At 40.7% G+C, this 72,089-nt stretch overlaps 3 protein-coding genes across 3 annotated transcripts; all 3 read left to right on the forward strand.

Annotated features, from left to right (window-relative positions):
* The first annotated feature begins 8,668 nt into the window (after positions 1-8,668).
* On the forward strand, positions 8,669-22,622 carry lman1 (lectin, mannose-binding, 1). Its single transcript, XM_083793489.1, has 13 exons — positions 8,669-8,922; positions 10,220-10,374; positions 11,921-12,028; positions 13,758-13,819; positions 14,100-14,199; positions 15,661-15,784; positions 16,305-16,363; positions 16,525-16,657; positions 16,810-16,997; positions 18,047-18,123; positions 18,588-18,750; positions 19,074-19,198; positions 22,084-22,622. The coding sequence occupies exons 1-13, from the start codon at positions 8,706-8,708 to the stop codon at positions 22,118-22,120; spliced, it is 1,548 nt and encodes a 515-aa protein (XP_083649615.1). The 5' UTR covers positions 8,669-8,705; the 3' UTR covers positions 22,121-22,622.
* A 3,929-nt stretch (positions 22,623-26,551) lies between these two features.
* On the forward strand, positions 26,552-34,797 carry cplx4a (complexin 4a; the record flags this gene model as incomplete). The annotated part of the gene is made up of 3 exons (XM_083794321.1): positions 26,552-26,715; positions 30,381-30,468; positions 34,570-34,797. The coding sequence occupies 3 exons, from the start codon at positions 26,552-26,554 to the stop codon at positions 34,795-34,797; spliced, it is 480 nt and encodes a 159-aa protein (XP_083650447.1).
* Positions 34,798-39,350: 4,553 nt separating this feature from the next.
* On the forward strand, positions 39,351-40,100 carry LOC310878966 (adenylate kinase 2, mitochondrial-like; the record flags this gene model as incomplete). The annotated part of the gene is made up of 1 exon (XM_083793381.1): positions 39,351-40,100. The coding sequence occupies one exon, from the start codon at positions 39,351-39,353 to the stop codon at positions 40,098-40,100; it is 750 nt and encodes a 249-aa protein (XP_083649507.1).
* Positions 40,101-72,089: the final 31,989 nt, after the last annotated feature.

Genomic DNA, 72,089 nt, shown 5'->3' on the forward strand with positions numbered 1-72,089 from the left:
TAACATGTGTATTTCAGGCTGGTGTCAGCTGCCCAGCTTAAATATATTTCCTTTCAGTAGTTTAATTTTGATCATGATATCATGATAAAAACTTAAAAGGGACTTTTAATTTATATATTTAACTTTTATCAACGGTTTTGTTGTTTTTGAAACACTTTCATTTTCTAACTAAGCAGCTAGAGAAGCACCTGAACATTTTTGAGCAGATGTTTTCAGATGTTTAAAATACTCCAACCTCTGCATTTGTATTTCAGTCCCTGCCATATTCCACTAGATGGCAATCACCACCTTTGCATGGATTTTTTCACTTTTTCCACTTAGAATAGCCTGCAGTTTCTATTAGCTTCGATTCCCCATCAATGATAGCCTATAAGGCAGATTTCTGAACTGCCCACAGGCACAGACCTCCTATGAGACTCAGATTAGAGTAGGAAAAATGTGTGGTTTTTATCATGAACATTAGTGAGGACCAATTATATGAAGAATAAGATAGGGGTCTCCTCCCAGTGGGACGTGCATCAAGGACCTCCCTATAGGGAGACGCTCGAGAGGCATCCTAACCTGATGCCCGAACCACCTGGCTCCTTTACAAGCAAAGAAGCAGCGACTCTAATCCGAGTCTCTCTCTGAGTCGTGACTGAACTTCTCACCCTATCTCTAAGGCAGGTGCCAGCCACCCGTTGAAGAAAACTAATTTCGGCCACCTGTATCCATGACCTTATATTCTTTCGGTCATGACCCACACTTCATGACCATAGGTGAGAGTAGGAACGAAGATAGCTCGGTAGACGGAGAGCTTTGCCTTCAGGCTGTGGCTCAACTCTCTTTTTGTCAACAGTGTGGTACAGCCTGACTGCAATACCGCCCCTGCCACTCTGATTCTCCAGCTGATCTCCTTCTCCATCCTTCCCTCACTCGTGAACAAGACCCTGAGATACTTAAAGGGACTCTTCAACCTTTTTTCAAAATAAATAATATGTTAATGACGTTTAGAAGATTTAGAACACTTTCCTGGGGTGAGACCAGTGTCTGTGACATCATAGAGTAGACACTGCTAAAATCTAAAATATCTAAAACCACATATTACACACATAAAGACCAGAGGAAAGTGTTCTAAATTTTCTAAACGTCATTAACATATATTATTTTGCAAAAAGGGTGAAGTGTCCCTTTAAACTTCTTGAAGTAGTGATGTCGTCCTTTAATATTGACATAAACATCTCAACATATCTTTCTCTCTCTCTGTCCTACTCGGTGCTCCTGAGTCTGTGTGTGTGTGTGTGTGTGTGTGTGTGTGTGTGTGTGTGTGTGTGTGTGTGTGTGTGTGTGTGTGTTTAATTTACAATATCTAGACAATGCAGTAGTAAAAGGTTTACGTACAGTATGTGCTAAAGTACGAATAAGGGTTGTGATATTATAGACAAGACTAAAATATATTATTTATTCAAGGGTGTTTATTATTTATCTAATGTTAAAGCTCCACTATTATGTAACTTTCATCTTCTACCCCAGATTTGAACCCGGATTCCTGTGCTGTCATTTTGACCATTGAGCTAATAGAGCCTGCCTGCTTGCTCATGCAGGAGATACATGGAATCTTGACCATCAGGTAAAAGTCATATCCTGTGTCTAGGTGAGACATGAACTTGACACGATCTAAATACAACCACCCCATTAAAAGACGGCCTTGCTCTTGGACCACAAATATATCATACAATTATAGAAATGCCATCAAATTGCTGAACGTTCCCCCACTGCAATGGCATGTGGCATCAGGATGTGTAAACGGTAGGTAATACTGTATATTATAGCCTTTAGCCTACTGTCCTGATTAACAGTCAACCCCCATGGCCAGAGTCATTAAGTTCACGTTCAAATGAACTTCATTGACATTAAATAGCTCAGTCTTTGTCGACAGAGCAATACAGTGATGAGAGTACTGTTTTGTTACACCAGGCATTCTCATTACAATAGTGTGTATTTTCAAAGTTATACTGATGCATAGGTACCATGTTGAAATAGAATTTGAGTTTTTATAAATCACATCCTATGGCTAAAAAGCCATTATGTCCATGGAACAAATTTATTTAACTGTGTCTTATTATTAAACATCCTTTAAACACTGTAACATATACATTCATTATAGAGGGTATGCGCGTGATATCATCATCAAACCAGGAAGTTATGCAGGAATGCCTACTGAGTGGCAAAAAACTACTTTCTGGCCTCGACAGCCCATACATCCACACAGAAGTCCTAATTGATTGTATTAAACAATGTTAAACTCACTTTGCATGTTGCTTTGCCACTCGATTTGCCACTCGATGTGCCATTCACTTTAAGCATGCGCATACCCTCTATTACAAACAACCTTTTCATATATGATAATATTGATATACTAATAATTTAAACATAATCATAATCTGTTCATGTGGCCTTGAGGACATTTATAGAACATTGTCTTTTTAAGCCTATACTATACTATACCACTTTCAACTTGGTGTCCCTACTTTGGGTAAGTCATTGGCAAAACAAGGTATACCACAAAAATGTAAACAAATTCAACATACATAATAGAAATAGTGAAAATCACAGATGTACAAACTCACATAATTATGCACCCACAACATGTCCCCTTAGGGGCTCTGTAGTATCACAATGCACGCGTTGTGAGCTTGTAGGTCACTATTTCGTATTTTATCGACTTAAGTATGTAAGAAAACCAGAATAAACAATTACAAAACAAAGAGCTTATAGACAGATGCCAATGCCATCTTCATTCAAAACGACATCATTGTTTACCACTGTTAATTTGCTTTTAAATTAGTCTATTTTCAGAGGATACAAATTGTACTAGAGGGACCTAAATCAAAGGCCTAAGACTTTAGACCTAAGCACATCTGTTTAACAAACAGCATGAGCATCCTGTTCAGAAAAAAGGTAGAACAAAGTTGCAAATAACATTACCTCATAATCCCTTCTGGCGAGCAAGCCTTAAATGATTACACACACACACACACACACACACACACACAAACACACACACACACACACACACACACACACACACACACACACACACACACACACACACACACACACACACACACACACACACACACACACACACACACACACACACATCCCAACAAGATTCCCATTGCAAATGTTTCATGATGAATGAATTATAGTTGCTGTTGGAATGAAGGTTTTAATTAAGTAAGTAATCAATTAATTAAAAATAATTATATTGGCAACAAACACCCTGAATGGGAACAGAGAGAGGACCCAATTTACTAATTAATGCATAACACATTTAGTGGCTCTAACTGCTCCAAAAACCCTCTATTCATTGGAGATCATGATAGAAAACGCATTGTTACCCTTCAACAAAATTAAGGGACAGTGCAAATTAAATTCTAATGAGGCGAAAGGCACCCTCTTAACATACATCCTCTCCACCACCCACCCCCAAACCCTTAAAAAACCACTGAAAGCTTGCTCTTGTCAAAGCCTAAGTTTAAGGAAGCATTGAGATTGAGAAGACAATAATGAGAGATTGCAAGAGTGCTTTATATGCTGCGGTAGAGGTAGAGAACTTTGAATGGCTGTTCTTCTGGGACCCCTGGGGGGCCAGTCTTCCCAGGACAACAACACTTGTCCCCTGAGAAAGGAGGCTTCTGAGGAGCCTGGAGAGTGAATGGACATGCACTGCAGCGAGGCCGAGGACTGCTGAATGGTCAGAGGTTCTTAAGTGATTAACTGTGTTGTGTTGTGCTGGCCTAGTCCCCAATGCACACAGGCAGGCGTGCATCACAGCCATGTGTGTGCGTGCACACACGCATGCACGCACGCACACACACAGACCTGTATCCTTCCACATCTCCCTCTCATTGAGTTATCTTTACTCAGGCTTTGTCTCCATTAATTGGAGCTGATGGGGGACTAATTGGTAGCTTTTTTACAAGACCCGGCACTTAAGCAATAGCGAGCTGAGGTAGGCAGGTATGAGCAGAGTTAATGAGAGGCTTTGCACAAATAAAGGCTTTCAAATGGACCTGTTTTACAGAATGGTAGAAAAGGAAAGTTTAAGATATCTTTTGTGTCCCCCACATCTTTCACTTACAGGTATCTGAAAGGAGCGGGTGAGGGCGCAGGGGGGCACCCAGTGCACAGTGAAATGTTGAGCACTTGTGGAAATAAAAGGATCTGTTCTAAATTGTTTGGGGCCCATCGTTTAGTGTGTCTGTAAATAATGAGAAAGGGCTGCTCCTGAAATGAATGTGGCAAAGTCCTTGAGGACAATAAGAGCCCTCTCATCCCCGGACCACACTGGGTTGTGTTGAACCAATCTGGGATAAAGGTTTGACCCTCCTACCTTGTTAAGGCTGAGCCCGTAGTCTGTGTGCAGAATTGGACCAATTAATAACACATCATTTGAGGTCTATACAAATTCAAATCAGTTAGATAAACCTAAAAGCTGCCTGTCTACTACTAAATTTCAAAAGATCAAGATTGAATCACTATCATGATGTATCATCCGATTCCCACCTATACACATGGAGGGGGGGGGGGGGGGGGTGTATTCATGTTCCTTGAGCTGTCCCAGGATTCTTGTCAAAACAGACAAGGAACATTATGATATAAAAAAATTAATAAAAAATCTAATGTGGTCTGAGAATCTACATCATGAAGATATGATCCTGACCTTTTGTTTTGTGCTGTTGAGGTATGAATAAACACCATGAAGCAAGGCTTTATTTGGCTGAGCACTGGTGTCAACATCTTTACATACCTAGAGATCACCCCAAGAAGATAAACCCCACACAGGTACAGACTGATTTACACTTTCAAATTATGTACTAACTAATTTGTAATGTTATTCACTGTCTCTGTGAACTATTAACATCAGACAGGCCCCCATTGTTCACTTCCAAAGGAACATTAGCATTCCTATTGTTATGAAAACCCCACATTTCCTCAAAGTCTGACAATTAACTCCCTAATTAAGATCTCTCCACAGAAGAGAGACCTCCACTTTCCCTCTCTAAATCTATTGATGTCTAATTGGATTTCACAATTTGAAAACGGCAATGAAATGCAAGACTGGCAATATAATTTATAGTTTGTTGCCTCTGACAGATTATACATTGATTCCGTTTTGGGAATGTGTAATGTACAGAAGGAATAAAGGAGAACAAATCTGTGCTATTTTGAAATTGTAAATAGCAGGCAAAGAGAATGAGCTATTTTGAAACTATTTGTCAGTCCTCTAATCATCAGCACTGGCTTGATCCTGCTGTGGCACTGGCACAGGACAATCCAGAATTTATTTTTTTACACATATTCATTGGATTTTGATGTTTCAAGGCAGGTGCAGCAGCAGTAGAACTCTTGAGCAGCAGCACTCTGAGTTGCTGATAGGTATACACAACAACAATTTAAAATTTAAAAATTGCCCATATTTCTGGTGATATTGAAATCTTTGAGTCATGATGGTCCAGCACAATTAACTATATGATAAAGGAAAAGAGCGAGAAGGAAAGGTTCAAAGAAAAAGAAAGATGGAAGAGAACTGAAAATCAAAATCCTGTGATAATCAATTATTGTGCTGTGTGGTTATAGAGCGTCGCAGTCCCGCCCCCTGTCATGACGACGCCAGGCCCAGGAAATTATTCCCAATGCATTTTTCCCATAGACTTTTCAAAAAGTATTTATTTAAAGACTGTTACGCCGCAGACAAAGCCAACTCGAGTTGTGACAAATCATGAAAATAAACACAATATTTTGGACCAAACAAATAATTACAAAGACGAAAAACAAACAAAAAAGGTGTTGTAACCTGCCGTTTTTTTGGGCCAAAAAATTGTGTTTGTTGTCATGATTTGTCACAACAAGAGTTGGCTTTGTACGACGCTTAAAAGGTCTTTAAATAAATACTTTTTGAAAAGTCTATGAGGAAAATTAACGGAGAATCATTTCCTGGGCCCTGGTAGGGGACTGCGACATGATCTAAGGTCATTTGGGGTAGGGCGGGGCCAGTCATTTGTGTCAGGTTTCTCAACTATTACTCTCTAGTCTTAAGCAACTGTAGGCTTACAAAGGCTAACATTACATCAGTCCAAAAATAACCCTCCAATGTCAGAAAGACGGCAACAGACTGGCTGGTACAACAGGACACATATATGTGAACACACGCACGCACGCACGCACACACACACACACACACACACACACACACACACACACACACACACACACACACACACACACACACACACACACACACACACACACACACACACACACACACACACACACACACACACACACACACACACACACACACAGCAGAAAAGAATGCCCTGGTTTTGAGTGAAGATACCCTCCAATCTTCACCAGTGGTCTTAATGTGATGCTGCCTAGAGCTTTAGAAGTCAGAAGTGAAGAGCCTTGTTCTCTGTCTTCTCAGCTAATCCACATCCTGTCCTTTCACATCCATGGCCACCAGTGATTTACATTGGAGCCACTGGTGCTCATTGTTGAGGTATTTGCTGAGGATAGACTTTGTACATTAACCCCAAACGTATGATGGTCTGCTCTGCTGGACAATACATTTTTTAAGTTGTTTTGATCGTTACTGTAACTTTTTCAAATATTGTTGTCCAGTGTGTGTGTGTGTGTGTGTGTGTGTGTGTGTGTGTGTGTGTGTGTGTGTGTGTGTGTGTAACTTATTGTAGTCAATGATTTCTAGTCATCTGGCAGGAAACCACAAGGCAGAATGGAAAGTACCCATAATACTTCCCACGATCATAATTTTAGGGCCTACCCAATAAAATCATTGATGCAGCGTATTTCATTTTTTAAATATAATTGTGAGTGTACATTCCAGAGACTATTTAGCATCTCTATACCTTTGTTGTCCCACAGTGAAATTCTATTTTATTGGATAGGCCCTGAGAAAAATAAAGGGAACTTAGGGAAGCTCAGATCAGATCGCCTGAAGAAGTAGACCAAAAGCTTGCTAAATAAATACATTGATTGTGTGCAGATCTGAGTGTGCTTCCCTTTATTTTTCTCATGTCCCTTTGAGGCTCCAGCACCTCACTTAAGTTTTTTCAGCGGATGAGCGGTGGTTCTTTTTACATTGGGTATAGGCCCTAAAATTAAGATCGTGGGGACTTATTTTGGGTGCTGATTCCACCTTGTGGTTTCCTGCCAGATGACTACAAATCATTGACTACAACATGACCTATTTTACCACCCGCTCCAGACCGGTTTACACAGCGATTTTGCAACACAGATTTTCCTCCAAGGTGGAAAGCCTGGTGACGCAATTGATTTGATTTTGGTAAAAGATATAGCCTACAAGTAAAATCACCCAGGACCTAGGACAACAACACATCAAAGCGTCATGAAACACTTGTTTCCAAAGTGGTCCAGCAGACCACACAGAGAATATATTGGCCTGAATATAAGACTATGTTTTTTAACAGTGGAAATATCCTAAGGAGTAGTAGTGGACAGTGGACACATGGCGTGATCGGACGATATGAGACATGATAAACAACAGAATGAGTAGGAACACAACACATGCATCATAATCATTGTGCACAAGACATGGTGAAGAACAGAATGAGTGAGAACACAAACATGCATCTCATATCATTGTGCACAGACTGATAATGTAGTTGATGGCCATGCATGGCGTCAAGTGTACTTAATGTGCTTACTCAGATGAGTGATTCAAGTAACCCATACAGAGTCAAGCAGATAAATGTCAGTCCTATATAATCATATAATCATGTTATTCATAACATTCTCACTATAGGCCTACATAGGCTTTATACCAAAATACATTTGTGAATCCATTTTGAGACTCCTCCTCTGACTCCAATGAGGAAGAGATTTGCCTTAATTCTGTAATTGTCAATCAAATTGTTTCAGTCCACTGTCTAACTTGATTATTTCTTAAAGACTCTGATGTCAATTCTAAATAATCCACTACAATTCCTTGTCAGAACTGCCTCCTCCATTGACTGGACTCTTTTAAGTCCATGCAGGCTCAAGGCGCTATTATTCAGCATTTCAATACCCCTATGCAATTGTGAATAATATATAGGCTATCCATTAGCCAAATATCATACGGTTCACTGCAGCTCAACACGTCAACAGTCCATGTCAGAGTTGTTTTTATATGTGCTTTTTATTTGATTGAATTAAATCAAATTAAAGTCAACTAAGTTGACCTGACTTGACATACAGTAGGCCTAGGCCTGCGGCCTGCCTATTTGGGCACTGGGTGAAATGTTGGCTGGCTGGCTGGCTGGCAGACTGCTCTACTGTGCTGCTGTGCACAACTTCTTCAGACAAACTACATAACCTTTCATCGCCCAGGCTTTCCGCGGTACCTGTGGAAAGCCTGGTCAGTGATCGCATCCCGTCTAAATGGCCGCCTACTGTATCCGGTCGTATGCGCACCCGGCTTACACGCACATACAGTTTCCGTCATCTGTACTAGACGATCGGATGTGCAAAAGGGAAAGCGAATTGATCCACTATATCCACTGCGATCCACTGTCAACCATGCCGTGTAAAAAAAAAACAACAACCCCGTCGTCCAATGAGAAAGCGCCCTGTTGGCCCTACAGGCATCCCGTCATGCTCGACTACTGAGCGCTACGTCAGCAGTGATACACCGAAACATGGCGGTGTCCATAGGAGAGCGGCAGGCTGCAAATCCGTGTATGTGGATATTGTTGACGTTATCGACGGTGTTAATATTTCGTTGTCATGCAGAAGATATTGTCGGCACGGCAGGAGAAGAAGCGCCCCACCGCCGGTTTGAATACAAATACAGCTTCAAGGGACCGCACCTGTCCCAGTCTGACGGCAGCATTCCCTTTTGGATACACACTGGGAGTAAGTTTACATCATATCGTCATAATGGACAGCAGCTGTCGTAGCGTTTATAGCTTAATTTATGACTTGCATTACTGTTATTATAAGCCGTATAGATAGACCATGGTGGGTATCGTTAAAAAGAAGTAGCTAGGCTAGGTGTAGGTCTATGGCTACTATCCATTAGCTTTCCAGAAGTTGTCTTGTTGCAGCTGTTCTCTGAATCATCACGTTCCCCTATAGCTTGTATTTAGATAAGTAACCTTTACAAGTTTCTCAAGCAAAGCATGACACCCGGGGCTGCAGGTAGCCTATCTCTGCCCATAATCTGACTGAAATGTATCTATCTGACACACACACACACACACACACACACACACACACACACACACACACACACACTCACACACACAGTTCAAACATGCTAGATCATGCACATATTCTGTTTTGGCAGTAAGCCATTGCTGTGGAAATATCTGTGCCCCAGAATTTTATAAATCAGTATCACTTGCAACAAAAAATAAAGCAAAGCAAAGCAAAGATCTTTGTTTACCCAGGGAAGTGGACTAAGCTCGAGATGCTTGTTTACAGCCACACCCTGCTCATAGAACATTTCATGGTAGGGGTTCAATGCCTTGCTCAAGGGCACTTCAGCGGTGGTAATTTTAACGTGCCAGGCGGGGATTCGAACTGGCGACCTTCCGGTATCAAGACTGCTCCGCAAACCGTTCGGCCACCGCTGCCCTGATGATTTAGTCGGCCTCATGCAGAATTGCTGTTCACTGGACAATTCCAACTTAAGCTTGTCATTGATTCCCTAAAATGCAACTTTTTATTTTATACCATTTTAAATATTCTACATGGCCAGCAACAAGGCATGCTTAACAGACTAGCTTCATGAAGAATAGTACTGCAGTGTAGAGTGTAGTGTACACACCATTGACCAGGCTACTTAATTTATAGAAAATGTATGTAACTTCTGAAAGTAGACGGATTGATTTAAATGAATCATTGACATTTCATGGAGTTGGTTTAACCCATTCTGACCGGGCAGCCATTTTGGTGTCATCATCATGTTATGCTTTAGCTATTTAAAAATAGCAGATCTACAAGCTCATATCGCGCCACCGAGTGGCGCGATACGAGCTTGTAGGTCTGCTATTTTTGAAAAATCGAAGAGCGACTGACATTTTTAGAATCTGATCTCAGGTCAGAATGGGTTCATCAGACCAGTGTGTGTCCGGCGGAAACCTCGTATGAATCTGATCTCAGGTCAGAATGGGTTAACAATAAACTCGTATGTTCCTGTTCCTCCCAGATGCCATTCCCAGTGCAGACCAGGTGCGCATCACACCGTCCCTCAGGAGTCAGAAGGGCTCTGTGTGGACAAAAAACCCTGTCAACTTTCAACACTGGGAGGCTGAGGTGACCTTCCGTGTGACTGGCAGAGGCAGAATGGGAGCGGATGGACTGGTAAGTGAATTCCCATTAGAAGGAGGACACTTTCAAATACATTAGAGAAACGGCTGGATGGCACTTACACCCGCCTTCTAATGAGAGCGCAACATCTCTCTTGGAAGAGCCACCTCTAATATTAGACTTCTCTAATATACGGCAACCTAACCCGTGTTTCTTCACTAGTCCGATCCAGAAGTACACAGTTTGCTGGCCACTGCTACAGAGCTGATCATGAGGTTATATCTTATACCTTGAACTCTGGAATCCTGCCTCAAAGCAGACCAGATGTAGAAACTGTCGTTCCCTGATGTCATCGCTAGAGACACATGAATCAGTAAGCAGGAACTGGCGATGGCAATGAAGGACAGGGACGTCTGGCGTGGCATTGTGAAATCCATGATCTCGACCGCGATTTGGTTACAAAATGCTCTGAGTTACAAATGTATACATACAAATGAACAAACTGAGGATTTTACTGTGTAGTTACTAGTTAGATTGTATGACGAATTAAATTCCGTTCTCAATCTTTTGTTTAGAATTCCTGCAAAGATGGTGGACAGTAACTTTGTTCCCATGGTCAAAGGTTTCAGCAGTGCCGAAACGTTGGTCTCTTTCTATTTATCTGTGTCCATAATAAAAGATTGGCACTTGGGCTACTAAGTGTGTGCGGCCACCGTTGTCACTAGTCATTTCAATTCTGCTGCCATCAACCACTGCAAGGACGTTAGACATGCAATCATAATGGGTTTGGGTTTGACTGTATGTTCAGAAACAAAACACCAGAGTACATACCTCTTATCAACAGTGTGCAGTTATCAAGATATGCCATTTACATATTAAAATAATTTCTTGACTGATGATTATGTATTTTAACTACCGGTACTGTTGATTGTACTTGACCTTTGTAAGTTTCAACCCAAGTTAGCCATCGTTTCAGGACAGCGCTATTTCAATGGGGAGGGGGACGACGGACCACTACGACTTCTAACGGCTCAATGTGTGAATGGATGCGATGACTGTCCGGTGAATTTACATTTTGGACGTGTTGATGTCGCTTCTATTACTGACTACTAGTGGAGTAGTATAGTCTCCCCTCGTCCGTTTCGAGGTGTTTTGGAGGGAAAGTGTGGACTTGGACTTGGAAATATATTCACCGATTGAACTTCCATGATCCACGAACGAACGCACTACTCATGGGGAGAGCACGAGCCTGCACTGCAGACTGTGCAGAGGCTCCAATAGGCCTACATTCTAAACAGCGTAAATGTGTCCACATCACACCCAGCCTGGCCATGAACCATACGTTCTAATTCAATCAAAACCTATTCTGCAAGTGTTTCCATACCCCGTTTTCACATTTGTTTTCCTTTGATATAGCTCCAAAATCCACCCCTTCAAGTGCAAAAATGTTTTTGCGAAAAATGAAGGCAAATGCCTCCCTCTAGATATAATGGTCAAAAGTCACCGATTCCATCTGTGATTAAGCACTGTGATTAAGTACAACACAACAACACCCATAAAAATGATCTAGCCATTCAATTTGTACTCTCTTACCTAACAGGCTGTTTGGTTCACAACTGCACAAGGCCTTGATGGTCCAGTCTACGGAGCTGCTGACAATTGGAATGGAGTGGGAATCTTCTTTGACTCCTTTGACAATGATGGGAAGGTTTGTGTACTCCACTTATCAAGATTTTGCAATGTTTTAAGTTTAATTTAAAATGTAACATCTAGTTAAGAAAATAAACTCCAGGTAGTTTCTCTCTCTCTCTCTCTCTCTCTCTCTCTCTCTCTCTCTCTCTCTCTCTCTCTCTCTCTCTCTCTCTCTCACTGGCACTGAGTGTGACACAAACGCACACAGCGCAAGTTTGTTTGTTTTATTTATTTGTCAGTTTATTTGACCACATGTATCCTACCTGACGAGGGAGAAAAATAGAGTGAAAGGATAGGAGAGCATATTTCTATACAAGACGAGTGTAAGGTTGAAGTGCTATGGAAACAGTAAACTATCTCTGCTCCTCGTGTCTCGCTGTCATTGTCCAGTTAAGGGACAGGATGGGCTTTACAAAGACGGGGCTCTTTGTAAAAACCCCTCCTAGGCCTAGGGCTAAGGATGCCTGTGATAACACAAAGTTACCATTACAAGATAGATATTTTGTTATAGAAGGCTATACAATAGACCAATTCATTAGAATATGTATGCATGTAAGAATAGCTCTTATTTAACAAAGTGGAAATTTTATTTGGAATAAGAAGAGAAACAAATATGATGTTAACCAATCGTAAACGTAATACAACTTTTTATTAATCCAATGCCAGATAATTTGCAAATGGGCATTGTAGACATTGTAGTCTAGTAGCCAGCCCATAGAGCCCCATTGTGAACCCGGACATGTTGAGTACACCAAGGTTTTATGTTAGAAATGTTGAGTATTTCGGCCAATGCTGTCATCACAAATTGATGATGTCAGCACATTTGTGGGCATGGCCATTTTAAGCCCAATGAGTGTTTTTTTGCAAAACTAATGCTTGCAATGGATTCGGCATCATGAAAACCCCCTAGTTTGACACGTCACATGCTAAATAAAGCATTTAATATTTTGCCTTCTATAGGTTGTTAATGGTATGGTCACATATTATGCCAATTATGAAAATTGCTCAACATATGCAAGTTAGCATCCGGCAGTTTCTACATGCTGGGGACCCACACTAAACATTTATAACATCAGTTTCTACATGCTGGGGACCCATACTAAACATTTATAACATCAGTTTCTACATGCTGGGGACCCATACTAAACATTTATAACATCAGTTTATACATGCTGGGGACCCATACTAAACATTTATAACACCAGTTTATACATGCTGGGGACCCATACTAAACATTTCTAACATAAAACGTTGGTGTACTCAACATGTCCGGGTAAATTTTTTGGCTACTAGGCTATTGCATAATAGGATTAATAAAACATAAATTTTAGGTCACGCTAACCATATTACCACGGTAATAGTCAGATCGCTAGAACACTGCCGCAACCCTGACACGACAATGGAGGATTATCACCTCCGGGTCATTCGGCCAGATAACTGTTCTCTGCTCATGTTGTGCATTCTGTTGGCACTGGCCTCCCGTTACCGCCTATGGTAACGGGAGGGATTGAAGTATTCTTTTCCATTAATGTTGAAAAATTATTAAATTAAATGTGAAATTATCAATTGAGGCAAAACTGTTGTTCACATTGCTTAATTATTTCAGTTGAAAAAACTAACTTCTTGACTTTTTCATGACATACTATTTCATTACATCCACTTTTAGGTGGTAGGACTCTGCTTCAATGTGTGGACTATCTCGTGACATATATGAGATTAATTCAAATGTGTTGTTTTCTCCACAGAAAAATAACCCGGCTATAATTGTTGTTGGAAACAATGGCCAACTTAATTATGACCACCAAAAGTAAGTAAACATTTATTTGTTTGACTCTTGCCAACAAATATATTTGTTTGAAGGATAAATAATCCTCTATCTCTACTAATCTCCCTTGAGCCAGTGAAGCATTAAATCACCTTTCCCTATCATCCCAGTGTGCCTTACAGTTCACACTGTTTTCAGTGTTTCATTTCATAAGCCCACCATTAACAGTCTTTAGTGGATGGATATTTAGTATGTGTATAGTATGTTTGCGAATACTGATTGTCTTGTTGTTGTTGTTGCTGTTGTTTTCTGAAAATGCCAGTGATGGAACAACACAAGCTCTGGGAACCTGCTTAAGAGACTTCAGAAACAAACCGTACCCTGTCAGAGCCAAAATCACATACTACAGAAAGACATTGACGGTAGGAGAATCTGAGAATCAGATTTAGTTTTAGTTTTTCATTTAAGCTATATTTTGAACTTGGAGCTTTGATCATCGTGCAACAGTGTTGTGTGCCTAAAATATAGCAGATCTAGAAGTAGATATGCCATTTTTGTGATACTGTCATACAACTTAGTATAAGTAAGCATTATACCATGGCCATGGACAATACTCTGTTCCCACTAGAAGGCGCGGTGAGTCTCTCATAACATCTTGAAAACGAATGACTGAATTGCCATGGAATTTGCTATGATCCTTGATGCTCCCTGTAGGATGAACCCTACTGATTTTGGAGACCCCACACAAGTGGAACTTGAATTTGATTTGTGACATGCATTTGGAGGTACGATTTGGCACTCAAGTAAGGTTCCTGTTATAAACCAGTAAGACGCCTGAGGGTGAGAGAAGCGACCTTGCACTAAAGGGCGAGGTCGTGTGCACGCATCCGCCTGAGTGACAGCAGACTCCTGGGCGAACGCTGGTGCTTTGGAATGGGGAGTCAGATCAATATATCCGCCTGGGTGACAGCAGACTGCTGGGCGAGCGCTGGTGCTTTGGAATGGGGTGTCAGATCAATATATCCGCCTGGGTGACAGCAGACTGCTGGGCGAGCGCTGGTGCTTTGGAATGGGGAGTCAGATCAATATATCCGACTGGGTGACAGCAGACTACTGGGCGAGCGTGCTGGTGCTTTGGCATGGGGGTAAGATCTTATTTTTTGGGCCTGTTGAGAACTCTAGCTTTCGCCGGCTGCCGGGCACGGCTAGAGTTTGAATGGACATGTATCAGTCAAAAGGGAGACATCAAAGAGGAAGGGTGGATGAGAATGGATCAACATATGGATTGTCAGAACAGGTCAGCTCCACACAGTATATGGAGATCTAAGGGTTTGAGGTCAGATGTAGAGTTGCTGGCCAATATTGATTACATCTGGGATCTCCATATATGGGCTTAATATTGAGATTTCCATCCCTGATGATGTCATGTGATGTCACATGCTCCATCCCTGATGATGGCACGTGATGTCACATGCTCCATCCCTGATGATGTCACGTGATGCCACGTGCCTGACCAACACACAAACTGACGGGAAATACACAATTCCATAGTTAACTGCGACCTTCGGTTGCAATAATGTTTATACAAAGGTTTATAAAGATCATGCCAATGCAAAGTTTCTATCCAAAGAGCGTATTGCCCCAACATATGATTAAAACACTACTTATTAGTAGTAGTTGCTATAGTATTACCATAGTTGGTAAGTGGCCATGGTATAAGTAAGACAATCAACTCAGAGCTGTGCAAACCCACTGCCGTGCATTGTGCATTCTTTTTTCTTTTTGTTGCATAAGTTGCACAGTTCGTCATCAATGATCCCTTACATAAACGATAGTGCTCAGCCTTGTTTTGAACTGCTGCATGATCCACTCTGGCCATTCAGGTGATGATCAACAATGGCTTTACCCCAGACAAAGATGACTACGAGTTCTGCACAAAGGTAGAGAACATGATCATTCCCCTCGAGGGCTTCTTTGGTATTTCAGCAGCCACGGGTGGTTTAGCAGGTATTTATCTGTTTTTAAAACCCTCCATATTTACATACTTATACTACTATATCTATGAAAATGTGTGTCCAAGTCTTTTTAACCACTTAAACTCTTAACTTCCCCCCAGAGTTTGTACTAGTGCCCCTGCTGTTTGCAAAAAATAACCGATCTAATTTCATAACAAGCTTGTAGACCTTCTATTTACATTGAATGTTCACCCCCATAATAGGGATGCTAGGGTTCAAGTGGTTAAACCATCTACAGCATAGATAGGCTGTACTAGATGTATAATAATATATGACTTATTCCATAACATTGGATTTATTAATTGAATACTTTATTATGTAAACAGCAACAGAGTCAAACACTTGTTTCCATTCGGGTCCTATGTATTCAATTCATAACCATGACAATGGTTCAAACTAAATGTAAAACACACTAGGCATATGTACAGAGTGTAAACATTTTATAAATGCATTGTATGGAATGCATTCATTTTTGTTGTACATTTTAATATGAGCATTACTTCTTCCATCAGATGACCATGATGTCCTGTCATTCTTATTATTCAGACTAACGGAGCCAGGCCAGGAACTGGTAACTATCTTTTACTACCACTCTCTAATCCTTTTACTATTCTGAAAATGTGTGAGATATACCTTTTTCTCTAGTGTCTGTCTTTATGAGCATGTGCACAATATAGCCCAACCCTAGGGCCACTAGTGAGTTCAGAGTGGTTGTTTTGTCTTCTATTGAAGCCGCCATCTGAATCAGAGATGCCCAAAGAGGAGAAGGATAAGTACCAGGAGGAATTTGAGAATTTCCAGCAAGAGCTTGACAAAAAGAAAGAGGAGTATCAGAATGAGCACCCAGGCGTTAAAGGAGAACCAGGTTAGTTTTTTCCTACAGTAAAAGCAACTTTGCTGAAATAATACTAAATACTGGGATATTCAATAACTGATATTACTGTAACAATGATAAGTGTCACACTGGTTTCAGACATGCAAGTTGTTTCTTGCTAATGGTTATATCTACTACTTCAGTTGAGGACCTGTACGAGACTGTGAATGACCAGGAGATTCGCCAGGTGTTTGAGGGCCAGAATCGGATCCATTTGGAGATCAAACAGCTCCACCGTCAGCTGGCTATGATCTTGGACGAACAGCGCCGATACGTCTCAGTGATCACAGATGAGATCGGCAAGAAGGGTTCACAGACTGAGTCAGGACAGGTAGAGCAAACAAATTATATTGACTCATTATATATGTAACTTTATACTACAACCAAGTGTAGCGTTCCATATTATTTAACACATTGTTTGTGGCTTCTGAACTGGCAGTGGTTATTCAATTTCTACAAGCTCCAGATCCGTGAATTTGACATCACACAATGTCAGTTGCTAACCGCCCAACCAGATCCCTATCTAACTAAACACTACCATCGTTAACACCCCCATCACCCAGGACGAAGTTCTTTGTCCTTTCTATTAGTAACGCCCGACGCCCAAGACGAAGTTTTCTCCAAAAGACAAAGTTTATTGATATGAAAACGGATCGCATCGCTCCACAGCCTGGGAGCGCCTGTTGCGCAATCCTCGATGTTGCGCAACAGTGAGATGTCATCGAAAATGTTCCCCCCGAATGTTTAGCCGACGACAACGGAAATCTTAAAACATTAATAACTCTCGATCTAAATCATCCCGTCTAATTATTAAAAAAGATCCTATGCTGTCCAGTCGCTAGTCGCGATAGATTTATTCTTACCTCCCATTGTTGTCGATCGCATCGAGAGTGGTTTGGCTACATCTAGCTGCTACAGCCACATCCGGAACAACATCCGGTCCGTCGGTAAAAGTGCTCCGTTGCTATAAATCGACTGGGCGCTATAAATTAATTGATTAAATAACCCCGGGCAATTAAGGTGTTAACCAGGGGTGGTTAGACATACCAACAGTCCTACTAGTCTTCTGTTGGTATGTCTAACTAAATACATGCAGACAAACCTGTGCTGTGGGTTAAAAATCACCCGTGCTGCGGGTTAAAAGTCTCCCGTGGCTCCCGACATGCGTGGCCGGTTAAAATTGATCCTGCTAGTTCAGGAGCCAATGGCTATATATTTTTAACATCTCTTTTAACATTTTAATCTTTACTTTAGTTCTATTTGTGACCAGTTGAATATCGAAAGAAACTCACGAGGCATAATTTTCAAGTTGCTCATAAAAAAGAGCTTTCATTTCTACATTATTCCTATTCAGCTCCTTTGTTGTTCATATCATTTTAGCCGCAGGTTGGTAGTCAACAGTTGACCTCAGTCATTGCCACCCAGCATGAGGTTCTTAAAAACCTGAACGAGCTAAGGTAAGTAACAAACATCATTGTTATTGTTGCCGTTTTGTTATTCAGTGTTTTTGGCACCGGAATGAAAACGGATCAATGATTTTTCAGAAAAACAAGTTGCTGTTAAATCTCTGAAATTATATTTAATCTCACAATACCATACAGGTGTCTTCCAAAGTCTTAATCCAGCTAAAGTGGCTTTGCCACAGTAATGAAAACAGATCAATGCTATTCTCGAAAAACAAGTTTAATACCTCAAATCATATAATCTCACAATACCATACAGGTGTCTTCCAAAGTCGTAACACACACACACACACACACACACACACACACACACACACACACACACACACACTAAAGTAATGACAGATCTATCAGCCAAACCAATATATTGGTCAGGCTCTACTGTCTTTTTTTATGACATCCATTATTCCCTGGCTTTGCTTTGTGGGTCTGACAGCCATGTCACTATGTTTATACAGACACTCCTTCCATGAGTCATTGAAGCAGATCGGTTCGGTTCAACAACAAGGTACAGCTGGGGGGCTGGGAACGTATGAGACCATGCAGCACTTCAATGACATTAAGGAGCATCTTCATCTGGTCAAAAGGGATGTGGAGCACCTGGTTATACGTAGCAACCCGGTAAGAGATTGAATAAAGCTCCCAGAATTACGCATGCCTGCATTCAAACGTTTTTGGTTTACAATGGCCTGGGATCTAGGCTGTTGAAATTTATATTTTAACCAGTTCTACATAATTTGGTAGAAAGAAAAATAATTCATGATTCTGCAACATACCCCTGCAACGCCCCCCTCCCGCAAGATTAATTGGTTCAACATTTTTTTATGTTAGTAGCTAAACAACCTATACACAAAAGACCTAGACACAAAGATCTTAAGTTTGTGGAATTCAATCAGGGTAATAGGCCTACTAACTAACATTTAAATGATCTGTTTGACATGTAGAACCCCAGTGAGAAAGTTCAGAAGTGTCCCGAGTTTCCTCCAATGCCGTCCTGTTTATCCACAGTCCACTTTGTGGTCTTCGTGGTCATCCAATCTGTCCTGTTCTTCTGCTACGTCATGTACAAGTAAGACGATGCTTCTTTTTTTTCTCCTCATGTTTTGTTTTCTTAGTCATTTTCCCCTCCTTAGTTAGCCCCCCCCCCCTGTCAGTCCTCACTTTGAAAACCTGTGTTTTACAGTAGATGGTTGTATTCGAGTTTGACAAGTTCAACAGCATACTTGTAATCTCATTGATATGGAATCCATGTTAACCCATTTTAGGCGGGATCCCCTTTTGGTGTTAGCATTACGTTATGCTTTAGCTATTTCAAAATAGCAGATCTACAAGCTCATAGCGCGCCACCGAGTGGCGCGCTACGAGCTTGTAGGTCTGCTATTTTTGAAAAATTGAAGAGCGACTGACATAGAAGACATTTTTTGAATCTGATCTCAGGTCAGAATGGGTTAGGTTAGGGAGTAGATACAGTATTTGCTCTGTCTCACAGCTGCCTGATAAGTCACTCAACTTGATTTCTTGTACCTGAAAATATATCTGATAAGAATGGTAAGGTCAGTGTCACAAACAAAAAAATCAGTGGTTTTCAAAGTGGGGTCCGGGGTCTCCAGGTGGACCTCCAGGGGACGCCAGGGATGCCATTTGGTTCAACTTCAACTCATAAGATTACGTTTAATGTGCCAACAGCAAGGCCTATTTTAGTCATCATGTTGTCAAAAATGTTTTCAAAGATTTTCAAAAAGTAAGAAAAAAAAACCCTGATCCACAAGCTCACAGCTTGGTGTTTTTTTTTTTTTGATTTTGAAGCCATTTCACAGTAGCAGCCAGAGACTATGGCTGTTTGGGGGTCCTGCTGTATATCATAGGATGTCACTATGATCCCATTTACCGAGTGTTGAGTCCATTTTTAGTTCCAAGTTTGTGTCCCTGGATATGGGGACATATTGGATGTGGCTATTACTTCTGCTTTACCTCTCCATTGAGGCAGGCTTCCAAGGCAGCATATTATATGGCATCAATTTGAACACTTTCACAGCTCGACTTTATTTACATCTATCCATCGACCCTCTTAGCGTACATACAGTATGTGACACTGATTTAAAATGACTATTACTATGCATCTCCTTTTGACCATACTAAAATCAAAATGATTTAATTTACTAAATACGAACACCCTAACCGCTAGCTATTTATTATTGAAACGGGTACAATACAACTACTTTACTAAAGTCAAATGTACTCAAATAAGATTATGAACATTTATTTTGATAATGACTGTGAATGATGTTTAGATGAGCAGTCAGTCCTAGCCTGGGAGGCATACTATTGCGGCTTTATGATCCAGTCGGGAGCGGATGATATCTTAAATTGTAGTCTGGTTTGTAGTCATCAGGCCGTAAACCCCCAAACTGGAATCAGAATTACCCCAAATAATTCCCTGCATCATAATTTTAGGCCGGGCCTACCCAATAAAAGCCTTGATGTGGCGTACAAATCCGACAAGTTTCTTCAAGTACTTCTTGGAGTAGTTTGTTTGGTATATCCATCTTTTATCACAGCTCGTAGCGACTGCCGAGATGAAAAACAAACGGGGGACCATGACTATGGCGGGGGGGACCAAAAACAAAGCAACGCCAAGTTTTTGAGTGGTGCTGCTAGCCACTCCTATAGACGACTATATGTGTCCCTATGTATGCATATGTACATATGTACGTGTCCGTAAAGAAATAGCGTTTTTTGACCACCAAGTGTCACTGTTGCGCAAACACACACACACACACACACACACATACACACACACAGAGGCCAGGGGAGAAGGGCTTGTTTTTATTTCCGCACCTACACCGGATCACACGGGCGAATTGGGAATAAAGACCAGGCTTTCCTCCGAGGTGGAAAGTCTGGTTAAGCAGCCGTTTCGACCGAAAATCTACCGATAATTCCCAGTAGGTTAGTTATTACGCCGATCTTAACTAGCCAATCGGCTCGTCTGGAGCCTACTGGCTGCGATTGGCGTTGATGACACGTTAACCGATCTTATCTGTCTAGTCAGGTCTACTGGACATACTGGGAGCCTACTGAAAACGACAAGCCTCCTCATACCCTCCCCTAAACTTAAAGGAGAATTCCATGCTAGAATGCTTTCTTATCTTTCTTACCTTTCTTTGTAGTCGTTGCGTCCCCACCAAAGAGGTCCAGGTGTTTTTTTGTGCAAAAGCTCCTTATTGGCTATTTTCCCTACCATAAGCCCTCAATGAATTGCATTGCATTGAATGGGAATTGAATGGGGCTATGGGGTGTTGTGCTAGTTCGCTTATTTCCATCGAAAGAAGTAGTAAAGTGTGCCGCTTGGGATAATATTTACATTATGAAGAGAGGATATATACAAAGAAATTATAATTTTGAGCAATGGAAATAAGCGAATTAGCACAACACCCCATAGCCCCATTCAATTCCCATTCAATTCAATGCAATTCATTTAGGGCTTATGGTAGGGGAAATAGCCAATAAGGAGCTTTTGCACAAAATAACACCTGGACCTCTTTGATGGGGACGTAACAACTACAAAGAAAGGTAGGAAAGCCTTTTAGTATGGAATTCTCCTTTAACCGCAAGCATGTCGCAGTGCGGTCCTAATATTAACGCATGTTCGCCAACCTTAATCCTGTCGGGGGGGGGGGGGGGGGGGGGTTCAGTCGGCAGAGCATGCCCATACTCGTCAAACAATCGTACTGATCCTAAGTGATCACTGCGGTCTTGTCTATTGATAACAGTCGAATCGTGTGCAGCAAGTCAGTCCTACTTACGAGGCACTTATTCTTTATGTTCTTCTCAGAAATAGACTTTGGTGATGGTCAATGTGATGTGACATAACTATCTGACTAGTATTGATTAGAAATAGAATGGTTTGTTTTCTGGTTTTTAACACCTTTCCAAAACTATTTTGTTTTGTAGAAGTCAACAAGAAGCAGCAGCAAAGAAGTTCTTTTGATGACGCATTTATAAGATGTATGTGTAAATGAGGAAGTGTCCATTGGTGTTTTTTTCTTTTTTTTTTCTTCAAATTTGTAAATTATTGAAAAACGTCTGAGAACTTTTAATTTGAGCTGTTATACAGGGTTGTATGAATGCGTGTACAATGTACACTACATTGTACACTAGGCACGTGGAATTTCATTCAATATTCCCAACATGATGTAATATGTTCCTTGCAGTATTTTGTTTGTCATATGTTTGGAAGGTGTATCTTCTTTGAGCTATGGCAACAGCACTATTTCATAAAATGCACCGCTCTGTCTATTTACATAGTATGAAGAAAATAAACCTGTGTTTTGAAATGTGCAATTTTATGAATGCTGAGCTACTGTATGTAGATGACAACTCAGAGCTGACCTCTGGTGTGTGCGTGAGAGAGTGACTTGAATGATTGGAATAAGACAGAATTGGACGTGTTTTTTTTTGTTCAAGCAATTTACATAAACAGAGAGGATTAATTGTGTTTGTTTTGTGTAATCATTACCTTGCCGTGCGACGCTTAGTCATACTGTACCGTGTGACTTTATCAATTGGACAAGTTATTTTTTATATAATCTTGAATTGTATATTTTTCACAATGACCTTTACACACAAATGTGGCGTTTGACAACCTATATTATGAACCTGAATATTTGGTCGAGAGTGTGGCCACTCTTGGAATTTTTATTTTATTTTAAATTGAATACTCTTTTCTATGTTGTTTTTACAACATATCCACCGTCTACTACACCACACTTCGAGGCGGTGCTTGTGTGGTTTCGTTCTGAATAGTCTGTTGGAAATCACAGTTCTAACACAGTGGCACTGGTTCTCAACCTCTGGGTTGGGTTGGGGGGGGGGGGAGGGGCCCCTCAGATGGTAAAGTGACAATTTAGAGAAAGATCATTACTGCATAAAAATCAACAAACTATACTATTGAAAACTGGCCAAATTGTCAAATAATATAAGGAAGGCACAATTTTTTCAAATAGCTCATCTACAAGCACTGACAACTTGTGAGGTGTTGTGAGATTGTAGAGAGGCTATTTTCACAATGTTTTATCTGTGGAACTGACTACGAGTCAAAACTTAAATTTAATGCCGCAACTGCTACAATTCCAAGTGCTTGTCGGGGTGGGGGGTCCCCAATATGATTAATTTGGGGGGGTCCAAAGATCAAATATGATCATTTTGGTGGGTCACTGTGTCCTGAAACGGTTGAGAACCACTGTTCTAACATCATAGACAGAAGCTGTAATGACCATGGAGCTACTTGTACGAGAGGTGTCACCAAACAAGAATTAATGTTAGTGTGATTTTAACAATAGTATTTCTATAGTTTTATGTACAGTAATTAGATAAAAAATAACCAAATGTCTCACCCACTATCCGACTAAAAGGCTTTAGACTAGCGATTATTACAGCTGGATGCCTAGTCTCGCATCAGAGATCTCCACCAACCCGATGCATCTGGTGTCTAAATTCAATGTAGTGGCCTGGGCCATGGCTCAGTGGTCCAGGCACCTTGGCTGGTAATCCAGTCTGGCAGTGTGCCGCGGGTTCGACTCCCGATCCCGACAGCCTTTACTGCATGTCTTCCCCCCATCTCTCACCCCATTTCCTGTCAGCCTACTGTCTGTCCCTCCATAAAATATATAAAATAAAGGCAAAAGCCACACAAAAAAAACATTTAAATTCAATGTAGTTGCAAGCAGTGTTTATTTCGTCGACTAAAACTGACGAAAGATGTTCGACTGCCTACCTTTTTACACTGACAAACTAAATTAAAACTAGGCTATGATGACTAAAACTAAGACTAACTATATTGACAATTTCTTCAATAAATAAAACTAGACTAAAATGTTAGGAAGGGACTAGTGGACAAGAGATCCAGTATAAGTCATTTTAAGACTAACTAAACTAAAATCAAAATTTGCTGCCAAAATCAACACTGGTTGCAAACTTGCAAGAACTACTGACAAATCTATGCTCACTGGTTTTCACTACCTCAATATGTCACCCTGAAGACTTTGAATTGTTTCTGCAATGTAGTAGTTTTTAAATCCAAATGGTTTCCACACAGTTTTAGCAGCTGAAGCAATGAATTTAGATGTGACCACTGACCAGACCTATCGGTAGACAGACTCGCTTGTCTGTCGAAACGAGACCAGTAGTTGTCTGGAGTGTTAATCGAAACACATTTAATATTATAGCTATAAAATCAAAGTCTTTGAAATCAGAAGATTATATGCGTCTGGTCTGTAATCATACAGTATGTTATTTAGGCTTAGTCTATATTATAGATAAGTATTATCTGTGCATTGTATTATCTTTATGTGTCCACTGCCTCTATATTATAGTTAAGTATGCGACAGAAGGAAAACAGCACCCAACTGTTGGAGAGGCTGATCCCTATAATACATTTGTCATCTGCAAGCTCAGAATTATTTATCAGAGTCAAAAACAAAATGGATTAAGGTACCAGAGGGACAGCAGCCTAGCAGTAAAAGTATGTTTTATTGTCTCCACCAGGCCGAAGGCATGGGGAGAGAGTATATGTTTTGCACTCCGTCCGTGTGTGCGTGTGTGTCCGTCCTTCTGTCCGTCCGTTATCAGCTAATCTGAACCTGAACCTAATTGAGAGTGAACAAATCCATTGTTAACTTGTGTCACTTCACTGTTAAAGGTATATTCAGTGATTTCACTCAAAAAACTTTAGGTTTCGTTTTTGGCTGTGGGACCCAGCCTTTCGTCCAATCAGGATAGAGAGTCAAAAACGAAACCTAAGGTTTTTTGACCCCCAGGGGTTAACTGGGGACAGGGAGGAACTCCTTATATGGCCAGCACACTCTATAGTAGGGAGGATTATCACAACAAAACAAAATAATAAGTGATATTTGAATTAAGTGAAATCACTGAATATACCTTTAAGACTTTTGGACTTTTGTTCCCAATTCAGCATCTGTCCTATGAGGTCCTACTGTAACTTGCTATTCCTCATGTCACATCTGCTCAAAATAAGGTTTGTTTGTTTTTCACAAGAGCTTATTCTAAAGGGAATAATTATACTACATCCTGCAATGCTGAAGAAAACAAAAGAGTGAGAAGAAAAGGAAAAACACTGGACACTTTTGATTACATGAATACTTTTCCAAAAATATTTGAATGCTTAAAGGTATATTCAGTGATTTCACTCAAAAAACCTTAGGTTTCGTTTTTGGCTGTGGGACCCAGCCTTTCGTCCAATCAGGATAGAGAGTCAAAAGCGAAACCTAAGGTTTTTTGACCCCCAGGGGTTAACTGGGGACAGGGAGGAACTCCTTATATGGCCAGCACACTATAGTAGCCTAGGGAGGATTATCACAACAAAACAAAAAAATAAGTGATATTTGAATTAAGTGAAATCACTGAATATACCTTTAAATATTACTCATTTTGAGGTAATCTACAGAAATCTGATATTGATGATAAAATGAGTTGTTGTGTCCACCTTTCTCCATGCTTTATTGTGCTTTCAGTCAGTCACATGTCCATCTGAACAATGGCTCAGTAGAATGGAGGATGACTCTAGCAGGGATAAACAGGCCCGTATATAATCCCAGTCCTGCCTCTGCTCCGCCTCGGCTCAGCAGTATAAATGGAACTCTCTGGATGAAGCTGCGTACGCGGCCGGCCCTGCTTAACCCATTCTGACCTGAGATCAGATTCATACAAGGTTTCCACTGGACACACACTGGTCTGATCAACCCATTCTGACCTGAGATCAGATTCTAGAAATGTCAGTAGTTCTTCGATTTTTCAAAAATAGCAGACCTACAAGCTCGTATCGCGCCACTCGGTGGCGCGATATGAGCTTGTAGATCTGCTATTTTTAAATAGCTAAAGCACGACGTGATGCCAACACCAAAATGGGTCCCCGTTCAGAATGGATTAACTAATGTGATTAAAACACAGTGGGCGGAAGCAACATATGTGATCCCACAGGCTGATCAGGCAACGGCTCTCATCTTCAAAACATGTTTTATTCAGAACTTTGATACTACTGACGCAACGGCTATTGTCAGAAGATGCACAATGTGTCAAAAATGAATAAGGAATCCATGAAAGTCCCCATGTTTTAAAAATAGATGAGAACAGGCCATCTGCCTCTAAGCATAGCGGAGCAGGGAGGGTTTAATCCAGATTATGGTCGAGGCAAAACTGTTTTTTTCTTTTTTCGCGTCTGTTGCTTGCCATCAGTGTGTCCTTGGTTGCACAGACAGGCAGCAGGTTATCTAGACTAGGCTTCCATTGGATCTGACATCTGAAGGAACTCTAAACTATAAGGGAACCATTCAGGAAGTAGTATCGGCCTAATTTGCAACACTCTAACTACTAACTCCAGCAAAGCAGACGATAACAAAGCATCATGGCTTTTTTGATCAAGAGTATGATTGGTAACCCGTTGTCAGGAATCGGTTTAGGTGGTGGAGGGGACAAGGAGGAGGAGGCCGCCCCCACTGACCCGGCCAAAGCGGCAGGGATGACACGAGAAGAGTATGAGGAGTACCAAAAACAGTTGGTTGAGGAGAAGTAAGTAGCAACTCACACAGCACTTCACTTTGTTGTGGTGCTGTTCGCTCATGGCTGCCGAATCAATATCCCAACGACAGTCTGACCTTGACAATCAAGGCTATCGAATAATATGTTACAATACCGGTATAGCCTATATCTTTTTATTTAGTTTTTGTTTGGTTTCTTGTTTCTTTCATAGCTTTATATTTGAATATAATATTTAGCAATATTTGAATTGCTTTTTAAGCTTTACTTTATATATTTTCTTATTCAGGTTGTTTTTAAGCATTTGTCCTTTTTTTCAGCTAGATACAATTACTGCTCAAGGTCACCATAATGCATTTTCAGATTATATGGAAAGACCATTTAAGCCAAACGTTATATGCTTGTGCATAACATAAACCTACAGCATCAATATGAATTATAAATACATAATCCATGACCCTTGATCATATCCAGTGTCAGAAATGTGGACGCTGAAAAGCTTGATGGCAAGAAAGTATATAAAAAAAGCTCAAATAACTCACACTGTTAATAACATACACCAGAATTAAAAAGTGTTTAGCCCAGCAAGTTAGCACCAGTAAAAGACAAATAATTAAAGATTACATTTAACATATAAGGATTTATTTTCTTTCTAGATTTCTAAAAATATTATTTTCTAGATGTATTTATTTACACACCCTAAACATCAGCTAACTGTCAACAGAACACATCTATACAATCTGTGAAAACTACTTACTGTAGGTGTTTTGAACACCTTTAATAGCAGCTGTTTGGTTTTGATACTGTGATCACCCAGTGGGCAGAATCAATAATTCATAGTTCTAGCAGTTTGAACATTATTATTCGTAAAAGATCAATAAAAATAATTGCACCTTAAAGGGCTGGACCACTTTGGTAGAGGTTTGGGTTGTGCAGTTACCACCTTGCCATGAGGCAACTCCAACGGTGGGCAAGAAATCAAAGATAATTACCCCAAACCAAGTAGCAAACAAAGCTGATTCTGGCAACATCATCACAAAATCTGGTAATATATAGGCTATATATTTATACGATGTCATCTGCGGTTGACTTTGCTATTTTCATTGAGAAGAAAACCCAGGCTGGATCCGTGGCTCTGGATCCAGATCTTCAAATAGTAATTTATATAAAAAAAAGAAAAATACTACCGCGTCTAAAATTGTTTGCATAAATAAAAAGCTAAGAGTAACATCAATGTTAGCAGAACAGAACTCTATGGTGAAATTGGATCAATAACACAATATGGACAGGAACCAATAATTATGTCAATTTCAATAGAAGTAGTAGAAGAAGTAGAATAGTTATTCTCTGTATTGTACAAGTTTCATTGTTATTCTATATCTGACACTAAATAGATCATCTACGTATGAGGAAATACAAGTCTGATGAGGTAGAATCTTACAACTGCTAGTGTAAAGACTGCAGACTGAAATCAGATCAAAAATCAGATGACTGAATAGATTATACTATATTGATACATTTCTTGTGGTATATATTATTTGCAGTTGAGGTCATTCAAAGATGAAATAAATGTTAAACCCTTTAAACTTTTGTGTTTCGTAATTTGATATAACCGTGAGTTATATTAAGTCTCATTTGTTTACATGCATGTGTAGCCGCATGCTACGTCATTTTGTGGTTTTGGTCAGAAGAGAGGATAGAGGTAGAGTAAGTGCAGGAGAGAAAAGAAAACGGGTTGAAAATAGGTTGCCCTCTCTCTCTCTGGGTCATCCTCAGACGAGTCATCCCAGTTCTCCATACATCTGACCAGCTTGTTGGTGCTTTATAAAAATAAATAAAACATACCTTCTTTTTCCTACTTTTACACACTTGATACTAAATTCCATGATGACCATCATTTGTGCTACATTTGTGGCCTACAGCCTTTCACATATCCATACAGCTTATTCACATGACCAGTTTATATACTTTTATATATTGACAGAGATGAGAAAACAATAGCCAGCCAAAAAACTAGCATGATAAAAGCAAGATCAACATCATAAGATAATCCAAAATACTACAGCCATTCAACAATACACCAATATCGAACCTACCATATAGTGCTGTTTTTATGACATATTTATGACTGCTCATATGAATAATTATGAGCATGAATTTATTGGAGAACCACTGTGATCCCATCACCTATAAAGGAGGGAGGTTGACCAGTGTGACCAGTTTGTTTTCGGTAGACAGTGTATGCCAGCTATTCCTCTGGTTCTGTACAGTAGCCTTGAGCAAGGCACTGAACCCTGATAGGTTCCAGGTGTAGAGGCCCCTTTTCCACCGCGATTGATAGATTTCAGTTATTTTTGGCCGTAAGCCTGTTTATAGGATCAAGTAAATTAATATATGACAACAATTCCACATGAGTAGCGTTTTCATATTTATCACACATTTTGTTATTTTCACCTATAGTAGCTAGGTGAATAGGTAAAATTTTAATTAGTAGTTATCACCATGAAACTTCCCCAGTTTATTTCTTACACAAAGACAATGATTTATTGTATTACAAATGTTCTGAAATTGCCTGTATTATAGTATCTAAAATATGCAAAAATAGAAATTCCAATTGCATTGTTTAACAGGGCCAATTACTCTGACCCCTGCAACAGCTCAACAAGCTTTAACAAGTATACTTATTTATGAAGACCTAATACACACTTCAAATCATAACCTAGTATGGAGCGCATGTGCAGCTGCACGTTGTGTGATTCACAGTTTGATCCAATCATTCGACCGATAACATTTATAATGGCTTTACGTAAACGATTTGATTAATTCTATCTGAAGATAAGGTAGACCTTTATTAATCTGGTTGGGGAAATAGAGTTCCAGCTTCGCCCAGCTGCTCAGATGGTCATGATGAACACTCGTTGGGAGCAGTTAGGGGTTAAAGTGTCTTGCTCATGGACACTTTGACATACTGTATTCACCTTTTTCCTGGGCTGTGTGTGCTCCACTTCCTGTCGATTTCATTGGATATCATTGGTCATCTGACCAGTTTAATTGGATTTCATTGGATCAAATTGACAGGAACTGGAACACACACAGCCTAGGAAAAAGGTGAATACAGGGAGGGAGACGAACCAGTAACCTTCTTCTAAGCCAAGGGGTGCCCAAAAGGGTACCCCTTGGCGTATCACAAAGACTGTGCATGTACTGTAGATCACATGGCATGTCCCTAAAACATATTTAAAATATTTTATTTATATAATTATATAACTTCAATTAAGGTGACTTGATTGATTGACGTAAACATCAGTAAAATAATAATAATATAATAACAATTCCATTTCCCCCCTTTATTTCCCATTCCAAGTGTTTTTGTCATGAAATTTAATACCAGTGCGCTATTCCAAAGCCCCCTCAAGTAAAAATGTCAACTATTTTCAGCAATGGAATAATATTTTTTTGGTTGGTAGATCTTGTTGATCTGGTCATTTTGAAAGTTGCTCTCAAGTTAAAAAAAAAAGTCTGGACACCCCTGTTCTAATCTATTTGGTGACCCCTAACTCCCACTCGTCGATATCTCTTTTTAGATGCACGTCATTTGTTGTTTGATTCATCTGATTACCTACAGTAAAGACAATGAAGGTTGGAGAAATGCCCTGTGAGAATGTCATAAATGTTATTTCTGTTTTGTTTTTCTTCAGAATGGAGAGAGATGCAGATTTCTTGCACAAGAAGGCGGAGAGGGCAACGCTCAGGGTTTGCCTCAGGGATAAGTACAGGCTGCCAAAGGTGAGACACATTTAAAAAGTTGTACCTCACTACACTGAAGGTAGAGATAAGAGGAAAGACATGCAACACACGTCTCCAATCAGAATCAAACTAGGGAACTTTACATTTAGTCATCTTGCACCAAATAATACATGGTTCCAGATCTTACCAAAGTATAAAACACTGGCTGGGCACAGTTTAACCGCTTTTTTTACCCTGGCATTAGCTTTGGGGCATTTCATTATAGGTGATTTCATTTTTAGTATAGTTTTCCTAAATGTTCAAATATCTTCAAAAGGAAATAGCCAATATTGTGACGTGATGTTGTGAGCTATTTCAGTATTTTTGTGCAACACATAATATACAGTCTAAAATAGGGCTTAAGTGGTTAAATATAACCACCATAATAGATTCCCATATGCTCAAGTCACCTCTGTACTGGTTATTTACTGTAATGCTTTGTTGCTGTTGATTTGGTATTCAGGCCTTTATCGTGTGTGTGCGAGCATGCATGCACGCGCATGTGTGATCACTCTGATATTGTGATCTCCACTGAGCACTCCAAGATATGGGTAGCAGAAGTGTAGAGCACAAACTTCAAAACAGTCAAGGGGTAGGCAAAAATCAAAACGGTAGAATGCAAAGGTCAAAATCCAAAGGCAGTCAGCGAGGGCAGATCGAAGTACCGGCAAGGGCTTGGCAAAGATCGTGGTCTAGAAAAAGCAAAACAGAGTTCAGTAAGGCAAAGGCAAGGCTTGAATATGGCTTGGGTGCTTGGAAGGTCACAAGACAAGACAATCTGGCAAGGATTGCAGAGAGACTGAGACTTAAATACTGTGGGCATGATTGCAAGGGATAGAATGCAGGTGGTTCAGACACACCCACACTCCCACTCAGACTGTGACCGATATACAGGCTCACAATGCGTCACCAAGCGCTTGTAGATCTGCTATTCTCTCCATTTTAGAATGTTTGTGTGTGGAAATTGTGGAATATCTTCGAAACATTTTGGAATATCAAAAGCCACGGTTAAAGTGGGTTACCCTAGTATGTAGAATCAACTAGTGGCGTCTTCCTTGAAGCCGTGTTTATCTCTTCAGCAGTAGCCGTTCAAGCTTGAACAGGAGGCTGAAACCATGGATTAGTGAGCAACAGGTTCAAAAGAGGACCTGGAGACTCTTCATGTCCCACATCGCAGCTTGTGTCTTAAACAGCTCACTAGCAGCGAGCAGCTGTCCCAAGGTATTTACTGAATGCAAGGCAGTGTGAGGTGACCACGTCGTTACTGGATAAACACTGAACAATTTCAAGATTTTGTAAGGGAAGTGTCAAAAGGGCTACAATGGAACAACCAAAAAAGGTATGTTTGAATGTTTAAATTAATTTAAACAGCAGGAGTCCTCCTTAATTTTGTCATGCGGTGATGTCGCATGGCGAAAATAGCAAACCTGATCTTGTAGATCTGCTATTGTTGACCAGGTCTATAATTTTATTTTGTTGAATACAATGCACCATTGATGCTGGTACTTTTCAATGACTAGTGTACTCTCAATTATTCCCTGTTCAGTTTTAGACAATACATGCATTTTCTTCCTTTATTGTCTATTAAGTCACAACCATACATTGAGGAAGATGGCTGGAAAATATATGAATACGTCTAATTACTTTTCTCAAATGGTGTTTTCAATTACCTGCGGGTCTGAAAAGGCTCATAACAAAAGCTACAGCACTATATATGAGTTGTCCTTATTGGCACTGTATGCATTCATCATGACAATAAAAGAGCCATGGTGAGAAAGCTAAAGAAATCCTATATGCTTTTGATTGCTTTGTTTTAGTTGAGGCAACAGTCAAGGACATTTGACTGTTAATTAATTAGAACTTGCACCTGATCGGAGAAGGGAAGACTCTCTGTCGTGGCCGTCTAATGGAATTAACCACATTCAACCTGGCATCCCTATTTTGGGTATGACATTATTAACAAAAAACAATATCAAACAACAGAACCCTTAAAACATAATAATAAGCTTTGCCAAATACCGAATAACGAAAATAGCAGATGTATAAGCTCACAACCTATTATGCCGCTGCACGTTAAGAGTTTGTAGATTGGATGTTGCATTTTGTGGTATGAGTCAGTGTAGGGCTTAAGTGGTTAAGTCTCGTGTCACAGTATAGCAGATATCTTTAGACCTCGGTTAGGATTCAGAGCAGACAGGCTATGGCAGATTTAATCCCACAGATTGAAGTTACAAGTAGTCACAGTACACTTTGTTTTGCACGAGAATTACATTTGTGTCTATTGAAGTTTATTGAACACTAAGAAATTGTTATTAAATAGTGACGGTATCATTGAAATAAAATGTATACAAAGTTCTAATTTATGCTTAACAAAAGAGAAAATATACAGTAGAATATCATCAAGATTGCAGTTATGGTTATATGCATCTGCATTTAGTTAAATCCTTACGTAAATGTATACTCCTGGGATTCTTAAAAAGCCTTATGAAACCAATCAATTAATGAATGAATTAAAGGTAATGTAAGGAATATTTTGTGGTTAAAACAATATGTTTTACTTGTTGTTGTTGTTGTTGTTGTTAGTTAAAGCTCTATATTCTGTTCACTGCTAGAGTGTTTGTTCAGGGGTCTCCCCATATCTCCAGCTCTTTTATAAATAGAAAATCAATTTAAAAATACAATCAGGATTACCATTTTCAGAGTTCCAGTTCCAATGTTGTCTTCAACACTTGTTTTCCCTGTATCCTGTTGCTGCATTAGTTGTCTCTCCTGATTGGATACGTCAGTTGGTATCCCGACCTAAAAAGGAATTTTATGCATACTATGTATACTAAAGGTTTTGAGAGACAAGGAAACCTCTGCTACTCAACACACAATCTGTGGTTACTATCACAGTATTTAATACATGTAGGCTACGGGCTACGGCACCTTAATTAATTAATTCATTCATTCATTCATTATTATATAGTGTTATAGTCAGGCACATATTGGGTGGTGGTTCTTGGCGAATCAGGATGGAATATGGAAAATCGGACAGATCCATCTTGAACATGCACCACCCCTTACCCTTATCCCTAAACTTATTTGGCATGTTTTACTATTTAAATAAACCTTTTAGTCATCTTCTTTTATTAGAATTTACCATTCGGTCTAGACCGGATCACACAGTGATTTATTAACACAGTCTACAGACCAGGTTTTCCTCTGAGGTGGAAAAGCCTGGTGACGCGAGGTTAGTACAGTATAGGTGTAATATTAAAAAAATGGTTTTGCAAGAATTGGCCTCCTGGTAGCACTATAAAATTCCCATGTGAAATTGTCGGGTGTGTGTGTGTGCACAGTTTTGCGTTGATCTGGCCAATGGTGCCAGAGATTAGCTGTATGGACAGCATGCACATGGACGGACAGACAGACTCAGCTACGCCTTCGGTCTGGCAGAGACAACAATACATTTACCCTAACATGTGTGTTTAGTGAATAGAGAACCATTGCACCTTTTAATTGTTCCACATCCTGAACAACTTATTGTACATTGTTGTTCCACAGGTTCTTCACTGATGACCATTATAGCTCAGTACCACCACTTAGATCTCAACTAGTACAGTATACACAAACATATTTCCTTAACTAAGCCACTATAGTATCTTAAATACATCTTCATATTAAGACACAAAATCATAATGTACTACTGCCTCTAAATCAGTGGTTTTCAACCAGTGGTCCTTGAAGGGGTTCCAGGTGGTCCCCAGCTAAATGATGGGGTAACCAAATGGACCCTTATTAGATCTTTAACTCTATAGAGTGTAAAATGAAACGAAACGGACCGTTTGGTTTCATTTTACGGCCTCAAGAGTTAAATTATTTCATTTCAACGCCAGTTGTCTCTCCTAATGGAACCACATCAATAAATGCAGCATAGAATTGTGGACAAAATCTTATCCAAGGACAACAACATATTCTTTTGTTTTGGGTCTGAGAAGCTAAATGTCATCAAATGGTGGTCCGTGTGGCTCAAATGCCGAATAAATAATGGTCCTTGATATGAAACGGGTTGAAAGCCACTGCTCTAATACACGTTGTTGGTGTGTTCGTTATGCACAGAGTGAGCAGGACGACAACATGCTCGAGATGGCTGGAGATGACGTGGACGTGCCAGAGGAGCTCCTCAAGATGGTGGATGAGGACGCCACAGAGGAGGAGACCAAGGACTCGTTCCTGGGCCAGCTGCAGAACCTGCAGAACATGGACGCGGACCAGCTGAAGGAGAAGGCATCCGCCACCGTCACCGAGCTAAAGACCAAGGCGGAGGAGAAGTGCACTGTCATGTGAATGTTGTTTTCAATCGACAAACAAGAAAACACAATGAAGCAAAAAATGCAACCCTGTCCGCATGTATCTGCGAGCCATAGTGTTTTAAACGGGTTGGAGTTCATTCAAAGTTATATGCCTACATATTTACATTTAACAACATGAAATAAGCATGTACTGTAATTCTTTCTTGTATTACCACGTGCAGTACTAAGACAATTTGTTTTTATGGCTATTGGCTAATGTGTTTCCTCTACTTCTGCAAAGGGACTATGTCTTTTTTTCTTATTCTATCATACATTTCTCCCCTAACATTTGCATCTCTTTTAGGGATATCCAGAGAATTTCAGGTCTGATGTTGTTTTGTGTTCACTTTATTATACAACTCTTTCATAGGTCACAATAATTCTCAACATTAAGAGTTGTGTTTTTATTACATGGAATATTTAAAACAAATTGAGCTATGCAGTCTCTGTGAAGCAAGTCTTCATAACACCCCAACTACCCTGTATTTGTTATGACATTCAACTTGATCCTTTTTGATTAGTTGACATTAGAGTTTTGTATGTGCATGTTGATGATGATGTGTAGATGTTTTATTTTCCTTGTTTGTGGCACATACTAACAAGGCTGCTGAAGTTACCATGTCTTTTGAGTTCATTAACTTTAATTATTGGCAAGAAATTGTCAAAATGTTTTACGTCTTGCAGACAACCAACCATGTTTGACCACCTCTGTCCTAATAATCATGAAGAAGAAGAAAAAAAGTTGACCTGGGTCATAATTTGGAAATATGTTGTTTTCATCACATAAAACTGTACATAAACACTGACTGAATGCATAACTGAATGAAGTATATGCAATACAAATGTATTGCATTAAATACTACAGTATGTATCATTTTATGTTCTGAAGGTAGAATGACACTCATGCATACAACGGCTAGACTGAGGTCTAAAGGAATGTCATGTTATTAATAAATGGAGGCTTTTCCACAAACCTTTAATTCTGTCTTGTTTCTATCTAGAACAACACCAGGCATTGTGTTCATCCATGTTGTCATTATGTACATGCAGCTGATAATGGCTATGTGTCATCTAGAACTTCTGAAGGTCACATTTCTGAGTTGAAGCGTAAGTCAGAGCTGTAATGTAGGTAGAGCGTGAAAGCGTGCACTGTGCTGCTCACGTCCGACAGACAGCCTTGCAGTCTGACGTACTATATATTACTAACTATTATCTTTGTAGATCAAAATTAAGTTGACTGTACTAGGATTCATTTTCTCAACAATTCTAAATTGAAGCTAATTGACTTGTCACAATCACAAGGGACACACTGTCAGACCTAGGGGACCACAGATCTGTGGCCTCCTGATTCGCAGGGAGGTTCATTAACATTCAAATGTCTAGATAAACAACAGCACAACAAACAATAGACAAATCTGTTATTTTATTATTTTTACTCTTGTGTAATCAATATTGTTACTCAAAGGTAAAAGAAGACTGTATGATGGCAAGTATCAAGTAGCTCAGTGAGTTAGCAGTAGCACACTGGATATGTGATCTGGAGGTTGTGGGTTAAAACCCCACTCAAGTCTTTACTTTCAAGACCAATTCCCAGAATAACTAGTTTTCTTGAGGTTAGGGTTAGGTTTAGGTATAGTTTTACTGAGGTTAAGGTTAGGTTAAGGGTTAGGCTTAGGCTGTCAATCACAGCAACTGGACAATCACAGCGCATCGACTGCACAACCCACGGTTCAAACCATGTGTCAGTTACTGAAAAATAACCCATCGATGCATGAGCAGTGGTTGTGGGTATGGTGTGTACTCCCTCTGGTTTACAGACAATAAAGTGGGGGGCATATATGTAACCAGGTAGACCTGTTACTATGGCAACATCAGCCAGGTGCTCCTTGTTTCAAATTAAGGGTGGGGTTTATTGGCAGACAGGTTTAAAAGGGCTGGGCTGCTTTCATTCAGGGGATCCCCTAGCTTGCTGTAAGGTTGGCCTATCTGAGGAGGACAAGAGTTTGAAGGCATGGCTTTTCCTAAATGTATCAGCATACTGGCTGCCTGGTGAATTAGTATGTAGAAATGCCCTTATTCCATGCTGCTGTGCTCCTCCTCCGGTACGCCAGCCAAGTGTATGGTACAGTATAGTATGTCTTGGTGGTTTATATGATGTTGACTTTTAATTTGAGTATTTTAAAATAATAACTATGTGTACAAAACGAAAAGAGAATAAAATGCCTTGTTTGAAATCCCAATATGTCTTATTTCCATGCTCAACCTTGGTCACACAAACCTGTGCTTTCTATTGTTAAAGAGGACCTTCCCTCTAGAAAAAGGTGGCGTAGTTTAGTAGGCATTAAGTATATTTTATTCTTCCCTCAAAAGTCCCCCCTGCTACATATAGTAAAAATATAGATGGCCAGCTGAGGTCTTATGTCGTTTTTCATGATTTTCGAGGATTCAGAAAATCATGAATCATGAAAAACTGACATACTATAGTCCATGGTTTTCGACGACATATGTCATTTTTCATGGTTTTCGAATTGACGACATACTATTATTAACGATTACCGTAAATCAAATTCGGTTGAAGATTTCTTAGCAATTCTCTGTTGAAGCCTATGTTAGTTTGTTTTATGGAAACAGTTGTTTGTGTTGAATGTGCCAATTGCACAGAATTATTCAAAAGAGAGAAAATGGGCAAGCCATAAAATAATGCACATTGCACTTGTCTTTTCATACGTCATGTGGAAAAAAGGTAAATAAAGAAAGTAACATTAATGTTGTCAAACCTGATCGGAGCATCTCTCCAATACAGCGTTTTCTTTCAGTTCATCATTGAATTTAGAGCAAAAAAGGTTTTGCGATTAATCGCGATTAAAATTTTGAATCGCCTGTCAGCACTAGTTATAGCCCATCTTTTTTTTTTTTTTTTTTTTTAATCCTCGTTTTTTATCATTTTGGACCATGGGCTATAGCCCATATCGTACGGCATACTATAGCACGCCGTTTTTCATCATTTTTGAGGATTTGAAAAAAATGAAAAAATGAAAAAAACGATGGGTTATAGCCCATCGTTTTTAGAATTTTAGAATTATTTTTAATCCTCGTTTTTTGAATTTTGGACCATGGGCTAAAGCCCATATCGTACAGCATACTATAGCATGCCGTTTTTCATCATTTTTGAGGATTTGAAAAAAAATTAAAATATGAAAAAACGATGGGTTATAGCCCATCGTTTTTAGAATTTTACATTTTGGTACATTTTTGTACATTTTTTATTTTGTACATTTTTGTACATTTTTGTACATTTTGTACATTTTGTACATTCTCATATTGTTGCTTCTGGCGGTCGACTGGAATTAAATATTTTTTAGATGCGGGTTGGCGGCCAGTTACATTTGTAAATGTTTTGTAAATTTTTTGTAAATTTTGTACATTTTGTACATTTTGTACATTTTGTACATTTTGTTGTACATTTGTAATTTTTTTGTACATTTTTGTACATTTTGTACATTCTCATATTGTTGCTTCTGGAGGTCGACTGGAACTAAATATTTTTGAGATGCGGGTTGGCGGCCAGTTACATTTGTACATTTCTTTTGTACATTTTGTAAAACAAATTGTACATTTTTTGTACATTTTGTACATTTTGTACATTTTTGTACATTTTGTACATTTTGTTGTACATTTGTACATTTCTTTGTACATTTTTGTACATTTTTGTACATTTTTGTACATTTTGTACATTCTCATATTGTTGCTTCTGGAGGTCGACTGGAACTAAATATTTTTGAGATGCACATGTAAATAGTTTTTGTACATTTTTGTACATTTTGTACATTTTTTGTACATTTTTGTACATTTTTGTACATTTTGCACATTTTTTGTACATTTGTACATTTTTTATTTTGTAATTTTTTGAAAATTTTGTACATTTTCTTTGGTACATTTGTACATTTTTTTTGTACATTTTTGTTTTGTACATTTTTGGACCTTTTTGTACATTTTGTACATTTTCTTTGTACATTTGTACATTTGTGTAATTTTTTTTACATTTTGTACATTTTGTACATTCTCATATTGTTGCTTCTGGAGGTCGACTGGAACTAAATATTTTTGAGATGCGGGTTGGCGGCAAGTTACATTTGTACATTTTTTTTGTAAATTTTTGTACATTTTTTTGTACATTTTTGTACATGCCCATATTTGGGCATGGCTGACACAGAACTCCATAAGCTGGCCTGCTCTGAGCTCACGACACTCCATATTTGGGCATATGGCTGACACAGAACTCCATAAGCTGGCCCGTTCTGACCTCACAACACTCCATAATCCTCTCAGCTCACAGCCCAAAGGTCCACACGGCCGTGAAAGTTTGTGCTGCCCTAGTGTTTTCCCCAACGACTACAGACAATGGCCCCCAGCGCACATTCAATGGCCCCCAGCGCACAGACAATGGCCCCCAGCGCACATTCAATGGCCCCCAGCGCACAGACAATGGCCCCCAGCACACAGACAATGGCCCCCAGCGCACAGACAATGGCCCCCAGCGCACAGACAATGGCCCCCAGCGCACCGTTGAAAGAGGCCGTAGCCGACGTGCAAAAGGGGATTCGGGCGATCTTGCTCGGACCGCCCGGGGCCGGCAAAGGGACGCAGGCCGCGCGGCTGGCGGGTCGGTACTGCGTCTGTCACCTGGCCACAGGAGACATGCTCAGAGCCATGGTGGCATCGGGCTCTGAGCACGGCCAGAGGCTTAAGGAGACCATGGACGCCGGACGACTGGTCAGTGACGAGATGGTGGTAGAACTCATCGAGAGGAACCTGGACACGCCACCCTGCGAGCATGGGTTCTTGTTGGACGGTTTCCCCCGCACGGTCAAACAAGCAGAGATGCTCGACGACCTGTTGGACAGGAGAGGAGAGAACCTGGACTCTGTGATCGAGATGGCCGTCGACGACTCTCTGCTGGTCCGCAGGGTCTGTGGCCGGCTGATCCACCGGGCGAGCGGACGCTCCTACCACGACGAGTTCAACCCTCCCAGAGAACACATGACAGACGACGTGACGGGCGAACCGCTGACGAGACGCGGCGACGACAACGAGTCGACGCTGCGCGCGCGCCTGGACGCGTACCACTGCCAGACAGCGCCTCTGGTGCCGCACTACGGGAGGCGGGGCCTGCACGCGGCCGTCGACGCCGCCCAGACGCCCGACGTCGTCTTCGCCGCCATCGTCGCGGCCTTCTCTGCTACGGCCGCGGCGGTGACCGGTGCTGCTGCCCGCCGCGCCTCCTCCTCCTCTGGTTGAGTCCTGCTGCGCTTCGGTTGAGTGTCATTGCTGCTCAGCCCTTTTCATGTCAAGGACCCCTAAACAATATATGAATTTGGCCGCCGACCCCCGTCTCTAAATATTCTTTTCCAGCCCCCCCCCCCCCCCCAGTAACAAAGATTTGAGTTGAAAATGTTCGCGCTGAAAGAATATTCAAAGATTTGCGCTACATTTTCAAGATTTTTCAAAAATAGCAGACCTACAAGCTCATAGCGTGCCACTCGGTGGCACACTATGAGCTTGTAGATCTGCTATTTTTCAATAGCTAAATGATCCGGCGCTTCTCCATTCCTCCTCTAAAACTAAGACGAAAAATGTTCGTCGACTACCTTTTTTGACTAAAACTAAATAAAAACGAATCTATGATGACTAAAACTAAGACTTAATATACTGACAATTTCGTCAACAAATAAAAACTAGACTAAAATGTTAGGAAGGGACTAGTGGACAAGAGATCCAGTTTTATGCTGGGTTACATGCAGAAAATAGCAGATATAGTAGATCTGCTATTTTCAGCATGCAAAAGTGTAAAATATGTCATTACAACGACATCAAGGCCTGTCAAAACACATTTTAGTCGACTAAATCAACTGTAGATTTAGTCGACTAAAATCGTATGACATTTAGTCGACTAAAACTAGACTAAACACTAGAACATTCCAGGTGACTAAAATGTGACTAAAACTAAGTGAAACTATTCAAGAGACTAAAACTAAAATAGAAGTTTGCTGCCAAAAACAACACTGCATGCAAATCAGCCACACCAGGGCAACTAGAGTTTTGGACGGTTGCATTTTGTTAATTGGCCAGTGTTTCCCTGCCAGCTTTATTTGGAACATGAAAATGAAACCTTTGATTACCTTTATTAATTAATTATTCAATAAAACACTTTTTGCTGCTTTAACTCTGTCTGGTCTCCCCTCTTTGTTAAAACTCATCCATCAACAAGGACTTATTTAACTTATTTTTTTATGATGTCCTAGACTGCCAACAACGTCTTTAACGCCTTTTTAACACGTGTTTAACGTTTTAATTTAAAAAATAAAATAAAAATGTATATATAATGGCGGTCAGGGCCTTTTGGCGCCCCCTGGTGGCGATAGATAATTAAGGCCCATGAGCCTGCCTTAACATGTCTGACACAAAACTCCATAAGCTGGCCCGTTCTGAGCTCACAACACTCCATATTTGGGCATGGCTGACACAGAACTCCATCAGCTGGCCTGTTCTGAGCTCACAACACTCCATATTTGGGAATGGCTGAAAATTAAAAAAAATTAAAAATGAAAAAAACGATGGGTTATAGCCCATCGTTTTTTGAATTTTGATTTTTTTTTTTTAATCCTCGTTTTTCATCATTTTGGACCATGGGCTATAGCCCATATCGTATGGCATACTATAGCACGCCGTTTTTAATTTTTTTAAAAAAACGATGGGTTTTAGCCATAGACTGTAAAAAATATGGACAAAGCGTTCCCCAGGTCTAACATGAACGTAAAATGAAGCAAACGAAGCAAATGAAAAAAAAAAAACATTATCCTCGTTTTTCATCATTTTGGACCATGGGCTATAGCCCATATCGTACGGCATACTATAGCACGCCGTTTTTCATCATTTTGAGGATTTGAAAAAAATGAAAAAATGAAAAAAAAACGATGGGTTATAGCCCATCGTTTTTAGAATTTTTGAAAAAAATTAATCTCCTCGTTTTTCATCATTTTGGACCATGGGCTATAGCCCATATCGTACGGCATACTATTGCACGCCGTTTTTCATCATTTTTGAGGATTTGAAAAAAATGAAAAAAAACAAAAAAACATGGGTTATAGCCCATCGTTTTTTTAATTTTTGAAAAAAAAAATTAACATCGTTTTTCATCATTTTTGAACATGGGCTATAGCCCATACCGTACGGCATACTATAGCACGCCGTTTTTCTACATTTTTGAGGATTTGAAAAAAAAAAGAAAAAAAACATGGATTATAGCCCATCGTTTTTTGAATTTTTGAAAAAAACAATCTCCTCGTTTTTCATCATTTTGGACCATGGGCTATAGCCCATATCGTACGGCATACTATAGCATGCCGTTTTTCATCATTTTGAGGATTTGAAAAAAATGAAAAAAAAACAAACATGGGTTATAGCCCATCGTTTTTAGAATTTTTGAAAAAAATTTATCTCCTCGTTTTTCATCATTTTGGACCATGGGCTATAGCCCATACCGTACGGCATACTATAGCACGCCGTTTTTCATCATTTTTGAGGTTTTGAAAAAAATGAAGAAAAAAAACAAACATGGGTTATAGCCCATCGTTTTTTTAATTTTTGAAAAAAAAATGAACATCGTTTTTCATCATTTTTGAACATGGGCTATAGCCCATACCGTACGGCATACTATAGCACGCCGTTTTTCATCATTTTTGAGGATTAAAAAAAAAAAACATGGGTTATAGCCCATCGTTTTTTGAATTTTTGAAAAAAACAATCTCCTCTTTTTTCATCATTTTGGACCATGGGCTATAGCCCATATCGTACGGCATACTATTGCACGCCGTTTTTCATCATTTTTGAGGTTTTGAAAAAAATGAAAAAACAAACAAACATGGGTTATAGCCCATCGTTTTTTGAATTTATGAAAAAAAAATTAACCTCGTTTTCCATCATTTTTAAACATGGGCTATAGCCCATACCGTACGGCATACTATAGCACGCCGTTTTTCAACATTTTTGAGGATTTGAAAAAAAAGAAAATAAAAAAAACATGGGTTATAGCCCATCGTTTTTTGAAATTTTGGAAAAAAAAATAACCTCGTTTTTCATCATTTTTGAACATGGGCTATAGCCCATACCGTACGGCATACTATAGCACGCCGTTTTTCATCATTTTTGAGGATTTGAAAAAAAACAAACATGGGTTATAACCCATCGTTTTTTGAATTTTTGAAAAAAAATATTAACCTCGTTTTCCATCATTTTTAAACATGGGCTATAGCCCATACCGTACGGCATACTATAGCACGCCGTTTTTCAACATTTTTGAGGATTTGAAAAAAATGAAAAAAAAACAAAAAACATGGGTTATAGCCCATCGTTTTTTTTAATTTTTGAAAAAAAAATTAACATCGTTTTTCATCATTTTTGAACATGGGCTATAGCCCATACCGTACGGCATACTATAGCACGCCGTTTTTCTACATTTTTGAGGATTTGAAAAAAAAATAAAAAAACATGGGTTATAGCCCATCGTTTTTTGAATTTTTGAAAAAAACAATCTCCTCGTTTTTCATCATTTTGGACCATGGGCTATAGCCCATATCGTACGGCATACTATAGCATGCCGTTTTTCATCATTTTGAGGATTTGAAAAAAATGAAAAAAAAACAAACATGGGTTATAGCCCATCGTTTTTAGAATTTTTAAAAAAAATTAATCTCCTCGTTTTTCATCATTTTGGACCATGGGCTATAGCCCATACCGTACGGCATACTATAGCACGCCGTTTTTCATCATTTTTGAGGTTTTGAAAAAAATGAAGAAAAAAAACAAACATGGGTTATAGCCCATCGTTTTTTTAATTTTTGAAAAAAAAATGAACATCGTTTTTCATCATTTTTGAACATGGGCTATAGCCCATACCGTACGGCATACTATAGCACGCCGTTTTTCATCATTTTTGAGGATAAAAAAAAACAAACATGGGTTATAGCCCATCGTTTTTTGAATTTTTGAAAAAAACAATCTCCTCTTTTTTCATCATTTTGGACCATGGGCTATAGCCCATATCGTACGGCATACTATTGCACGCCGTTTTTCATCATTTTTGAGGTTTTGAAAAAAATGAAAAAACAAACAAACATGGGTTATAGCCCATCGTTTTTTGAATTTATGAAAAAAAAGATTAACCTCGTTTTCCATCATTTTTAAACATGGGCTATAGCCCATACCGTACGGCATACTATAGCACGCCGTTTTTCAACATTTTTGAGGATTTGAAAAAAAAGAAAATTAAAAAAACATGGGTTATAGCCCATCGTTTTTTGAAATTTTGGGAAAAAAAATAACCTCGTTTTTCATCATTTTTGAACATGGGCTATAGCCCATACCGTACGGCATACTATAGCACGCCGTTTTTCTACATTTTTGAGGATTTGAAAAAAAAATAAAAAAACATGGGTTATAGCCCATCGTTTTTTGAATTTTTGAAAAAAACAATCTCCTCGTTTTTCATCATTTTGGACCATGGGCTATAGCCCATATCGTACGGCATACTATAGCATGCCGTTTTTCATCATTTTGAGGATTTGAAAAAAATGAAAAAAAAACAAACATGGGTTATAGCCCATCGTTTTTAGAATTTTTTAAAAAAATTAATCTCCTCGTTTTTCATCATTTTGGACCATGGGCTATAGCCCATACCGTACGGCATACTATAGCACGCCGTTTTTCATCATTTTTGAGGTTTTGAAAAAAATGAAGAAAAAAAACAAACATGGGTTATAGCCCATCGTTTTTTTAATTTTTGAAAAAAAAATGAACATCGTTTTTCATCATTTTTGAACATGGGCTATAGCCCATACCGTACGGCATACTATAGCACGCCGTTTTTCATCATTTTTGAGGATAAAAAAAAACAAACATGGGTTATAGCCCATCGTTTTTTGAATTTTTGAAAAAAACAATCTCCTCTTTTTTCATCATTTTGGACCATGGGCTATAGCCCATATCGTACGGCATACTATTGCACGCCGTTTTTCATCATTTTTGAGGTTTTGAAAAAAATGAAAAAACAAACAAACATGGGTTATAGCCCATCGTTTTTTGAATTTATGAAAAAAAAGATTAACCTCGTTTTCCATCATTTTTAAACATGGGCTATAGCCCATACCGTACGGCATACTATAGCACGCCGTTTTTCAACATTTTTGAGGATTTGAAAAAAAAGAAAATTAAAAAAACATGGGTTATAGCCCATCGTTTTTTGAAATTTTGGGAAAAAAAATAACCTCGTTTTTCATCATTTTTGAACATGGGCTATAGCCCATACCGTACGGCATACTATAGCACGCCGTTTTTCATCATTTTTGAGGATTTGAAAAAAAAAAACAAAAAAAAACATGGGTTATAGCCCATCGTTTTTTGAAATGTTGAAAAAAAAAATCCTCTGCAACACTCCGCAATTCCTCCGCATCCTCCGCAACACTCCGCAATTCCTCCGCAACACTGCTTTGAATGCCAGCATCAGAGTTTTGTATTCTGTGACTACCGGCCGTTAGCAAATTGCGGAGTGTTGCGGAGGAATTGCAATTAACCTCGTTTTTCATCATTTTAGCCCATATATAGCCCATACCGTATGGCATACTATAGCACGCCGTTTTTCATCCTTTTTGAGGATTTGAAAAAAATGAAAAAAAAACAAAACATGGGTTATAGCCCATCGTTTTTTGATTTTTTTTATTGTATAGCAGTGGCTCACAGCCTCAGCCTGATGACCTCAAAAGTCTCATATCTCCCCTGAGCCATAGGCAGCTGCTTTGGCTTAGTGGTTAAGATGTTGTCCTTCAGTGCAGGTGACCTGTGTTCGATTCCTGGGTGTTACACTCTGATGAACGTGATTCTATGTTCAACTCTTGATTCTTTCAACTTTACTATCTGAAGGCTAACATACAAAAGATCGCTTCAACAGTACAAAGAGGCAGATGTTACTGAGTGATGGTGTAGTAGGGGCTATTCAGCACAGAGAGTTGTTCAAATCCCACACTTCCTAAAGTGTAATGCTAGTTATTGAGCTTCATTTACTGCTATTCTAGCAGTGGCTCACAGCCTCAGCCTGCCTACCTCAAAACTCTAATTGTCGTAGTGGTTAAGATGTTGGCTTTCCACGTGGGAGACCAGGGTTCGATTCCCGGCTGTTACACTATCATACAAAAGAAGACCTCAACAACAGTGCTAAGAAACATCTGATTAATATGAGTCTGTGTTATTTAAACTTTACTGAAGGCTAACGCACAAAAGATCACTTCAAAATTACCAGGAGACTTTGCCTGAGAGTGTCTGACTGATGGTGCAGTGGTCTAATCATCAGGCTTTCAGTACAGACATTCCATGTTCAAGTCCTGTTCCTCCTACAGCTCAATGCTGCAGTAATTTGAACTTTTCAAGGCTTGAATAAAAAATAAAAACTCAAAAGCACCAGGAGACATCTACTGATTGCCCAAAGGTGCCTTGGCTCAATGGTGTGGAGCGCTTGACCCGTTGCCTCTGCTACAGACAGTTGGCAGGTTCAAGTCCCATGTCATGACATCAAGGTGCTGGAGGACCATCGGGAGACGGTGCTCTCTCCCCCTGTTTCCTGAGATGTAATGGTTGGGGCTTATGTCTGAAAGAACCCTGTCCAGCTAACCTTTTACCATGAAAATGTCCAATTTAACATAAATGGTAAATGGTGCATGCACAATCTCTGTAAAGCACCTTGGATAAAGGCGCTACGCGCCTTTATCCAAGGTGCTTTACAGAGATTGTGCATTACATTCACCCATTCATACACCGATGGCAGCGGAAACCATGCAAGGCACCAACTAGCACATCGGGAGCAATTAGGGGTTCAGTGTCTTGCTCAAGGACACTTTGACAGTAACTCTGGGGGAGCCCGGGTTTGAACTGGCAACCTTACGGTTACCATCCAGGCACTCTACCCCTGAGCCACTGCCGCCCCACAAGGCACCTTGGGGCATTCAGCAGATGTCTCCTGGTGCTTTTGAGTTTTTATTTTTTATTCAAGCCTTGAAAAGTTCAAATTACTGCAGCATTGAGCTGTAGGAGGAACAGGACTTGAACATGGAATGTCTGTACTGAAAGCCTGATGATTAGACCACTGCACCATCAGTCAGACACTCTCAGGCAAAGTCTCCTGGTAATTTTGAAGTGATCTTTTGTGCGTTAGCCTTCAGTAAAGTTTAAATAACACAGACTCATATTAATCAGATGTTTCTTAGCGCTGTTGTTGAGGTCTTCTTTTGTATGATAGTGTAATAGCCGGGAATCGAACCCTGGTCTCCCACGTGGAAAGCCAACATCTTAACCACTACGACAATTAGAGTTTTGAGGTAGTCAGGCTGAGGCTGTGAGCCACTGCTAGAATAGCAGTAAATGAAGCTCAATAACTAGCATTAAACTTTAGGAAGAGTGGGATTTGAACATGAACTCTCTGTGCTGAATAGCCCCTACTACAACATCACTCAGTAACATCTGCCTCTTTGTACTGTTGAAGCGATCTTTTGTATGTTAGCCTTCAGATAGTAAAGTTGAAAGAATCAAGAGTTGAACATAGACTCACGTTCATCAGAGTGTAACACCCAGGAATCGAACACAGGTCCCCTGCACTGAAGGCCAACATCTTAACCACTAAGCCAAAGCAACTGCCTATGGCTCAGGGGAGATATGAGACTTTTGAGGTTATCAGGCTGAGGCTGTGAGCCTTCAGTTAATACATCTCTAAATGTTCAAATCCCTGTTCTCCTATAGCTTTATAATGCTGGAGTGTTTCAACTTTACCAACTGAGGGCTAACACACACAATTACCAGGAGATGTTCACTGTGTGTCTGACTGATGGTGCAATGGTCTAATGATCAGTCTCTCTGTACGGACATTCTATGTTCAAGTCCCATTGCTCCTATAGCACAATGTTAATGTTTCTCATCCTCCGCAACACCCATTCTCATACACCGCTATACTTTTAAGTATGTTGCGGTAGAGAGAACGTCATCATTTTGGACCATGGGCTATAGCCCATACGATCATACGATAGCACGCCGTTTTTCATCATTTTTGAGGATTTGAAAAAAATGAAAAAATGAAAAAAACGATGGGTTATAGCCCATCGTTTTTTGAATTTTTGAATTAATTTTTTTATCCTCGTTTTTCATCATTTTGGACCATGGGCTATAGCCCACATCGTACGGCATACTATAGCACGGCGTTTTTCATCATTTTTGAGGATTTGAAAAAAAGTGAAAAAATGAAAAAAACGATGGGTTATAGCCCATCGTTTTTTTAATTTTTGATAAAAAAAATGTATCCTCGTTTTTTATCATTTTGGACAATGGGCTATAGCCCATATCGTACGGCATACTATAGCACGCCGTTTTTCATCATTTTTGAGGATTTGAAAAAAATGAAAAAATGAAAAAAGCAACTGCCTATGGCTCAGCCATAGGCAGTTGCTTTGGCTTAGTGGTTAAGATGTTGGCCTTCAGTGCAGGGGACCTGTGTTCGATTACTGGGTGTTACACTCTGATGAACGTGAGTCTATGTTCAACTCTTGATTCTTTCAACTTTACTATCTGAAGGCTAACATACAAATGATCGCTTCAACAGTACAAAGAGGCAGATGTTACTGAGTGATGGTGTAGTAGGGGCTATTCAGCACAGAGAGTTGTTCAAATCCCACACTTCCTAAAGTGTAATGCTAGTTATTGAGCTTCATTTACTGCTATTCTAGCAGTGGCTCACAGCCTCAGCCTGCCTACCTCAAAACTCTAATTGTCGTAGTGGTTAAGATGTTGGCTTTCCACGTGGGAGACCAGGGTTCGATTCCCGGCTGTTACACTATCATACAAAAGAAGACCTCAACAACAGCGCTAAGAAACATCTGATTAATATGAGTCTGTGTTATTTAAACTTTACTGAAGGCTAACGCACAAAAGATCACTTCAAAATTACCAGGAGACTTTGCCTGAGAGTGTCTGACTGATGGTGCAGTGGTCTAATCATCAGGCTTTCAGTACAGACATTCCATGTTCAAGTCCTGTTCCTCCTACAGCTCAATGCTGCAGTAATTTGAACTTTTCAAGGCTTGAATAAAAAATAAAAACTCAAAAGCACCAGGAGACATCTACTGATTGCCCAAAGGTGCCTTGGCTCAATGGTGTGGAGCGCTTGACCCGTTGCCTCTGCTACAGACAGTTGGCAGGTTCAAGTCCCATGTCATGACATCAAGGTGCTGGAGGACCATCGGGAGACGGTGCTCTCTCCCCCTGTTTCCTGAGATGTAATGGTTGGGGCTTATGTCTGAAAGAACCCTGTCCAGCTAACCTTTTACCATGAAAATGTCCAATTTAACATAAATGGTAAATGGTGCATGCACAATCTCTGTAAAGCACCTTGGATAAAGGCGCTACGCGCCTTTATCCAAGGTGCTTTACAGAGATTGTGCATTACATTCACCCATTCATACACCGATGGCAGCGGAAACCATGCAAGGCACCAACTAGCACATCGGGAGCAATTAGGGGTTCAGTGTCTTGCTCAAGGACACTTTGACAGTAACTCTGGGGGAGCCCGGGTTTGAACTGGCAACCTTACGGTTACCATCCAGGCACTCTACCCCTGAGCCACTGCCGCCCCACAAGGCACCTTGGGGCATTCAGCAGATGTCTCCTGGTGCTTTTGAGTTTTTATTTTTTATTCAAGCCTTGAAAAGTTCAAATTACTGCAGCATTGAGCTGTAGGAGGAACAGGACTTGAACATGGAATGTCTGTACTGAAAGCCTGATGATTAGACCACTGCACCATCAGTCAGACACTCTCAGGCAAAGTCTCCTGGTAATTTTGAAGTGATCTTTTGTGCGTTAGCCTTCAGTAAAGTTTAAATAACACAGACTCATATTAATCAGATGTTTCTTAGCGCTGTTGTTGAGGTCTTCTTTTGTATGATAGTGTAATAGCCGGGAATCGAACCCTGGTCTCCCACGTGGAAAGCCAACATCTTAACCACTACGACAATTAGAGTTTTGAGGTAGTCAGGCTGAGGCTGTGAGCCACTGCTAGAATAGCAGTAAATGAAGCTCAATAACTAGCATTAAACTTTAGGAAGAGTGGGATTTGAACATGAACTCTCTGTGCTGAATAGCCCCTACTACAACATCACTCAGTAACATCTGCCTCTTTGTACTGTTGAAGCGATCTTTTGTATGTTAGCCTTCAGATAGTAAAGTTGAAAGAATCAAGAGTTGAACATAGACTCACGTTCATCAGAGTGTAACACCCAGGAATCGAACACAGGTCCCCTGCACTGAAGGCCAACATCTTAACCACTAAGCCAAAGCAACTGCCTATGGCTCAGGGGAGATATGAGACTTTTGAGGTTATCAGGCTGAGGCTGTGAGCCTTCAGTTAATACATCTCTAAATGTTCAAATCCCTGTTCTCCTATAGCTTTATAATGCTGGAGTGTTTCAACTTTACCAACTGAGGGCTAACACACACAATTACCAGGAGATGTTCACTGTGTGTCTGACTGATGGTGCAATGGTCTAATGATCAGTCTCTCTGTACGGACATTCTATGTTCAAGTCCCATTGCTCCTATAGCACAATGTTAATGTTTCTCATCCTCCGCAACACCCATTCTCATACACCGCTATACTTTTAAGTATGTTGCGGTAGAGAGAACGTCATCATTTTGGACCATGGGCTATAGCCCATACGATCATACGATAGCACGCCGTTTTTCATCATTTTTGAGGATTTGAAAAAAATGAAAAAATGAAAAAAACGATGGGTTATAGCCCATCGTTTTTTGAATTTTTGAATTAATTTTTTTATCCTCGTTTTTCATCATTTTGGACCATGGGCTATAGCCCACATCGTACGGCATACTATAGCACGGCGTTTTTCATCATTTTTGAGGATTTGAAAAAAAGTGAAAAAATGAAAAAAACGATGGGTTATAGCCCATCGTTTTTTTAATTTTTGATAAAAAAAATGTATCCTCGTTTTTTATCATTTTGGACAATGGGCTATAGCCCATATCGTACGGCATACTATAGCACGCCGTTTTTCATCATTTTTGAGGATTTGAAAAAAATGAAAAAATGAAAAAAGCAACTGCCTATGGCTCAGCCATAGGCAGTTGCTTTGGCTTAGTGGTTAAGATGTTGGCCTTCAGTGCAGGGGACCTGTGTTCGATTACTGGGTGTTACACTCTGATGAACGTGAGTCTATGTTCAACTCTTGATTCTTTCAACTTTACTATCTGAAGGCTAACATACAAATGATCGCTTCAACAGTACAAAGAGGCAGATGTTACTGAGTGATGGTGTAGTAGGGGCTATTCAGCACAGAGAGTTGTTCAAATCCCACACTTCCTAAAGTGTAATGCTAGTTATTGAGCTTCATTTACTGCTATTCTAGCAGTGGCTCACAGCCTCAGCCTGCCTACCTCAAAACTCTAATTGTCGTAGTGGTTAAGATGTTGGCTTTCCACGTGGGAGACCAGGGTTCGATTCCCGGCTGTTACACTATCATACAAAAGAAGACCTCAACAACAGCGCTAAGAAACATCTGATTAATATGAGTCTGTGTTATTTAAACTTTACTGAAGGCTAACGCACAAAAGATCACTTCAAAATTACCAGGAGACTTTGCCTGAGAGTGTCTGACTGATGGTGCAGTGGTCTAATCATCAGGCTTTCAGTACAGACATTCCATGTTCAAGTCCTGTTCCTCCTACAGCTCAATGCTGCAGTAATTTGAACTTTTCAAGGCTTGAATAAAAAATAAAAACTCAAAAGCACCAGGAGACATCTACTGATTGCCCAAAGGTGCCTTGGCTCAATGGTGTGGAGCGCTTGACCCGTTGCCTCTGCTACAGACAGTTGGCAGGTTCAAGTCCCATGTCATGACATCAAGGTGCTGGAGGACCATCGGGAGACGGTGCTCTCTCCCCCTGTTTCCTGAGATGTAATGGTTGGGGCTTATGTCTGAAAGAACCCTGTCCAGCTAACCTTTTACCATGAAAATGTCCAATTTAACATAAATGGTAAATGGTGCATGCACAATCTCTGTAAAGCACCTTGGATAAAGGCGCTACGCGCCTTTATCCAAGGTGCTTTACAGAGATTGTGCATTACATTCACCCATTCATACACCGATGGCAGCGGAAACCATGCAAGGCACCAACTAGCACATCGGGAGCAATTAGGGGTTCAGTGTCTTGCTCAAGGACACTTTGACAGTAACTCTGGGGGAGCCCGGGTTTGAACTGGCAACCTTACGGTTACCATCCAGGCACTCTACCCCTGAGCCACTGCCGCCCCACAAGGCACCTTGGGGCATTCAGCAGATGTCTCCTGGTGCTTTTGAGTTTTTATTTTTTATTCAAGCCTTGAAAAGTTCAAATTACTGCAGCATTGAGCTGTAGGAGGAACAGGACTTGAACATGGAATGTCTGTACTGAAAGCCTGATGATTAGACCACTGCACCATCAGTCAGACACTCTCAGGCAAAGTCTCCTGGTAATTTTGAAGTGATCTTTTGTGCGTTAGCCTTCAGTAAAGTTTAAATAACACAGACTCATATTAATCAGATGTTTCTTAGCGCTGTTGTTGAGGTCTTCTTTTGTATGATAGTGTAATAGCCGGGAATCGAACCCTGGTCTCCCACGTGGAAAGCCAACATCTTAACCACTACGACAATTAGAGTTTTGAGGTAGTCAGGCTGAGGCTGTGAGCCACTGCTAGAATAGCAGTAAATGAAGCTCAATAACTAGCATTAAACTTTAGGAAGAGTGGGATTTGAACATGAACTCTCTGTGCTGAATAGCCCCTACTACAACATCACTCAGTAACATCTGCCTCTTTGTACTGTTGAAGCGATCTTTTGTATGTTAGCCTTCAGATAGTAAAGTTGAAAGAATCAAGAGTTGAACATAGACTCACGTTCATCAGAGTGTAACACCCAGGAATCGAACACAGGTCCCCTGCACTGAAGGCCAACATCTTAACCACTAAGCCAAAGCAACTGCCTATGGCTCAGGGGAGATATGAGACTTTTGAGGTTATCAGGCTGAGGCTGTGAGCCTTCAGTTAATACATCTCTAAATGTTCAAATCCCTGTTCTCCTATAGCTTTATAATGCTGGAGTGTTTCAACTTTACCAACTGAGGGCTAACACACACAATTACCAGGAGATGTTCACTGTGTGTCTGACTGATGGTGCAATGGTCTAATGATCAGTCTCTCTGTACGGACATTCTATGTTCAAGTCCCATTGCTCCTATAGCACAATGTTAATGTTTCTCATCCTCCGCAACACCCATTCTCATACACCGCTATACTTTTAAGTATGTTGCGGTAGAGAGAACGTCATCATTTTGGACCATGGGCTATAGCCCATACGATCATACGATAGCACGCCGTTTTTCATCATTTTTGAGGATTTGAAAAAAATGAAAAAATGAAAAAAACGATGGGTTATAGCCCATCGTTTTTTGAATTTTTGAATTAATTTTTTTATCCTCGTTTTTCATCATTTTGGACCATGGGCTATAGCCCACATCGTACGGCATACTATAGCACGGCGTTTTTCATCATTTTTGAGGATTTGAAAAAAAGTGAAAAAATGAAAAAAACGATGGGTTATAGCCCATCGTTTTTTTAATTTTTGATAAAAAAAATGTATCCTCGTTTTTTATCATTTTGGACAATGGGCTATAGCCCATATCGTACGGCATACTATAGCACGCCGTTTTTCATCATTTTTGAGGATTTGAAAAAAATGAAAAAATGAAAAAAGCAACTGCCTATGGCTCAGCCATAGGCAGTTGCTTTGGCTTAGTGGTTAAGATGTTGGCCTTCAGTGCAGGGGACCTGTGTTCGATTACTGGGTGTTACACTCTGATGAACGTGAGTCTATGTTCAACTCTTGATTCTTTCAACTTTACTATCTGAAGGCTAACATACAAATGATCGCTTCAACAGTACAAAGAGGCAGATGTTACTGAGTGATGGTGTAGTAGGGGCTATTCAGCACAGAGAGTTGTTCAAATCCCACACTTCCTAAAGTGTAATGCTAGTTATTGAGCTTCATTTACTGCTATTCTAGCAGTGGCTCACAGCCTCAGCCTGCCTACCTCAAAACTCTAATTGTCGTAGTGGTTAAGATGTTGGCTTTCCACGTGGGAGACCAGGGTTCGATTCCCGGCTGTTACACTATCATACAAAAGAAGACCTCAACAACAGCGCTAAGAAACATCTGATTAATATGAGTCTGTGTTATTTAAACTTTACTGAAGGCTAACGCACAAAAGATCACTTCAAAATTACCAGGAGACTTTGCCTGAGAGTGTCTGACTGATGGTGCAGTGGTCTAATCATCAGGCTTTCAGTACAGACATTCCATGTTCAAGTCCTGTTCCTCCTACAGCTCAATGCTGCAGTAATTTGAACTTTTCAAGGCTTGAATAAAAAATAAAAACTCAAAAGCACCAGGAGACATCTACTGATTGCCCAAAGGTGCCTTGGCTCAATGGTGTGGAGCGCTTGACCCGTTGCCTCTGCTACAGACAGTTGGCAGGTTCAAGTCCCATGTCATGACATCAAGGTGCTGGAGGACCATCGGGAGACGGTGCTCTCTCCCCCTGTTTCCTGAGATGTAATGGTTGGGGCTTATGTCTGAAAGAACCCTGTCCAGCTAACCTTTTACCATGAAAATGTCCAATTTAACATAAATGGTAAATGGTGCATGCACAATCTCTGTAAAGCACCTTGGATAAAGGCGCTACGCACCTTTATCCAAGGTGCTTTACAGAGATTGTGCATTACATTCACCCATTCATACACCGATGGCAGCGGAAACCATGCAAGGCACCAACTAGCACATCGGGAGCAATTAGGGGTTCAGTGTCTTGCTCAAGGACACTTTGACAGTAACTCTGGGGGAGCCCGGGTTTGAACTGGCAACCTTACGGTTACCATCCAGGCACTCTACCCCTGAGCCACTGCCGCCCCACAAGGCACCTTGGGGCATTCAGCAGATGTCTCCTGGTGCTTTTGAGTTTTTATTTTTTATTCAAGCCTTGAAAAGTTCAAATTACTGCAGCATTGAGCTGTAGGAGGAACAGGACTTGAACATGGAATGTCTGTACTGAAAGCCTGATGATTAGACCACTGCACCATCAGTCAGACACTCTCAGGCAAAGTCTCCTGGTAATTTTGAAGTGATCTTTTGTGCGTTAGCCTTCAGTAAAGTTTAAATAACACAGACTCATATTAATCAGATGTTTCTTAGCGCTGTTGTTGAGGTCTTCTTTTGTATGATAGTGTAATAGCCGGGAATCGAACCCTGGTCTCCCACGTGGAAAGCCAACATCTTAACCACTACGACAATTAGAGTTTTGAGGTAGTCAGGCTGAGGCTGTGAGCCACTGCTAGAATAGCAGTAAATGAAGCTCAATAACTAGCATTAAACTTTAGGAAGAGTGGGATTTGAACATGAACTCTCTGTGCTGAATAGCCCCTACTACAACATCACTCAGTAACATCTGCCTCTTTGTACTGTTGAAGCGATCTTTTGTATGTTAGCCTTCAGATAGTAAAGTTGAAAGAATCAAGAGTTGAACATAGACTCACGTTCATCAGAGTGTAACACCCAGGAATCGAACACAGGTCCCCTGCACTGAAGGCCAACATCTTAACCACTAAGCCAAAGCAACTGCCTATGGCTCAGGGGAGATATGAGACTTTTGAGGTTATCAGGCTGAGGCTGTGAGCCTTCAGTTAATACATCTCTAAATGTTCAAATCCCTGTTCTCCTATAGCTTTATAATGCTGGAGTGTTTCAACTTTACCAACTGAGGGCTAACACACACAATTACCAGGAGATGTTCACTGTGTGTCTGACTGATGGTGCAATGGTCTAATGATCAGTCTCTCTGTACGGACATTCTATGTTCAAGTCCCATTGCTCCTATAGCACAATGTTAATGTTTCTCATCCTCCGCAACACCCATTCTCATACACCGCTATACTTTTAAGTATGTTGCGGTAGAGAGAACGTCATCATTTTGGACCATGGGCTATAGCCCATACGATCATACGATAGCACGCCGTTTTTCATCATTTTTGAGGATTTGAAAAAAATGAAAAAATGAAAAAAACGATGGGTTATAGCCCATCGTTTTTTGAATTTTTGAATTAATTTTTTTATCCTCGTTTTTCATCATTTTGGACCATGGGCTATAGCCCACATCGTACGGCATACTATAGCACGGCGTTTTTCATCATTTTTGAGGATTTGAAAAAAAGTGAAAAAATGAAAAAAACGATGGGTTATAGCCCATCGTTTTTTTAATTTTTGATAAAAAAAAATGTATCCTCGTTTTTTATCATTTTGGACAATGGGCTATAGCCCATATCGTACGGCATACTATAGCACGCCGTTTTTCATCATTTTTGAGGATTTGAAAAAAATGAAAAAATGAAAAAAGCAACTGCCTATGGCTCAGCCATAGGCAGTTGCTTTGGCTTAGTGGTTAAGATGTTGGCCTTCAGTGCAGGGGACCTGTGTTCGATTACTGGGTGTTACACTCTGATGAACGTGAGTCTATGTTCAACTCTTGATTCTTTCAACTTTACTATCTGAAGGCTAACATACAAATGATCGCTTCAACAGTACAAAGAGGCAGATGTTACTGAGTGATGGTGTAGTAGGGGCTATTCAGCACAGAGAGTTGTTCAAATCCCACACTTCCTAAAGTGTAATGCTAGTTATTGAGCTTCATTTACTGCTATTCTAGCAGTGGCTCACAGCCTCAGCCTGCCTACCTCAAAACTCTAATTGTCGTAGTGGTTAAGATGTTGGCTTTCCACGTGGGAGACCAGGGTTCGATTCCCGGCTGTTACACTATCATACAAAAGAAGACCTCAACAACAGTGCTAAGAAACATCTGATTAATATGAGTCTGTGTTATTTAAACTTTACTGAAGGCTAACGCACAAAAGATCACTTCAAAATTACCAGGAGACTTTGCCTGAGAGTGTCTGACTGATGGTGCAGTGGTCTAATCATCAGGCTTTCAGTACAGACATTCCATGTTCAAGTCCTGTTCCTCCTACAGCTCAATGCTGCAGTAATTTGAACTTTTCAAGGCTTGAATAAAAAATAAAAACTCAAAAGCACCAGGAGACATCTACTGATTGCCCAAAGGTGCCTTGGCTCAATGGTGTGGAGCGCTTGACCCGTTGCCTCTGCTACAGACAGTTGGCAGGTTCAAGTCCCATGTCATGACATCAAGGTGCTGGAGGACCATCGGGAGACGGTGCTCTCTCCCCCTGTTTCCTGAGATGTAATGGTTGGGGCTTATGTCTGAAAGAACCCTGTCCAGCTAACCTTTTACCATGAAAATGTCCAATTTAACATAAATGGTAAATGGTGCATGCACAATCTCTGTAAAGCACCTTGGATAAAGGCGCTACGCGCCTTTATCCAAGGTGCTTTACAGAGATTGTGCATTACATTCACCCATTCATACACCGATGGCAGCGGAAACCATGCAAGGCACCAACTAGCACATCGGGAGCAATTAGGGGTTCAGTGTCTTGCTCAAGGACACTTTGACAGTAACTCTGGGGGAGCCCGGGTTTGAACTGGCAACCTTACGGTTACCATCCAGGCACTCTACCCCTGAGCCACTGCCGCCCCACAAGGCACCTTGGGGCATTCAGCAGATGTCTCCTGGTGCTTTTGAGTTTTTATTTTTTATTCAAGCCTTGAAAAGTTCAAATTACTGCAGCATTGAGCTGTAGGAGGAACAGGACTTGAACATGGAATGTCTGTACTGAAAGCCTGATGATTAGACCACTGCACCATCAGTCAGACACTCTCAGGCAAAGTCTCCTGGTAATTTTGAAGTGATCTTTTGTGCGTTAGCCTTCAGTAAAGTTTAAATAACACAGACTCATATTAATCAGATGTTTCTTAGCGCTGTTGTTGAGGTCTTCTTTTGTATGATAGTGTAATAGCCGGGAATCGAACCCTGGTCTCCCACGTGGAAAGCCAACATCTTAACCACTACGACAATTAGAGTTTTGAGGTAGTCAGGCTGAGGCTGTGAGCCACTGCTAGAATAGCAGTAAATGAAGCTCAATAACTAGCATTAAACTTTAGGAAGAGTGGGATTTGAACATGAACTCTCTGTGCTGAATAGCCCCTACTACAACATCACTCAGTAACATCTGCCTCTTTGTACTGTTGAAGCGATCTTTTGTATGTTAGCCTTCAGATAGTAAAGTTGAAAGAATCAAGAGTTGAACATAGACTCACGTTCATCAGAGTGTAACACCCAGGAATCGAACACAGGTCCCCTGCACTGAAGGCCAACATCTTAACCACTAAGCCAAAGCAACTGCCTATGGCTCAGGGGAGATATGAGACTTTTGAGGTTATCAGGCTGAGGCTGTGAGCCTTCAGTTAATACATCTCTAAATGTTCAAATCCCTGTTCTCCTATAGCTTTATAATGCTGGAGTGTTTCAACTTTACCAACTGAGGGCTAACACACACAATTACCAGGAGATGTTCACTGTGTGTCTGACTGATGGTGCAATGGTCTAATGATCAGTCTCTCTGTACGGACATTCTATGTTCAAGTCCCATTGCTCCTATAGCACAATGTTAATGTTTCTCATCCTCCGCAACACCCATTCTCATACACCGCTATACTTTTAAGTATGTTGCGGTAGAGAGAACGTCATCATTTTGGACCATGGGCTATAGCCCATACGATCATACGATAGCACGCCGTTTTTCATCATTTTTGAGGATTTGAAAAAAATGAAAAAATGAAAAAAACGATGGGTTATAGCCCATCGTTTTTTGAATTTTTGAATTAATTTTTTTATCCTCGTTTTTCATCATTTTGGACCATGGGCTATAGCCCACATCGTACGGCATACTATAGCACGGCGTTTTTCATCATTTTTGAGGATTTGAAAAAAAGTGAAAAAATGAAAAAAACGATGGGTTATAGCCCATCGTTTTTTTAATTTTTGATAAAAAAAATGTATCCTCGTTTTTTATCATTTTGGACAATGGGCTATAGCCCATATCGTACGGCATACTATAGCACGCCGTTTTTCATCATTTTTGAGGATTTGAAAAAAATGAAAAAATGAAAAAAGCAACTGCCTATGGCTCAGCCATAGGCAGTTGCTTTGGCTTAGTGGTTAAGATGTTGGCCTTCAGTGCAGGGGACCTGTGTTCGATTACTGGGTGTTACACTCTGATGAACGTGAGTCTATGTTCAACTCTTGATTCTTTCAACTTTACTATCTGAAGGCTAACATACAAATGATCGCTTCAACAGTACAAAGAGGCAGATGTTACTGAGTGATGGTGTAGTAGGGGCTATTCAGCACAGAGAGTTGTTCAAATCCCACACTTCCTAAAGTGTAATGCTAGTTATTGAGCTTCATTTACTGCTATTCTAGCAGTGGCTCACAGCCTCAGCCTGCCTACCTCAAAACTCTAATTGTCGTAGTGGTTAAGATGTTGGCTTTCCACGTGGGAGACCAGGGTTCGATTCCCGGCTGTTACACTATCATACAAAAGAAGACCTCAACAACAGTGCTAAGAAACATCTGATTAATATGAGTCTGTGTTATTTAAACTTTACTGAAGGCTAACGCACAAAAGATCACTTCAAAATTACCAGGAGACTTTGCCTGAGAGTGTCTGACTGATGGTGCAGTGGTCTAATCATCAGGCTTTCAGTACAGACATTCCATGTTCAAGTCCTGTTCCTCCTACAGCTCAATGCTGCAGTAATTTGAACTTTTCAAGGCTTGAATAAAAAATAAAAACTCAAAAGCACCAGGAGACATCTACTGATTGCCCAAAGGTGCCTTGGCTCAATGGTGTGGAGCGCTTGACCCGTTGCCTCTGCTACAGACAGTTGGCAGGTTCAAGTCCCATGTCATGACATCAAGGTGCTGGAGGACCATCGGGAGACGGTGCTCTCTCCCCCTGTTTCCTGAGATGTAATGGTTGGGGCTTATGTCTGAAAGAACCCTGTCCAGCTAACCTTTTACCATGAAAATGTCCAATTTAACATAAATGGTAAATGGTGCATGCACAATCTCTGTAAAGCACCTTGGATAAAGGCGCTACGCGCCTTTATCCAAGGTGCTTTACAGAGATTGTGCATTACATTCACCCATTCATACACCGATGGCAGCGGAAACCATGCAAGGCACCAACTAGCACATCGGGAGCAATTAGGGGTTCAGTGTCTTGCTCAAGGACACTTTGACAGTAACTCTGGGGGAGCCCGGGTTTGAACTGGCAACCTTACGGTTACCATACAGGCACTCTACCCCTGAGCCACTGCCGCCCCACAAGGCACCTTGGGGCATTCAGCAGATGTCTCCTGGTGCTTTTGAGTTTTTATTTTTTATTCAAGCCTTGAAAAGTTCAAATTACTGCAGCATTGAGCTGTAGGAGGAACAGGACTTGAACATGGAATGTCTGTACTGAAAGCCTGATGATTAGACCACTGCACCATCAGTCAGACACTCTCAGGCAAAGTCTCCTGGTAATTTTGAAGTGATCTTTTGTGCGTTAGCCTTCAGTAAAGTTTAAATAACACAGACTCATATTAATCAGATGTTTCTTAGCGCTGTTGTTGAGGTCTTCTTTTGTATGATAGTGTAATAGCCGGGAATCGAACCCTGGTCTCCCACGTGGAAAGCCAACATCTTAACCACTACGACAATTAGAGTTTTGAGGTAGTCAGGCTGAGGCTGTGAGCCACTGCTAGAATAGCAGTAAATGAAGCTCAATAACTAGCATTAAACTTTAGGAAGAGTGGGATTTGAACATGAACTCTCTGTGCTGAATAGCCCCTACTACAACATCACTCAGTAACATCTGCCTCTTTGTACTGTTGAAGCGATCTTTTGTATGTTAGCCTTCAGATAGTAAAGTTGAAAGAATCAAGAGTTGAACATAGACTCACGTTCATCAGAGTGTAACACCCAGGAATCGAACACAGGTCCCCTGCACTGAAGGCCAACATCTTAACCACTAAGCCAAAGCAACTGCCTATGGCTCAGGGGAGATATGAGACTTTTGAGGTTATCAGGCTGAGGCTGTGAGCCTTCAGTTAATACATCTCTAAATGTTCAAATCCCTGTTCTCCTATAGCTTTATAATGCTGGAGTGTTTCAACTTTACCAACTGAGGGCTAACACACACAATTACCAGGAGATGTTCACTGTGTGTCTGACTGATGGTGCAATGGTCTAATGATCAGTCTCTCTGTACGGACATTCTATGTTCAAGTCCCATTGCTCCTATAGCACAATGTTAATGTTTCTCATCCTCCGCAACACCCATTCTCATACACCGCTATACTTTTAAGTATGTTGCGGTAGAGAGAACGTCATCATTTTGGACCATGGGCTATATCCCATACGATCATACGATAGCACGCCGTTTTTCATCATTTTTGAGGATTTGAAAAAAAGTGAAAAAATGAAAAAAACGATGGGTTATAGCCCATCGTTTTTTTAATTTTTGATAAAAAAAATGTATCCTCGTTTTTTATCATTTTGGACAATGGGCTATAGCCCATATCGTACGGCATACTATAGCACGCCGTTTTTCATCATTTTTGAGGATTTGAAAAAAATGAAAAAATGAAAAAAGCAACTGCCTATGGCTCAGCCATAGGCAGTTGCTTTGGCTTAGTGGTTAAGATGTTGGCCTTCAGTGCAGGGGACCTGTGTTCGATTACTGGGTGTTACACTCTGATGAACGTGAGTCTATGTTCAACTCTTGATTCTTTCAACTTTACTATCTGAAGGCTAACATACAAATGATCGCTTCAACAGTACAAAGAGGCAGATGTTACTGAGTGATGGTGTAGTAGGGGCTATTCAGCACAGAGAGTTGTTCAAATCCCACACTTCCTAAAGTGTAATGCTAGTTATTGAGCTTCATTTACTGCTATTCTAGCAGTGGCTCACAGCCTCAGCCTGCCTACCTCAAAACTCTAATTGTCGTAGTGGTTAAGATGTTGGCTTTCCACGTGGGAGACCAGGGTTCGATTCCCGGCTGTTACACTATCATACAAAAGAAGACCTCAACAACAGTGCTAAGAAACATCTGATTAATATGAGTCTGTGTTATTTAAACTTTACTGAAGGCTAACGCACAAAAGATCACTTCAAAATTACCAGGAGACTTTGCCTGAGAGTGTCTGACTGATGGTGCAGTGGTCTAATCATCAGGCTTTCAGTACAGACATTCCATGTTCAAGTCCTGTTCCTCCTACAGCTCAATGCTGCAGTAATTTGAACTTTTCAAGGCTTGAATAAAAAATAAAAACTCAAAAGCACCAGGAGACATCTACTGATTGCCCAAAGGTGCCTTGGCTCAATGGTGTGGAGCGCTTGACCCGTTGCCTCTGCTACAGACAGTTGGCAGGTTCAAGTCCCATGTCATGACATCAAGGTGCTGGAGGACCATCGGGAGACGGTGCTCTCTCCCCCTGTTTCCTGAGATGTAATGGTTGGGGCTTATGTCTGAAAGAACCCTGTCCAGCTAACCTTTTACCATGAAAATGTCCAATTTAACATAAATGGTAAATGGTGCATGCACAATCTCTGTAAAGCACCTTGGATAAAGGCGCTACGCGCCTTTATCCAAGGTGCTTTACAGAGATTGTGCATTACATTCACCCATTCATACACCGATGGCAGCGGAAACCATGCAAGGCACCAACTAGCACATCGGGAGCAATTAGGGGTTCAGTGTCTTGCTCAAGGACACTTTGACAGTAACTCTGGGGGAGCCCGGGTTTGAACTGGCAACCTTACGGTTACCATCCAGGCACTCTACCCCTGAGCCACTGCCGCCCCACAAGGCACCTTGGGGCATTCAGCAGATGTCTCCTGGTGCTTTTGAGTTTTTATTTTTTATTCAAGCCTTGAAAAGTTCAAATTACTGCAGCATTGAGCTGTAGGAGGAACAGGACTTGAACATGGAATGTCTGTACTGAAAGCCTGATGATTAGACCACTGCACCATCAGTCAGACACTCTCAGGCAAAGTCTCCTGGTAATTTTGAAGTGATCTTTTGTGCGTTAGCCTTCAGTAAAGTTTAAATAACACAGACTCATATTAATCAGATGTTTCTTAGCGCTGTTGTTGAGGTCTTCTTTTGTATGATAGTGTAATAGCCGGGAATCGAACCCTGGTCTCCCACGTGGAAAGCCAACATCTTAACCACTACGACAATTAGAGTTTTGAGGTAGTCAGGCTGAGGCTGTGAGCCACTGCTAGAATAGCAGTAAATGAAGCTCAATAACTAGCATTAAACTTTAGGAAGAGTGGGATTTGAACATGAACTCTCTGTGCTGAATAGCCCCTACTACAACATCACTCAGTAACATCTGCCTCTTTGTACTGTTGAAGCGATCTTTTGTATGTTAGCCTTCAGATAGTAAAGTTGAAAGAATCAAGAGTTGAACATAGACTCACGTTCATCAGAGTGTAACACCCAGGAATCGAACACAGGTCCCCTGCACTGAAGGCCAACATCTTAACCACTAAGCCAAAGCAACTGCCTATGGCTCAGGGGAGATATGAGACTTTTGAGGTTATCAGGCTGAGGCTGTGAGCCTTCAGTTAATACATCTCTAAATGTTCAAATCCCTGTTCTCCTATAGCTTTATAATGCTGGAGTGTTTCAACTTTACCAACTGAGGGCTAACACACACAATTACCAGGAGATGTTCACTGTGTGTCTGACTGATGGTGCAATGGTCTAATGATCAGTCTCTCTGTACGGACATTCTATGTTCAAGTCCCATTGCTCCTATAGCACAATGTTAATGTTTCTCATCCTCCGCAACACCCATTCTCATACACCGCTATACTTTTAAGTATGTTGCGGTAGAGAGAACGTCATCATTTTGGACCATGGGCTATAGCCCATACGATCATACGATAGCACGCCGTTTTTCATCATTTTTGAGGATTTGAAAAAAATGAAAAAATGAAAAAAACGATGGGTTATAGCCCATCGTTTTTTGAATTTTTGAATTAATTTTTTTATCCTCGTTTTTCATCATTTTGGACCATGGGCTATAGCCCACATCGTACGGCATACTATAGCACGGCGTTTTTCATCATTTTTGAGGATTTGAAAAAAAGTGAAAAAATGAAAAAAACGATGGGTTATAGCCCATCGTTTTTTTTAATTTTTGATAAAAAAAATGTATCCTCGTTTTTTATCATTTTGGACAATGGGCTATAGCCCATATCGTACGGCATACTATAGCACGCCGTTTTTCATCATTTTTGAGGATTTGAAAAAAATGAAAAAATGAAAAAAGCAACTGCCTATGGCTCAGCCATAGGCAGTTGCTTTGGCTTAGTGGTTAAGATGTTGGCCTTCAGTGCAGGGGACCTGTGTTCGATTACTGGGTGTTACACTCTGATGAACGTGAGTCTATGTTCAACTCTTGATTCTTTCAACTTTACTATCTGAAGGCTAACATACAAATGATCGCTTCAACAGTACAAAGAGGCAGATGTTACTGAGTGATGGTGTAGTAGGGGCTATTCAGCACAGAGAGTTGTTCAAATCCCACACTTCCTAAAGTGTAATGCTAGTTATTGAGCTTCATTTACTGCTATTCTAGCAGTGGCTCACAGCCTCAGCCTGCCTACCTCAAAACTCTAATTGTCGTAGTGGTTAAGATGTTGGCTTTCCACGTGGGAGACCAGGGTTCGATTCCCGGCTGTTACACTATCATACAAAAGAAGACCTCAACAACAGTGCTAAGAAACATCTGATTAATATGAGTCTGTGTTATTTAAACTTTACTGAAGGCTAACGCACAAAAGATCACTTCAAAATTACCAGGAGACTTTGCCTGAGAGTGTCTGACTGATGGTGCAGTGGTCTAATCATCAGGCTTTCAGTACAGACATTCCATGTTCAAGTCCTGTTCCTCCTACAGCTCAATGCTGCAGTAATTTGAACTTTTCAAGGCTTGAATAAAAAATAAAAACTCAAAAGCACCAGGAGACATCTACTGATTGCCCAAAGGTGCCTTGGCTCAATGGTGTGGAGCGCTTGACCCGTTGCCTCTGCTACAGACAGTTGGCAGGTTCAAGTCCCATGTCATGACATCAAGGTGCTGGAGGACCATCGGGAGACGGTGCTCTCTCCCCCTGTTTCCTGAGATGTAATGGTTGGGGCTTATGTCTGAAAGAACCCTGTCCAGCTAACCTTTTACCATGAAAATGTCCAATTTAACATAAATGGTAAATGGTGCATGCACAATCTCTGTAAAGCACCTTGGATAAAGGCGCTACGCGCCTTTATCCAAGGTGCTTTACAGAGATTGTGCATTACATTCACCCATTCATACACCGATGGCAGCGGAAACCATGCAAGGCACCAACTAGCACATCGGGAGCAATTAGGGGTTCAGTGTCTTGCTCAAGGACACTTTGACAGTAACTCTGGGGGAGCCCGGGTTTGAACTGGCAACCTTACGGTTACCATACAGGCACTCTACCCCTGAGCCACTGCCGCCCCACAAGGCACCTTGGGGCATTCAGCAGATGTCTCCTGGTGCTTTTGAGTTTTTATTTTTTATTCAAGCCTTGAAAAGTTCAAATTACTGCAGCATTGAGCTGTAGGAGGAACAGGACTTGAACATGGAATGTCTGTACTGAAAGCCTGATGATTAGACCACTGCACCATCAGTCAGACACTCTCAGGCAAAGTCTCCTGGTAATTTTGAAGTGATCTTTTGTGCGTTAGCCTTCAGTAAAGTTTAAATAACACAGACTCATATTAATCAGATGTTTCTTAGCGCTGTTGTTGAGGTCTTCTTTTGTATGATAGTGTAATAGCCGGGAATCGAACCCTGGTCTCCCACGTGGAAAGCCAACATCTTAACCACTACGACAATTAGAGTTTTGAGGTAGTCAGGCTGAGGCTGTGAGCCACTGCTAGAATAGCAGTAAATGAAGCTCAATAACTAGCATTAAACTTTAGGAAGAGTGGGATTTGAACATGAACTCTCTGTGCTGAATAGCCCCTACTACAACATCACTCAGTAACATCTGCCTCTTTGTACTGTTGAAGCGATCTTTTGTATGTTAGCCTTCAGATAGTAAAGTTGAAAGAATCAAGAGTTGAACATAGACTCACGTTCATCAGAGTGTAACACCCAGGAATCGAACACAGGTCCCCTGCACTGAAGGCCAACATCTTAACCACTAAGCCAAAGCAACTGCCTATGGCTCAGGGGAGATATGAGACTTTTGAGGTTATCAGGCTGAGGCTGTGAGCCTTCAGTTAATACATCTCTAAATGTTCAAATCCCTGTTCTCCTATAGCTTTATAATGCTGGAGTGTTTCAACTTTACCAACTGAGGGCTAACACACACAATTACCAGGAGATGTTCACTGTGTGTCTGACTGATGGTGCAATGGTCTAATGATCAGTCTCTCTGTACGGACATTCTATGTTCAAGTCCCATTGCTCCTATAGCACAATGTTAATGTTTCTCATCCTCCGCAACACCCATTCTCATACACCGCTATACTTTTAAGTATGTTGCGGTAGAGAGAACGTCATCATTTTGGACCATGGGCTATAGCCCATACGATCATACGATAGCACGCCGTTTTTCATCATTTTTGAGGATTTGAAAAAAATGAAAAAATGAAAAAAACGATGGGTTATAGCCCATCGTTTTTTGAATTTTTGAATTAATTTTTTTATCCTCGTTTTTCATCATTTTGGACCATGGGCTATAGCCCACATCGTACGGCATACTATAGCACGGCGTTTTTCATCATTTTTGAGGATTTGAAAAAAAGTGAAAAAATGAAAAAAACGATGGGTTATAGCCCATCGTTTTTTTAATTTTTGATAAAAAAAATGTATCCTCGTTTTTTATCATTTTGGACAATGGGCTATAGCCCATATCGTACGGCATACTATAGCACGCCGTTTTTCATCATTTTTGAGGATTTGAAAAAAATGAAAAAATGAAAAAAGCAACTGCCTATGGCTCAGCCATAGGCAGTTGCTTTGGCTTAGTGGTTAAGATGTTGGCCTTCAGTGCAGGGGACCTGTGTTCGATTACTGGGTGTTACACTCTGATGAACGTGAGTCTATGTTCAACTCTTGATTCTTTCAACTTTACTATCTGAAGGCTAACATACAAATGATCGCTTCAACAGTACAAAGAGGCAGATGTTACTGAGTGATGGTGTAGTAGGGGCTATTCAGCACAGAGAGTTGTTCAAATCCCACACTTCCTAAAGTGTAATGCTAGTTATTGAGCTTCATTTACTGCTATTCTAGCAGTGGCTCACAGCCTCAGCCTGCCTACCTCAAAACTCTAATTGTCGTAGTGGTTAAGATGTTGGCTTTCCACGTGGGAGACCAGGGTTCGATTCCCGGCTGTTACACTATCATACAAAAGAAGACCTCAACAACAGTGCTAAGAAACATCTGATTAATATGAGTCTGTGTTATTTAAACTTTACTGAAGGCTAACGCACAAAAGATCACTTCAAAATTACCAGGAGACTTTGCCTGAGAGTGTCTGACTGATGGTGCAGTGGTCTAATCATCAGGCTTTCAGTACAGACATTCCATGTTCAAGTCCTGTTCCTCCTACAGCTCAATGCTGCAGTAATTTGAACTTTTCAAGGCTTGAATAAAAAATAAAAACTCAAAAGCACCAGGAGACATCTACTGATTGCCCAAAGGTGCCTTGGCTCAATGGTGTGGAGCGCTTGACCCGTTGCCTCTGCTACAGACAGTTGGCAGGTTCAAGTCCCATGTCATGACATCAAGGTGCTGGAGGACCATCGGGAGACGGTGCTCTCTCCCCCTGTTTCCTGAGATGTAATGGTTGGGGCTTATGTCTGAAAGAACCCTGTCCAGCTAACCTTTTACCATGAAAATGTCCAATTTAACATAAATGGTAAATGGTGCATGCACAATCTCTGTAAAGCACCTTGGATAAAGGCGCTACGCGCCTTTATCCAAGGTGCTTTACAGAGATTGTGCATTACATTCACCCATTCATACACCGATGGCAGCGGAAACCATGCAAGGCACCAACTAGCACATCGGGAGCAATTAGGGGTTCAGTGTCTTGCTCAAGGACACTTTGACAGTAACTCTGGGGGAGCCCGGGTTTGAACTGGCAACCTTACGGTTACCATCCAGGCACTCTACCCCTGAGCCACTGCCGCCCCACAAGGCACCTTGGGGCATTCAGCAGATGTCTCCTGGTGCTTTTGAGTTTTTATTTTTTATTCAAGCCTTGAAAAGTTCAAATTACTGCAGCATTGAGCTGTAGGAGGAACAGGACTTGAACATGGAATGTCTGTACTGAAAGCCTGATGATTAGACCACTGCACCATCAGTCAGACACTCTCAGGCAAAGTCTCCTGGTAATTTTGAAGTGATCTTTTGTGCGTTAGCCTTCAGTAAAGTTTAAATAACACAGACTCATATTAATCAGATGTTTCTTAGCGCTGTTGTTGAGGTCTTCTTTTGTATGATAGTGTAATAGCCGGGAATCGAACCCTGGTCTCCCACGTGGAAAGCCAACATCTTAACCACTACGACAATTAGAGTTTTGAGGTAGTCAGGCTGAGGCTGTGAGCCACTGCTAGAATAGCAGTAAATGAAGCTCAATAACTAGCATTAAACTTTAGGAAGAGTGGGATTTGAACATGAACTCTCTGTGCTGAATAGCCCCTACTACAACATCACTCAGTAACATCTGCCTCTTTGTACTGTTGAAGCGATCTTTTGTATGTTAGCCTTCAGATAGTAAAGTTGAAAGAATCAAGAGTTGAACATAGACTCACGTTCATCAGAGTGTAACACCCAGGAATCGAACACAGGTCCCCTGCACTGAAGGCCAACATCTTAACCACTAAGCCAAAGCAACTGCCTATGGCTCAGGGGAGATATGAGACTTTTGAGGTTATCAGGCTGAGGCTGTGAGCCTTCAGTTAATACATCTCTAAATGTTCAAATCCCTGTTCTCCTATAGCTTTATAATGCTGGAGTGTTTCAACTTTACCAACTGAGGGCTAACACACACAATTACCAGGAGATGTTCACTGTGTGTCTGACTGATGGTGCAATGGTCTAATGATCAGTCTCTCTGTACGGACATTCTATGTTCAAGTCCCATTGCTCCTATAGCACAATGTTAATGTTTCTCATCCTCCGCAACACCCATTCTCATACACCGCTATACTTTTAAGTATGTTGCGGTAGAGAGAACGTCATCATTTTGGACCATGGGCTATAGCCCATACGATCATACGATAGCACGCCGTTTTTCATCATTTTTGAGGATTTGAAAAAAATGAAAAAATGAAAAAAACGATGGGTTATAGCCCATCGTTTTTTGAATTTTTGAATTAATTTTTTTATCCTCGTTTTTCATCATTTTGGACCATGGGCTATAGCCCACATCGTACGGCATACTATAGCACGGCGTTTTTCATCATTTTTGAGGATTTGAAAAAAAGTGAAAAAATGAAAAAAACGATGGGTTATAGCCCATCGTTTTTTTAATTTTTGATAAAAAAAATGTATCCTCGTTTTTTATCATTTTGGACAATGGGCTATAGCCCATATCGTACGGCATACTATAGCACGCCGTTTTTCATCATTTTTGAGGATTTGAAAAAAATGAAAAAATGAAAAAAGCAACTGCCTATGGCTCAGCCATAGGCAGTTGCTTTGGCTTAGTGGTTAAGATGTTGGCCTTCAGTGCAGGGGACCTGTGTTTGATTACTGGGTGTTACACTCTGATGAACGTGAGTCTATGTTCAACTCTTGATTCTTTCAACTTTACTATCTGAAGGCTAACATACAAATGATCGCTTCAACAGTACAAAGAGGCAGATGTTACTGAGTGATGGTGTAGTAGGGGCTATTCAGCACAGAGAGTTGTTCAAATCCCACACTTCCTAAAGTGTAATGCTAGTTATTGAGCTTCATTTACTGCTATTCTAGCAGTGGCTCACAGCCTCAGCCTGCCTACCTCAAAACTCTAATTGTCGTAGTGGTTAAGATGTTGGCTTTCCACGTGGGAGACCAGGGTTCGATTCCCGGCTGTTACACTATCATACAAAAGAAGACCTCAACAACAGTGCTAAGAAACATCTGATTAATATGAGTCTGTGTTATTTAAACTTTACTGAAGGCTAACGCACAAAAGATCACTTCAAAATTACCAGGAGACTTTGCCTGAGAGTGTCTGACTGATGGTGCAGTGGTCTAATCATCAGGCTTTCAGTACAGACATTCCATGTTCAAGTCCTGTTCCTCCTACAGCTCAATGCTGCAGTAATTTGAACTTTTCAAGGCTTGAATAAAAAATAAAAACTCAAAAGCACCAGGAGACATCTACTGATTGCCCAAAGGTGCCTTGGCTCAATGGTGTGGAGCGCTTGACCCGTTGCCTCTGCTACAGACAGTTGGCAGGTTCAAGTCCCATGTCATGACATCAAGGTGCTGGAGGACCATCGGGAGACGGTGCTCTCTCCCCCTGTTTCCTGAGATGTAATGGTTGGGGCTTATGTCTGAAAGAACCCTGTCCAGCTAACCTTTTACCATGAAAATGTCCAATTTAACATAAATGGTAAATGGTGCATGCACAATCTCTGTAAAGCACCTTGGATAAAGGCGCTACGCGCCTTTATCCAAGGTGCTTTACAGAGATTGTGCATTACATTCACCCATTCATACACCGATGGCAGCGGAAACCATGCAAGGCACCAACTAGCACATCGGGAGCAATTAGGGGTTCAGTGTCTTGCTCAAGGACACTTTGACAGTAACTCTGGGGGAGCCCGGGTTTGAACTGGCAACCTTACGGTTACCATCCAGGCACTCTACCCCTGAGCCACTGCCGCCCCACAAGGCACCTTGGGGCATTCAGCAGATGTCTCCTGGTGCTTTTGAGTTTTTATTTTTTATTCAAGCCTTGAAAAGTTCAAATTACTGCAGCATTGAGCTGTAGGAGGAACAGGACTTGAACATGGAATGTCTGTACTGAAAGCCTGATGATTAGACCACTGCACCATCAGTCAGACACTCTCAGGCAAAGTCTCCTGGTAATTTTGAAGTGATCTTTTGTGCGTTAGCCTTCAGTAAAGTTTAAATAACACAGACTCATATTAATCAGATGTTTCTTAGCGCTGTTGTTGAGGTCTTCTTTTGTATGATAGTGTAATAGCCGGGAATTGAACCCTGGTCTCCCACGTGGAAAGCCAACATCTTAACCACTACGACAATTAGAGTTTTGAGGTAGTCAGGCTGAGGCTGTGAGCCACTGCTAGAATAGCAGTAAATGAAGCTCAATAACTAGCATTAAACTTTAGGAAGAGTGGGATTTGAACATGAACTCTCTGTGCTGAATAGCCCCTACTACAACATCACTCAGTAACATCTGCCTCTTTGTACTGTTGAAGCGATCTTTTGTATGTTAGCCTTCAGATAGTAAAGTTGAAAGAATCAAGAGTTGAACATAGACTCACGTTCATCAGAGTGTAACACCCAGGAATCGAACACAGGTCCCCTGCACTGAAGGCCAACATCTTAACCACTAAGCCAAAGCAACTGCCTATGGCTCAGGGGAGATATGAGACTTTTGAGGTTATCAGGCTGAGGCTGTGAGCCTTCAGTTAATACATCTCTAAATGTTCAAATCCCTGTTCTCCTATAGCTTTATAATGCTGGAGTGTTTCAACTTTACCAACTGAGGGCTAACACACACAATTACCAGGAGATGTTCACTGTGTGTCTGACTGATGGTGCAATGGTCTAATGATCAGTCTCTCTGTACGGACATTCTATGTTCAAGTCCCATTGCTCCTATAGCACAATGTTAATGTTTCTCATCCTCCGCAACACCCATTCTCATACACTGCTATACTTTTAAGTATGTTGCGGTAGAGAGAACGTCATCATTTTGGACCATGGGCTATAGCCCATACGATCATACGATAGCACGCCGTTTTTCATCATTTTTGAGGATTTGAAAAAAATGAAAAAATGAAAAAAACGATGGGTTATAGCCCATCGTTTTTTGAATTTTTGAATTAATTTTTTTATC

Source organism: Protomyctophum parallelum (genome assembly GCF_964188405.1).
Source record: "Protomyctophum parallelum genome assembly, chromosome: 21".
Lineage (NCBI taxonomy): Eukaryota > Metazoa > Chordata > Actinopteri > Myctophiformes > Myctophidae > Protomyctophum > Protomyctophum parallelum.

Excerpts from the sequence above, each read along its gene's own strand:
- lman1 (XM_083793489.1), top strand. The coding sequence starts at position 8,706 with ATGGCGGTGTCCATAGGAGAGCGGCAGGCTGCAAATCCGTGTATGTGG. Across the intron at positions 13,820-14,099 it reads CTTAATTATGACCACCAAAA|TGATGGAACAACACAAGCTC; the intron begins GTAAGTAAACAT and ends TGAAAATGCCAG. Across the intron at positions 18,751-19,073 it reads TGGTTATACGTAGCAACCCG|AACCCCAGTGAGAAAGTTCA; the intron begins GTAAGAGATTGA and ends TTTGACATGTAG.